This window comes from Carex rostrata, chromosome 6, assembly GCF_964058835.1.
Source record: "Carex rostrata chromosome 6, lpCarRost1.2, whole genome shotgun sequence".
Classification (NCBI taxonomy): domain Eukaryota; kingdom Viridiplantae; phylum Streptophyta; class Magnoliopsida; order Poales; family Cyperaceae; genus Carex; species Carex rostrata.
Window position 1 is genome coordinate 10527420 of NC_135923.1, and position 72089 is coordinate 10599508.

The following is a 72089-nucleotide window of genomic DNA, read 5'->3' on the forward strand; positions in this document are numbered from 1 at the left end:
ACTTTAATACTTCATGTCAAACATTTTACAAATCCATTTAAATGTCACAATTTTAAAGCAATGATTATCAATCGACAAATCAATTCAATGCATATCAATTCATATAAAATAATTCAATTCATGCATTTCAATATATCACACAACTTGTCAAGATTCTAAGATACACAATTCTGCTCATTCAACAATTTTGCAATTTAACCCTTAACAAGTTATCAATTCATACAATTCATATAAATTCCTACATCTCATACATATCAATTCAATCTTGGTAGTCTCTACTAAGCATTTAAAAAAAAAAAAAATCAAATTTCTTGCAATATTACTATTGATTGATGTTGCATCAAGAACAACTAATTTTAGACCATTGTAATTTAAGTCACTTGATGCACAGTGAAAACGTATATTAAATCTCATTATATTTTATAAACATGATATATGGATAGTATACTTCATACTAACAATTACCGTTAGATTTTTTTTTTTTTTAAAGATTGTCTAAATAAAGGATTGTTACCAAATTTTCCCCTTTGTAATAATAGCTAGGCCTTTTGATGAATACATAGATATGCATACGTCAGATGTCTGAACAATGTCTGGTTGGAGATGCACATTGCCCACAAAAAAGTACAATTAATCAAAATAAAAAGTTTAAATAATATTTTTCATGCAATCAACAACATGCATGCTTACCATCTTCTAACATATCTAAAATCGCCTCGTCAACGTAACAAGAAGCAAGAAGTGCTAACTTCTTCTATTTGCAAATTAATATATGCTTATTCCTTTCTTTCTCCGTGCTCCAATATTAGCAATCCAAACGAAGTGCTATTGACAAGCTGTTCGGCTTACATTAAGACACGATTTTTTAACCAAGTATATATATATATGAGATTAAAGAATTATTCCAAGAGAAAGATTCCCACTAACTTCACTTGAACCAAAGCCTACATTAGATCCCTCATTATTAATTTTCATTATTAGAATTATTACAACCACTATTACTCCTATAATTATGCTATATATTAGACAATGATATCCTATTCTCTCCGGCCATGCGCGTCAAGAGAATAATTAATTATAAAGAATTAAAGATGGAATGTTTAGCAATCATGACATTGGATTGGATATGGTGAGTTCCTTGCAATATTTTCAACCAGGAATATATTGATCCTCTCTCAAATCTTTTAATTTCAAATAAAAGTTTGCATGCAAGTTCATGGGGAATGCCGAATGCTGCTCATGAAATTAAATTCTCTATAAAAGACAGTGCAGCTTTCTTAAAGTTAATTCTTATATAACATGAAAAATCTACTTAAAAAAGCAAGAAGAAATTTAAACCAATATGGGAAAAATATACAAAATCAATAGTAAAACACGTGATTTTTTTCTCTAAACCCGGAAACTTTTAGTGTCTTGATCAAGTACTGACAATTAATACACAAATCTCACACATAGAAAAAGCCTGCTAGTCATGCACGTCATGTTGAACAAATAATTGAAGCATCTAAACATCTTAACCAAACTATAAAAAAAAGCCAGAACAAAATAAATAAAAGACATAAAAAAAATATAAATAAGGTACTGATCTCCAATTTCTTACACTAAACACAAAAGAAATTAAAGAAGCTAATATCCCTGACTATACGTAATATCCTCTAAAAAAAAGACTTGTTAATTAGACCATATCCATTGAAGTTCTCTTTGCCAAAATCCATGCCTATGTTTAATCCATCTCCAGGGAGGTGCCATTGATCCATTCCAGCTGTGAAACCCTTTCTATCCTCTTCTTCAAAACTTTTGCATGAAGACCCCTGAATTGTTGTAGTTGTCACACTACTGTCCACCAAGGTACCAATTGCACCATGACCAAACCTTCCTATATTATACCCCTCTTGATGCCCAACACCATACAGACCTTGCATGATTCCATTTGGATATGAACTTTCAAACATTCCATAACTAGGGGTAGGGTTAGGGTTTGGGTTCCCAAGCATCAACCCACTGCCATGTAACCTTGCAAATGCCAAGTTTAGGTCATGATAATTGGGTTCAGAGGCAAATGAAGGATTGTTTATATCATGGGGTTTCTTCAAGAAATTTGAATTTAAATTTGAAGAGAGTTTTTTGTTCTTTCTTGAACCACCTCCAACTGGCACATTTCTAAGAGAGCCACCTTTTGTCCAGTATCTCCTACAACCTTTGCAAAAGTACCTTGGTTGAGAGAGGCTGTAGTTGTTGTAGTAGCAAAATTTTGTATTAATTGAGTCGCAACGAGGGCATTTTTGGGCATGTTCCTGGGGGGGTCTTGGTTTTTTCTCTAGTTGCTGAGCTGGCGTCTGATGTGGCAGTTGAGTTGGCTTGGAGCAGCTGGTCAGGATTTCTTCAAGCGGTAGTGTAGCCATTGACTGTGTACATATATACAACACAATCATTGTTAATAAACAAACAGGGAAACTTAGCTTAGAAAATGTTTTTTTGGTAAAGAGAAAATACAAACATTAACTTAGGTTATTTTGTTATTTCATTTGACATCTTTGCCAATTATTTTTCTCTTTTGTTTTATTGGAGAATATTTTTTTTTGATAAAAGGCAGAGCTGCCCATTTCATTAGCATGAAATCAAAGTTAACTTACAGATATATAGTATGTTTATTGGAGAATTTGAAGGTTGATCCAGATCGATTATAGTAAAGGCAAACCAATGATAAACAATTGATGCCGTTAAATTTTATCAGTTGTGAAAATCTTATTCTGTCGTATTATTTGTTTTGCTAATTCTAATTTTCTAAGTTTAAAAAAAAAATACTTGATGGAGGATATAATATACAAGTACTAACAAATTTAGGTATCAATAATAAGTGGATTATGAAAACAATTATGCTACTTTCAATTGTTCTTATGTGTAAAAATGATCAAATTAATATTGAAATCTTAGTATAATGATGCACGAGGAAGTAGCATATATATCATTAACAAAAGCAAGGAGTGTTATAGATATAGTTAAATGCTTTGGATAACTATTAAATGTGGAAATGGTGGTTAATTATAGGATAATGGCATGCAATTAAATTCATCTACAATTATGTATACTTATTCAGATTTACCCAGGCAAAAGACCATCTTAAATTTCCTAATTATTTTCAAGATAAATAGGGAAAACAGAAAAGTAATTTGCCTTGTATTTTCTATTTTAATTCTCAATTTGTACGTACATCTTTGAAATACCCTTTAAGCATATACTAAGAAATAAGCGGGAAAAGTTGCTAATTAAAATTTCTATGAATTTTCCTTGGTAATCGCTACCAAGTTTTAAAAAAAAAAAAATTCTATGAATTAGTATATTGCTATTGTCATGAGCTTAACTAAACTGGAATCCCCAGAAAGTAAGAAAAAGTACACAGTAAAGGATCTTGATCTAGTTTACTATCTGAGAAGAAATGAAAAAAAAAAAAAAAGAAATCAAAGAAATTAACTAAAAGACGAGAACTAAAGACAATTGAATTGAGGAAAAACTAAAGCATAGAATAGAAATTAAGAACATAAAGCTTTGCATCATATTATGCTGTGAATAACAAATTACCTGGTGGTGGTTTGCACTAGAGATCTCCATCCATACAAAACACAATCAAACAAAACCAAGTTAATCGCTCTTCAAGTCTCTGATACGAGTTCCCTTTTTCTTTTGTGAGAGGAAGAAATGAACTGTTACTCCTAAGACCGCAGCTAAATATAGAGAAAGCAACAGTACGTCTAGAGTGAGAGAGATCTAGAGAGATAGAGATAGAGATAGAGAGGATGGCCTGGATGGGTAGCTATCGACCTATCGTACGAACGAGAAGGCTGATGTGTAATGTAAGGATTGAATCAGGTTGAGGAATTTTGCTTTTTAATAAAAAAAGATTTAAACTCAGACTGAGACGATCGAAGCATGGAAAATTCGAGCAACCCTGCAACGGTTTTTTTATGCACCCGATGTGGGACCTGTGATGTGGGCCCCATCGCTCGCTTTCTTATTTCTCTTTTTTCAGTTTCGGTCTCATCCTTTTCTCCTGCTGGTAATGGTATGGTGGCGTGGAACATGTACTCTTTTTTTTTTTTTTTTTGAGTTGAACTCTTGGCCTGTTTCAGTGTTGTAAGTTGTAACAACTAACAAGAAAACCTATTCCCAAACAATTACATAGTAACCTCTCTCTCTCTCTCACTTTATTTAAATATTTAACCAAATCAGAATTATAATATAATAAAAGATGCCGTACGTACGAATTACTGTGCCGACGTTGCGGGTCTAAAAGGGCCCACAGTCGATCAGAACCACAAGCAGTACATGTACGCAAGGCCACAGATAATCCGAGGAGAACAAAGTGGGGCGGGTGGGTCGTGATGTTGACTGGTCAAAATTCAGTGTTGTCGGCTAAAGCAAGGTCGCAGAGTCTGGCAATGATCCCATGACAGCCCATACCAAAACCATACACGAATCTCACACACGGAACACCACGCTTTTTTAACAACACAGCTTGTTTCAGTATCAGTAATTCAGTATCACATTCACAGTGCAGCGTTCAAATACTATTCACTAGTGTCATGCCGCGCCATTCCGGTTCAGTTTTATTTTCTTTATTTCATGCTTTCTTCGTGGGCCCCACTCTCTCATCGGCGTGCCCTTCTGAGCCTTTCGAATCTCGAATCTCGTCTACCTTTAGTTTTTATTCTCTCTAGATTCGTGCCAGTTCAATCTAATGACCTGACCTGATCTGATCTGTTTTCGAAGAAATAAAAAACTGATGATCCGCTGATCTAATCGATCTCTTTTTGCTGTTGGATGATCAGAGTTTCGAAACTATCGCTACAGATTACTGACTTACTGCCCTGCATAAAAGAAAACTAATTTAACGGATACATTATAAAGTAGTCATTATACAATTATGTAGTTTGTTTTTTTCTCAGTTAAAGGTAGATGACAATTTTAGGTAGACTTGACATGAAATGTTACTTTTAGTTGAAAGATCCACTAAACTGGACTAAGTTGTTAATGGTAATTTGTTTGATTCCTCAAAAGTGAAAATGATGCATAGATAGACTTGAGATAACGAAGCAAAATTATATTTATGGATGTTTTGACAATTTTGTCAAAAAGGAGTAACATATAAATGATTGAGGCTTGAGAATTTGAGATAGAGATAAATTTAATCAGTTAGGTCAGTTAATTGCTTACGAAGGAAGGTATAGCCACAAACACTGGCTACGCGGGACCCACACCGATACCCTCCAATCCTGAACTATACAGTAATTTTGTTTTCCCAGTCCCAATAAGCAAAAGAAGGAGAGAGGTGGGTCCCACGCTGAACCTACTTTGCCTCCTGCTGATGAGAGAGAGAGAGAGATAGAAGAGGAAAGGTGCAAGGGATCACGGACCGGTTATCGTGAACCGTTGGATTGGTTGGTCGAACCGGTCTGAGCCGGTCACATGCGCCGCGTGAGGTGGGCCAAGTTGGGTTGGGGCGCGAGAGGCACGTGACAAAAGAGAGGAAGGATGGAAGGGAGACTGGGAGAGAGAGAGAGAAGACGTAAGGTAAGACGCTGTTTGCGGAGTGGCACAGTGCCAACATCCTTGGTTTGTTTGTCCTGTAGCGAACCCAACTCAATAGTTGATTCAGGGATAGGAATTGGTACACGTCTACCTCTTGCAACACACGAAATCCTCTAGTTAGTTCTCGTAAAAAAAAAAAAATAACATGAACATGTATACGATTTTTAAAAAAAAAAATAGAAATAAACAAATCCATTTAAACCAAATATACATCTGATGTATTGGATTTCCGAAAAATAACTCCATCGTAGAGGGTGAAAGATGTTAAGTACGATATTTATTATATTTTTCAATTTTATGAAAAGCAGCTTCATCATCTACCATAGCAATATCTAGAAATTCAATACATTGAGTGTTTGTTTTGTTTAAATCGGTTTGTTTATTTCTATTTAAAAAATAAATAAAATATACAATAAACTCAAAAGTGGAAAATAAATAAAATCGGTTTGTTCATTCTATTTTTACCATAGCAATATGTTGTTTTTATTTTTGACACACGTACTTGTTATTGAAAAAGTGAAGAAGTGACCTACAAATTGTAGTATTAAATAGAATAAATAATTGAAATATTTTGATAATCCTTCCAGCTAAAACATTGCTAGTGAAAATTCATTCTATTATACTAAAAAGGATATATAGAAGTTTGTCATCTTGTGTTGTGTTCAATGGCGGAGCCATCTTCTAAGAATATGAGTCAATTGACCTCATTTTTTTTCATAAATTTTGTACTAAAAAGGATATATAGAAGTTTGACCTCATTATATGTATAATTTAGAATAAAATACTACGGGTAGTGTAAAATTCACCTCTATTCTAAGCATAGAAATTGTATATGATTGACCCCATTTTCATTTGACATTTATATATAGTTTGAAAGTTTGACTCTGTCCTTAATTGTACTCATCTTTCAATACTCCTAAATTCTGACCATTTAAACTATTACTTTAGTCATTTATATTTTATAATTTATATAAGTACTTGTACACATTAGCTCTCTTTACATAACAAAATTACACTACAAACATATCATTCTATAAAAAAAAGAGGTATCTCAAATTTACTAATATTAATTTACTAATACAAGAGTCATTAAACAAATACAAAGTTGTGCATGGTCCCAAAAGTCATTGTCATAATAACAACAAAACATGTTCTGAAGATGGAAACACTTCAAATTGAAGAAAACTAATTAATTAGAGAGAAAATCATGATAAATTGAGATATTGTATAACAATAGAATCCAGTAAAAAATATTATTTTGAGTAACATAACTTTTAATTGATTGTATAAAACAATCAAAAGAACAACGAGTAGTAGTCTTTGGTGTAATAGATAATGTTTTTCTCATGAGAAATCGCAAGTTCAAAATATGAGAAAAAACAATTATTTATAAATATTAAATAGTTGGATGGCTTGACCTGTAATCTTTACTCAAAAAAATAAAAGTTAAGAACAACAATTAATATTTCAAAAAGACATATATTTGTTCGGCTGGTTTTTTTATAGCGATAAATATGTTCATAGATGACAGTTTAAATACCATTTTCTATTTAATAAAATAATTATTCAAAGATAAATTTTTTTTATCTCGCCTTCAATATAAACACCAGATTTTCAATTTTATTTTAAATATTTACAATTTTTTTAATAAAGATTAAAAGTTAAGTCATTCAAATATTTTAAATCAGATTATTTTATTCGTATTTCAAACAATATCAACAATGTAAACCCGAAGCCCCTAGGAAACTCTGCAGAGAAAAAAAATTGATCAAAGATTCAAAAGGTGAAGACGAAGACAGAGCTGGTTTGAGAGTCGTTTCGTGACCGGCTGCTCCATTCCACCTCTCCACCTATCCCCCCTCGTCAGCCCGGTCTATCTTGTTTCATCTCAATTGAACGGATGGCTTCGTTTAAGGATTTCGTCACTTGTTATCTTTTTCGTTCATGTCGACTCTTCGGGTTTGACTGAGGGTTTGTGAATTCATTCCATCCCGTAGTATCTACTATATCTATATATGAATAAGGTATGTGTTTTTTATTGTTGCTTATGACGAGAACACAAAGAGTTGTCTCCTTCTTTCTTTCTTCTTCTTTCTCTCTGAGTGAGTGATGACTGTCCTGGTCCGGTTGATTCAGTTTTCGGTTCCGGTTTGATTCAGTGCCATCTCGGCTGACTGGTGACTGTCCTGGTTCGGTTTGATTCAGTGCCCTCTTCTTTCTCCTCTCTGAGCGGTGACTGTCCCGTTCCGGTTTGATTCAGTGCCTCTCGGCTGTGAATCCCTCTAGGCAGCGTCGAATTTGAAAAGAAAAAGACGTTTCGACCTCAAGGAAGTGTTCGATTATGCAACTCGAAGAAATTACTGCTGTGTCTACATTATCAGAGAAGAAAATCGGAAGGCCCACCTACTTGTTATTTGGGCGCGAATATATCAATTCGCATTTTCTGACTTCACGTATCTTTTATTTCTAGACATGGCAAATTAGATGATTGTACAAGTAGCTCAATGTATAGATTTTAATGTTTTTCAATTTAAACAAAAGAATCATATGTAATAGCTACTTTGTAAATCATCGGATCAATGCAATTGCCTACGGGCTTTCAAACAAAAAAAAAAAAAAAATCAACAATGTAAACAAACAACGTTGCTTAAATTCGGAACCTTAGTCGATCCCAATTCTCCACGTACCAATTGATGTCTCTATCATGGCATCCACTATAAATAGTGATTTCTAATTAAAAAATGATTTAAAAAAATATGGCATGATGCAATACTTTTCTTTGAAGAATAAATGTAAATGTCATGTTTCTAGATTTCATTGATAAAAGACATATGAGTGTTAGTTTTACAAAGTCTTATAAAAGATAAAAAAATAAAATAGAAAAAGATTAAGGTAAGGAAAGAAAAAAAAATATTTACAAAGGCATGATGTAATGATACTTAACAATATGACAACATATGGATGAATATAGTTGAGATAAACCACGTATACATTGCGCGCACTGGTAGTTGATAACAATTCCAAATATAATGGGCATGGAGGATGACATATTATATATATTATAACATAAAGAAGTATAGTATGTAGCATTCCCATTACAGTTGGAATATACGGACTAGTAGCCGAGAGTGGGATCCACTTGGCATTGCATAACAGAATTGCTTTGGTTCTTTCCTATCGCGTGTCTGTTTCTCTCTATCTGACTATCTCTCTCTGTTTTTTCTTAATTTTTTTATTGATTTCTGTTTGGCCACAAACTAGAAAATAATAATAAATATCTGAGCATGGCCACGAATCTGCTGCATTTACCAGGCGACGCAAAGTATTTACCAAATGGTGCAGAATTGACACCAATAACAATGGAAGCGTTTTCCTTTTTGTGTTGCTGCAGCTATGCCTTCTGATGTATTGATCAGATCTGAACCGTCTATTACAATTGGACAGTTCACAGTTTCCTTCCTTTTCCTCTAATTTAATGGTAGTAGTTCGAGCCTTGGAGGGGATGCCAATGCCATTAACAAACTTTTGATTTGGTTTAGTAAGCCCGTGGTCCAGAATCCAGATCGCAGAGCCTGTTTTAACCCGAATTTTTTATTTTTACCATTTGAAGGGGGAGGGAAAAAAAAAAATCTAATAACCACCTTTTATATATATTTCTTTTTTATTTTTACCACTTGCACAGCCGTACCTGACCAAAGTACATTAAATATGACACTGAAGTCCGGATTTTGTAGATTTAGACAGCAGAAGTGGTACAAATAGAATTTCAAAAAAATAGTCATTTTTTTTTTTCAAAGACAGTAAAATTAGATTTTTCACCTGAATGTGAACCTGCAATCTCTCACACAGAGAGCATTGTTTTTACCATTAGAACAAATGATGGTTCTCTTAACACGACATTTTTAATTACTTTTCGAGGTAATAAAAGATGTAGTTGTGGCAACAAACACATTTGTCAAAAACAGAAATGCATAATCAGATAATCCTTAATTTTGATCATTACTAAAAATAAAGTATAATTTGAATTTAAATGTATTTTGACCTTTTATTCCTAATTTTTTTTCAAGTTATTCCAATCCAGAGAAATTAAGAAAAAGAAGTTGTTTCAGATTTTGATTACTTTCCAAGATGCAGAGACCATACGTACTGGCCATATTATTTTCTGCATATTTTCATAGATATTATTTTAAACTATTATTTTCTGCATTCATTTTTTTTTAATAAATGGAAGTCTGGGATAGGCAATGATCCTATTTAATTTAGGCCCAGCTAAATTTTAAGAAAACACACTGCATACAGTCATGTTTAAGGCCCATTTCGGCCTGTAATTAAAAAAATAATCCAGTCCAGTGCATTATATATCCACCAATTGGGCCCATGAAACCCTTCATTTCTGGATAAAACTGTGTGCAGGGTGAGGTCCATTGGTAGGTCAAACTTCTCTTGATTTGAAATAACGACCTGACACGTAATGAGACTGACATGAATGATAAGGAAAAGATAAGTTGGACCTCTGGTGTGTTGTATAGTAAGCTGAGTCAAATTTCTGCATAAACCAATGTGAAACAAATTATCTCGTTGGTTTGAAATGGTCTTTGCCTTGTATTGTGGTACAGACTACAGACCATCTTTTGAGTTCATTCAAATATTAATTAAATGGGAGCACATCTCCGTGTAGATTTTATTTGTGTTTTCTTAGCGCATGAATTTCAAATTCACATAGATATTACCTAATCAATTTTATATCTTTGTATGCTCAAATTAGGGGCTACATTTGGTACCAATGATTAATATAGGTTGTTGGAAGAGTGCGAGTATGCGACCAATGAATTAAATTAATTTAATGTCTGTAATAAGATGCATGCATTCTCCGAATAAATTACTCATTGAACTGATTAGAGTAGCAATAATTTGGGTAATTTAGTTAAATCGAAATAAAATTTGCTTCAATAACAGTACAGTACCAACCTTAGCTTCTTTAGGAACCCAGATTATTTCACTAACCTCTTATTGGTGTAAGACCAATGCTAATGAATCTGATCTTAAATTAACACTAATTCTACTAATGGATGAGACACAACTGTCCCAAGCAGGCCTTCTTATAATCCTATCGGAGAGAACTTCGGCTGGGATTCAGAGGAATAACCTTTTCTTGAACTCGAGGGATCGGACCTATTAGACTACCTAAGGAACAGGGCAAAATATGATGCTCTGGATGCAGAATTCAGTTCAAGGACAAACCCAAATGCACCTAGCTCATCTCTCGCTACCTCAGAGCATTAATGCTTTAACCATACTGTCATACTACCTGTTTTGTTTTTGTGACCCCTGAAGATTGCACTGTTGTATTTTGTAATGTGCTGTTATGTAGTATATCCTGTCTTAGTTGTATTATTAAAACTGATGCTAGAACTCTAATTAGATATACTCTAGGTATGTAGAAACTATAGTATTGGTCAAGATTTAATCTAATTTGATATATATATCTCTGCTTTTGTAAGAATAATATCAATTTCTAATGAAACAGGTGAAAATATCCATTTTTTGAAAAAAAAAAAATGCCTATAATAACGATTGCTATGTTTAATTGTAAAGTCAAACTTGAGATAAGACATAAATAAATAAATAAAGTGACAGTTATGCAAACTGTGGTGACAAAATTATAGTTCTCCAAAAGAACGGTCAATAGAAAACTATATTGCACCTTGAGAATTAAATTTCAAGATTTTTAATTATATTACATTCTTAACATCATTATCATTCGATTTTTTTTTTTCTAATTTATTATAATTGTAGTGCTCATGTTTTGTACTCTCTTCTCATTTAAGAGAGCTTGTATATTTATAGGAATTTTTTTTTTTGGTAAAAGTAGAATTTCACATGTTTCATTATGAAACAACATAGTTCATACAAAAATTCAATTATTTCGAACTAGTGGAACATCAACCAACTAGTATCAGCCAATCACAAAACAAAGTATCACACTAGAAAATCTAATCATACTAATATCACTAAAAATGACTAATATCAATCACACTAGTGGAAGAGGAGCTAGTATCAACTAAATGTTGGTTTTTGGTAGCTCTTGACTTATCTGTTTGACTAAATTTGCAAAACATATATAATTGCATTTTACAGTTTTTCTCTTGAGTATCTGTGCAGGTTCATGATAAGTGAAGGACTAGTAATTACACATCAATGATGAATTGATACACTGCAATATAACATCATGGATGTGGCCATGAAGGCACAAGACACTGGATAGCAAAAACATTAACTCAAGATTAAGGATAACGTATATGTAAGATTGGTAAAATAAGCTTGAGATTGACCTAAGTGAGGCCTACCGTTGTCACGATCCAGTGACCGTGATAACGAAATAAATATATTCTGTACAAATTTCGTGACACATAAAATGGGTTTTAGCGTCACCGAATGCTAATCCTTCCAAAGAATTTCTGTGGTGGGAACCGTTGTAACGGTCATCTATCGTTATCAACAGTGACCACTGTTACACTCCAAACCATTCCGATTGACCTACCGTTATGACGGTCCCCTGTACCGTTACAACGGTCAGCACCACTTACTTCCTTTTTATCAGCTCTCTATAAATAGAAGCTATACCAAGGTTTGGAGTATCACTCTAACCGCTTCCAACTTCAATATTTCATATTTACAGATCTAGAGAAAGTCGTTGTTGCTTGTGAACTCCAACTTCAATATACACAATCAATCTCAAGCTTATTCAATCAATCAGCCAACTCCTAGAGTGATCCTACGTGATCGAATCATTTACTATTTTGAGCCTTGTACTCATCTTGCAATCCATGAAGTCCTTGCGACTCGGATTGTCATGTTATGGCCCTGTGACTTCCCAGAAGAATTGTAAGGGCTCACCAGTTTCACCTTGTACTCCTTTCTCATTGGGTAAAGAAAGGCGCGCCATCAAGAAGGTCGCAAGCCCCGGAGACTAGGTGTTAGTGCCGAATTCAGTAAACAACTCTCCTGTCAAGTGTCTCTAAACTCTACTATTTACTTTACATTTAGTTTATGACAAAGTTATTCTAGTTTTTGCCAAGAATAATTTATAGACATGCTATAATATTATTACTTAGACCAAAAATATAAAAATGTCTATTCAACCCCCCCCCCCCCCCCCCCCTCTAGGTGCCTTTGGGACCAACATTAAAGACCAATCAAGAGACAAAAATCCAGCTGCCTCATCAATGGCATCATAAATGTCTCTGTCATCCGACTCTCCTAAACCAAGAGAAGGGAACATGTCTAAAACCATAAGGGAGCTGAATTTGCCCTAAGAGTCTATATCTAATATTACTATTAGGGGGCCTATATGAGTCAAAGGAGAAACATCAAAAGGCATAATCAATGATAATTTAAAATAAAAATTATCTAAACAAGATTTACACCAATATGAAGTCAAAGCAAAAAATAAAAGATGCTACATAACTAATATATGATACTGGTGTATTTTGAAAACAAATTTTATTCCTGTTCAACCAAACAATCCATAAAGTAGCTACCCTAATTAATTTAACCAATAATGAATATTTTAAAGGTATCCAATAATCAAAATTCCAAAGGTCAGACACTTTTGTGCAATTAAAAACAAAATTATTATGATTACCAATCCAAGACCACAAAGTAGGAATAAATTGACAAGTGACAGATAGTGATGTACAATCTCAGGGGCACCACAAAATAGACAGTCTACATTACCTTGTTAATCTCTAGTACGTAAATTGCATTTAGTAATTATCATGTCTAAGTAATCAAACAAAAACTTCGACCTTAAGAGGAATCTTAGCCTTCCATAAAGTATTGAAAATATGATTTGAAGTACCTCTAAATGAAAGTCATTTATAAAGAGATTGAATAGTAAAAAGACCCGAAGAAGTCCATCTCCAATATATACTATCTGGCTAAGCTGAATCTAAAGCACGAAAAGGAAAAATATTATCATTTTTCATTATATAAAGATTTAGAGTTTTGAAAAATATTTATTTATTTGCAAAATTTACTTGATAGTAAGATTTTGAAAAATTCATTGTTAAAATTCAACTTATTCTAAATATATATTATTTTTCCGAAACGAAACTCCAGCAATCCAATTAGCGATGATGACCGGTGAATTTACATGTATTATTGATTTTCTTTATTGATTTAAAGGTAGTGTATGAAAAACCTCAATCTTTTAACTAAAGTAAATTACATAAAAATCTTGCGTGCAGATTAAATATATGCCAAAAATATTAGTATTAATTTGCTAGTTTCACAAAAAAGAAAAGATTTTGGCGTGTTCTAACTGATATTTAAGAAGTGGTTTGTTCGCTTTGTTTAATTTATAATTATCAAAATAGAACTGTCACAAGTTTAAAATGAAATCCTATACAACAAAACTGAGCGGTTTTATTTAAAATAAGTTTGGTTCGACTACAACTGAATTAACCAAACTACTGCGCCTAATTTGGCTAATGGTTCAACGGGATGGTTTGATTCTGTTTAGATTATAAATAACAATTTGTAGTCTGTCAACTCGTCCGCAGATATTGCATAACCTACCTTAAATTGATTTCTATTTTAAGACGATGGCTCAAATGCCTCATTATTTTCGTACTTCAATCATGTTTCACATTATTATCTCAAATTTTAAAGTTCAAACATATAATCTAAACCGTTTAACAAAATTTTCATATTAAAATATACTTAGAGACTACTTTTTTTTTGAAAAGTTTTTATTATTTTTTAGATAGATACAAAATTATCCGAAATTTTTATTATTATCATAATAAAAAAAAATAAATCAAAACACCCTTGTTTGACCAGAATTCAAAAATTATCCAGGCCGCAGAGCCAATTCGAGAATCCATTTAACGAGATCCGCACAGCCGATCTGTGACCCCACACTGGAACCCGCAGATTCAATCTGCAGCCCCACAGATTTTTGTTTTTGTTTACAAAGTATTATTAATTAATATCAAAGCTCAAAGTTTGAGATATCTTAGATAAAGCCGAACAAAGCTCAAAAGCTCAAAGTTTGGGCACAATTTTCATGTTAAAAAGAAAAATGAAAAATGAAAACTGGGGTTGCTGATTCAATCTGCAAAATCCAGTCTGGGGCTGTGGACTGGTTGTAGGGTCCCTATTAAATGAAGCTGCGAATTGTCTGTGTGGCCTGGGTGTTAGTGGAATTCTCTCAGAACGATGGTATTTTGGTTTTTTTTTATTATTATGGTAGTAATAAAATTTTCGGCAAAATTATTATTTTTGAATGGTTCAAAAGGATCAAAATTTTCTAAAAAACAGTTCTTATCTAAAAATAATAATTTTTTTTGTCAACAAATACATTTTAATATGAAGATCATGTTGAGCCATTAAAATCGTCTATTTATAAACGGAAATAAAAATGCACTGGAGCACGAAAACGCATTTGAGCTTTAATTACATAGCATTAAATCCCCATTATTTATTTATTTATTTTGACAAACTGAAATGTGTAGCATAATCCATTTGTTCTAAACTGCCCTAGACCGAGTCAAATATGGTGACTTTGCAGAAGCCCACTTGGTAGAAAATAAATCTGGGGAATTACAGGACCCTGTAATCTCAATTCGAACCGTTGGTCTTTCTCGAGATTTGTGCATGAAAACTTACTTTTTTTTTAGATCTGTACATAAAATATTTAAACGGTTGATATTGGAATTTCAGAATCCTGTAATTCCTTCCGGGATTACAGCAGATTCGGACTCCACTAAGTCAGGTATGAATTTGACTTCTCTTCTAGTACAAATTCTATTGAATATTTATGATAGATTTCAACCGGCAGATCACTAGATCAAAGTCATCATGATATATCAATTCATTTGCGGCCTAATTTAGCTGTCATTAATATAGTCTAGGGATGTACTATTATGCTAATTAAAAAGAATCCACTGGAGACAAGAACGAAACTAGAAAATTCAAATAGTGGAGCTCAAATATAAAATTTAAAAATATATAATGTAATGGATAACATTTGTACTGAAGTTTTCCACAACCATTATCAACAACTATAACAACTAGACTAGCTACAAGCAAACACTTAAAATATTATACGTGGAGCTGAAATATATATAATTAAAAAAAACCATAAAAGTGGCTAAATATTCTTTGAAGTACAGTTAGACCAGAGAAGATGGGAATTATTAAAATTTTGAAGGATGAGAAGCCAACAGTTTAGCTCAATCATCATGGAGTGGTGGTAATGATTTTCATCAATGCCGTGGTACCCACATACTTTGATTTTTTTTTTTCATAATTAAACTAATCCTTATTGCATATGATTGTCGTATCGCATACAATATACATGCCAACTAACTATATGTGATTAGATATATGCATGCAAAGCACAAAAATGGAACAACTCCCAACCGCAAAATATATAAATGCATAAAGGAATAAATGCACAAACATGCTAGAACAAGAGGAGAGCTCCGAGCTTTTTCCTTTTTTTATTCTGGATCTCGTCATCATCACATTTATGTTTTAAAAAACTTTTAAGTAAAATTATAAAATTCGAATGACCAATTTCAATGTCTATTTATAAGTGCATGTAAAAAATTAAGATTGCTTTATGAGTGTTAAAAGCTTAAAACCACAAAGCAACAATGCAATAAAAATAAAAATAAAAGTATTTTTTTTTCTTTTTTTATGAGTAAAAATTGAAAGTCAAATCATTAAACTAGGTAATATCTACGAAAAATTATCTTTTTTTAATTTTGAACCTGCGACTTCTCACACAGAATATTATTTTTGATACTAGATCAAAGACTAACTCTCACGATATTTTCATCTCTTGACGCTACAAAACTAGAATCACATTTATGCAATTATTGCATTCGAGTGAAAATAATGATCACTAGAATATTGTTTTTTTTTTATTAAAGCAAGGAAATCATTGTAGCCTGGCACTACATTGTGTATTAATTACTTGACAATTGATTACTTTTTTTTCATTATCTAAAGATAAGTATAAACGATGAAACGACAATATCAATATGAACCGTTAAGTCTAATCTTCGTCAAAAAATTTATGTCCAAACATGTAACTAAAATTTCATACTTCCAAATTCATTGGTACTATATTAAATGCCCAAAAATCAACGCGCTGCAATATTATGTTCTTCAAACGACTGTAGTCAACTTGATGTGTTGAATCTTTCTTGATGAAATTAAAACTGAATAGATTTAAACTCTTACATCTTATTAGAGGAAGCAGATATCTTGATCAAGACTAAACATAGTCTCTTTCTTTTTATCAGAACCAATCAGATTTTGTTAGAACTGGTAGCCATTGAATTGTGTAGCATCATTACATTAAATATACTTATCTTATGAGTAATCTTGCAAAACCCAGTTAATATCATTTTCCTTCTATTTTTTAGAATGAACAAAGGATGTGCTGACAGTTGGAGATATAACAATCGTATAATCTAGAATAAATTTCACTTAAGAAATATTAGATCAAAAGTCTCGCATTTTTATTAGCTCGATTGAGCTTTAATTTTTTTTTATAAGTATTATAAATGGGAGAGATTTTCTTGCATGAAGTTTGCATTCAGTGAAAAAAAAGAGCTTTTTTTTCACTTGATATGAAATATTATTTAAGATAAGAAGAAAAAAAAAGAATTTTTTTATTGAAAACTAATTAATTGATTTTAAAATCATGAATACATGCGTTTGAATTAATAGTTCTGAAAGCAATATGTTTAGATTTCAAGCGTGCAAACATTTTCCAAAGTTGGAATATTGTTGTTATTTTGTATAAAATCCGTGTAACTAAGGAATAAGAGGAAATTCTTCATTATGATATAGTATTGACAGGTAAATAAAATTAAAAAAAAAAAAGAGTAAAATAATAATAATAATAATAATAATAATAATAATAATAATGATAATAATGATAATAATAATAATAATAATAATAATAATAATAATAATAATAATAATAATAATAATAATAATAATAATAATAATAATAATAATAATAATAATAATAATAATAATAATAATAAAAACAACAATAGTCCTTTCCCAAATACAATAGCCACGTGGCACATGACCATTGAGTCCATTCTCACCAATCACCATAGAGGTTTAAGAATCAATTTCATTTTACTAAACAACTTCTAAAGTGCAAGTTGGGGGACATCTTACAGCATCTACTTATGAAGTATTAATTCCCTGGCCGCCGTAGATCAAAGCCGGAGTTAATGGATCTGCCATTGACTATGGAAGTCAGATTACACCGTCAGATCTTAGGCGGCGTTAATCTGGATCGTCAATTAAACATTCCTCATCCCTCTTGGCGATGGCGCGTGTTAAAATTGACCCTTCCTCTCTCTTTCGTCGATCTTTCCCCGAAAGATTGAAAACTTCATCGCATCTTAAGCTATAATTCGCTATTATATTAATCTCTCCTCTCTACGAAAGGATAGATATTAAGAGCTGAATACTTGTCAGCAATACCCAATTTCTTCCCACGTGATATTTTCTGAAGGTTAAATCCCTCTTGCGATTGTTTGAGTAGATTTCTGTTTTGGGGGTTTATTTGCGAGATTGAATTCGAGAGATGGATGCGGCTCCAGTGATGGAATTCAGACCGGCTATAACACATGGAGGTCGATATTTGCAATATAATATTTTTGGAAATTCGTTTGAAATTACTGCCAAGTATCAGCCTCCGATCATGCCTATTGGAAGAGGAGCTTACGGGATTGTCTGGTAAAAATTCCCCTATAGTTTCTGTTGCCTTTATAGTTTTATTGTTTCGCGTATTTTTTATGGTTCGAGGAGTTCTTTTCATGTTTATTTGTTTGCAGCTGATTAACATTTGTTTCTGGTTGACCATTTAGAAGGCCAACGAATTTATTTTGATTATATGTGCCTGTTTTTTGGTTTCTTATTTGTGCAGTTCAGTGATGAACTCGGAGACAGGAGAGATGGTGGCAATAAAAAAGATCGCAAATGCTTTCGATAACCACATGGATGCAAAGAGGACTCTTCGAGAAATCAAGCTACTCAGGCATTTAGACCATGAAAATGTAAACAAATTTCTTCCTGATTTCGATTTTTCAGAGATGTAGTGTCGTTTTAGAAAGTTGGATGATTTCTTCAAAAATTGAGAAAGTCTGCACTATCATAGGAGATTAAATAGTACTGATCCAGAAGATATAAAAAAAATGAATTACTTCATAATTAATTCGGAGCATCAGTTATACTTTGGTAATTAGTCAAATCTTATTTTCTATGTGTAACTCCATTAATTCAGTAAACATATAATATTAATTACAGAGTAGAGTCAGATAGGAGGTGAAGTATTTATTAATTGTAGGTCTCCTTTGCTGAAAACTAAAAAAACTTCAATAATTGAATTAATTGCTTTATTGCCCTGCTGATTCAAACTACTTTTACCACAAAAAAGTTTCTCTGTGCTGTTCCTTTCAAATTAATACGGTAAAATGGTGTTATTTTAACAGATAGTAGGAATAAGAGATGTTATTCCCCCATCAGTCCCACAAGCATTTAATGATGTATACATAGCAACTGAGCTTATGGATACGGATCTTCATCATATTATCAGATCAAACCAAGAATTGTCTGAAGAACACTGCCAGGTAATTGAATTTCTCTCAACACTTTCTATATTTACTTCTAGAAATAAATTCTTACCTGTCATCTAATTCAGATAATAATACACCTTGAAAAAAAAGACATTTATAGTTATGTATAGCAATTCGGTTTTCTTCAGGATTTCATAACGAAACTTCCAAATTTTCAAAAGAAAATATTTGAGAAATAATATCTATCTCATGCATAACTAATTGGTTTCTATTTTTGTCCACAGTATTTTCTGTACCAAATCCTGCGCGGCTTGAAATACATCCACTCAGCACGTGTAATCCATCGAGACCTAAAACCGAGCAATCTCCTGCTAAATGCAAATTGCGACTTAAAAATATGTGATTTTGGGTTGGCACGGCCCACATCAGAGAATGACATCATGACGGAGTATGTGGTTACAAGATGGTACCGGGCCCCAGAGTTGCTCTTGAATTCCACTGACTACACCGCAGCAATTGATGTGTGGTCGGTTGGGTGCATTTTCTTGGAGTTGATGAATCGCCAGCCATTATTTCCAGGCAAAGATCACATGAATCAGATGCGTTTGATAACTGAGGTAAGGATTATCAAAGAGGGTTCATATATTACTAGCATAATTGGATTATTGTAGTAGATAGACTGAGAATTGATCGTGTTGACGGTTATTGGAAAAATGAGATATTTCAAACCAGCCTAGTTGCACAGTTAATGAATAGTCGGTACCTTATTAAGCAGATATGTATGAGTTTCAGTGCATGGTATGATAGCAAATTGGTATTAGATCTAGATTCCAAAATAAGAATGCTCCAATTTAGTGTTTGATATCACAACTAATTTGTGTTTATCACATTAGGAATTCTGTTATTGAGTTACAGATTGATATTTAGTTTAACACGAATTTCATTCTCTTTTGGGTTTGATTAGCTTATTGGAACACCTACTGAAGAAGATATGGGGTTTGTCAGAAATGAAGATGCAAAAAGGTACATGAGACACTTGCCTCAATTCCCCCGCAAGAGTTTCGTAGTGACGTTTCCACATGTTCATCCCACTGCGATTGACCTCATTGAAAGAATGCTCACTTTCAATCCCTTACAGAGAATTACAGGTATTAACAATCAATGCACCTTCACTAGAAAGAAATGGCATTATTAGGTTTTTTTATGGTCGGTGGCAAATGCCAGCTGACAGTTATATTGATAAAAAGGTATAATTACAAAGATTCGTAAGTACAAAAATTAAACTCCTCCTTATTCTATACATTTTAACACAAATTCTAACCGGACTTGGTTAGCAATTCAAAGTACAAACCCAGTTGAAGCTGGACATACTTCATCCATTTTTCAATTTCTGTGGCCGGATCACTTATCAGGCAGGGTACTTCTTTTCGAATGTTTGAGAATAGTACTTCTTTTCGAATGGCATTATTAGTTTGCATTTCATTATTATTTTCTACTAATTATATCTGCAACTTTTGCTTACAGTTGAAGATGCACTTGCACACCCATATTTGGAGAGATTGCATGACATAGCCGATGAACCAACATGTACCGAGCCTTTCTCCTTCGACTTTGAGCAGCAAGCTTTGACTGAAGATCAAATGAAGCAGTTGATATACAACGAATCCATTGCTTTCAATCCAGGGTATGGCCATTAAAATAATAAAATATGAAGTATGAATCTGCAATAACGGATTTCTGATGTTCACACCCTTATACTATTTAATGTAAATATAAATTCGAATGCTGAGATTGTTCAGGTAGAATTTAAAGATTGTTTGATACTGTTCTCTTTTCTTTCTTTTTATTCCCTTTTGTTTTGTTTTGTTGCTACGGAATAGAGCGAGGAGGTTATTTTCTATGCTGTGGAATGTGAAGAGATTTGTTTATTTATTTATAAATGCGACTGAACTGTGATCAAATGTTTGTGCAATGAAATCTTGTTTAAAAAATGAAAATATCATTTCAAACTAATTCTCTTTACAATTGACTGTGAAAGGAAATCCTTTTTTACGTCTCTTTCATGAATATTGAATAGCTTCTGAAAGGATAGTTCAATAACGTGAGATAATTCAAAGTCCAGAAATAAGCATGCAGTTAGTGTTGTAAATTGTATCAATATATTAATTTGGCGCTTAAAATCCGAAAAAGGATGTCCTCCAAAAAACCCATAAAATGTAACCAAATGATAACCGAAATGGGATGGAAGTCGACATCAAATTATTTCCTGTTAATTTCGATTTCTTTTTTATTGGTAAAAGTCCGATGTAAAAAAGTCAGAAGTTAAAGAGTCTCTATAAAAAGGGATCATGAGATGGAAAAGAGAAGTGTAGGCTTTATTTCAGGAGCACTTACCAGTCAATATGTTACAAGACCAGTAGAGAAGCAAATATTCATGGTTCAGCATGTTGCCACCACTAGACTCCATTAGAAAAGGACTAACACCGTGTTTGGTTGTGGTCTAAAGAGTAGAATAAGGAGTTTAGGCCTCGTTATTCCACTAAACGTGCCTTAATTTAGCCGGATTAAGATAGTATAAGATGATCTTTAGGCCGGCCTAAATTAAACCACCTCACGTGATGGTTTAATTTTTATTCTACATCGTGGCCTAACTTAAATGATTATAATAATATTTTATTTGTATATAATTAGTATATTATTATTAATAATTATTATTAGTATATAATTATATAATTAATATGTTAATATATTAAATAATTATTATATAATTAATATCCTTTTATTAACAGTTATTATCAATAAATAATTATATAATTATTATGTTATATTGTTAATATATTAAATAATTATTATATAATATTGTAATATATTATAGTTATTATTAATATATTAATATTGTGTAATTAGTATCTTATTAACGATATATAACTATATAATTAGTATGTTATATTGTTAATATATTAAATAATTATTATAATAATATTATAATATTTTATAGTTATTATTAATATATTAATATTATATAATTAGTATCTTATTATTAATAATTATTATTAATATATAATTATATAACTAATATCCTATATTGTTAATATATTAAATAATTATTATAATAATATTATAGTATATTAATATTATATAATTAATATTTTCTTATTCATAATTATATAATTAATATGTTTTATTGTTAATATATTAAATAATTATTATAATAATATTACAATATATTATAATTGTTATTAATATATTAATATTATATAATTAGTATCTTATTATTAATAATTATTATTAATATATAATTATATAATTAATATTTTATATTGTTAATATGTTAATTAATTGTTTTAATAAGATTATATAATTAGTATTTTAATATTAAGAATTATTATTAATTTATTAAATAAATTTTATAATAATATATAATATATTACAGTTATTATTAATATATTAATATTATATAATTAGTATCTTATTATAAATAATTAACCAATTTAGGCTTTCAAAAGTTTAGTCCACCAACTCTAACCAAACAAGGAATAGTTTAAGCTATGATTTAACTTTAGGTCTCAACCAAACATGAATAATTTAGACCGACCTAAGTTGGAAAAAAACAATTTAGACCTCCTTAGCTTTTAGGCCACAACCAAAGGGTAAATGAGCTTCTATTTGTCTAGTATAATAAAAGGAAGATGCCCTCATTGAACAGAAAAAAGTATTTTAAAATGAAACCAAAACATTTGGCATTTACTTATCTGAAAACAACTAGTAAGATTGTCAGTATCTCATTTCGTATGGTCCGGAGGACCAAATAAAGAAGAGCATGGGACCCATGTTTTTACAAGTGTGGTTCATCACTGCTGACCAAATGCAAATTTAGTTCTTGACATGGTTTAATGCGTTTATAGCTTATAAATGGTCTGCCCAAGTTTGAAGAATTGAAGTATCATCATTAGATTTACATCCTAAACTTCGGCTTATTACACAGGTTTAGCATAACAAACAACGATTTTAAGTGTGCAATTATTTATTTATCCGCTGTTAAAGAAAAATACCCTCATATAACAATGGCAGTGTGGCTCTGGCACTGCCCGTCCCGTAGACAGTCTAATAATAAAGAAAACAACTATAATTATGCGAAAATCTTTTTAATGAGGTTTAATATCTAAGGTATGCTTTAGTTAGACGATCTGAGCCTGGCTAACGTGAAGTCCACATAAACCATTAATTTCTGTCTGTACTGAACCACGTCTGTGCTTATTCTTTCTTCTTTATTTGTTTGTTTATTTTCGAAGTGGGGGAGATCTCACCGGTTTCATTGAAACCGAGGGTTTTTATCATGTACCAAACAGCAGATATCCGACAAGTTTACAACTACTTCTGTGTGCCAAAATTAAGAAGCTCAACTTTAACGGACTACTTGATAGCTGCTTACCTTGGCTTTATTTTTTGTGTAAATTCAAAGGGAAATAACGAGAGTTGCTACACAAGTTAATAGGAAACAGAGGCACATCGACTTTTAGACATAGAAACAACTAGACTGATCAACACATTCCATTAGAAAACAACCAAAACATATAGTGAAATGTCATAACAAAAGAGACAAGGGGAGGCGCATTTGATAATTGCCAAAATGTAACCCAAAAAGCCCACAAATTATTTCAGGAACACTTCTACTCCATCTACTCCCTCTGATTCTAAACATGCAAAATACCATCAAAGGAAGCACTGCCTACTTTTAAAGTCTTTTAGGCATCAGCAAACCTGAAGTATTACAATGGATAGTAAGCAAGCAGCAGAAACAGTACAAAAATATGAAGAAATATACAAAAATATCATAAGCTATATATGATAATTACACATACCCAAGTTCAGAGAGTTTCAGGTGAGCCTCAGCATAATCAGCAAAGAAAGCATCCTCATCCTGTAAAAAATTCAACAAATTATGTAACAAAACCACACAAATTGCTGTAAGGATTGAGAAATTATAAAAGTATACAAAAAAAAAAACATACAGCAGCATATTTCTCAACAAGAGGGCGGAAAACAGGGTCATCAAGAAGGGCCTTGTCAGAAGGCAACTGGAGGAGACCTTCCTTCTCTCCACTCAGGAGTTCCCTGCATCAAACAACATACTTCATTCAAATCTTATTCACATCTCACTGTTATTTTTTTTTCAGAACATGAATAAACATATTTTCATAGGAGAAATTTGGTGATACATACTTGAAGTAGGAGTTATCAAAGATAAGGGGATTGGGGGTCCATGCACCCTCAAAGCCAGACCGCTCCTTGTGGCATCTCCCCTGAAAATAATTAAAAAAAATTGATACATTAGACAACAAATTATTTATTATATACGCATGAAAAGAGAGTAGATAAAAGACTAAAAGGGTGAAGAGATAATGAGAAGAAAAGTGAAACTGACCAAGGTGTGGGCGCCAGAAAGTGCAACAATGTCCTGATCACTCAGCCCCATCTGGGCTCCAAAGACTTGTCTCAGGTGGTCACAGCCTGCAAGCAATTCATACTTAGTTCTACTAATCTATCATCAAGGAAATATCACAATCACAATTATAATTCCCTTCAGTTTAATTTTTGAGATATTTACCCTTGGTGGCATCAGGAAGGCGTCCCTCAACTGGAGGCTCTGTCTTGTCCTGAAATTCAATAGTACATTGTCAGTAAACAAGCTTATGACTTAACACCAAATAAGACAGTGCATAAATCTGACTTCCATTTGTTTAATAACTAATCATGATACAAGTAGTTAATTCACTTCCTTTACATACCAAAGACCCAATTCTATTGTATACAAGTAATTATATAACTAATTACAGTAACATTTTTAATCATTAAAGAATTAAGAGTCAGTTGGTAGGGGCAAAGGATGGGTTCATTTTCTAGAAGATTACTAAAATGCTTAAAGAAGAACAAGAGGTGCAAATTCCCCATGATCATCAACTAAACAACAACTGTGCATATTTTTTCATTTCATGTCATAATCACGAACAATAACCTCAAAGTCATGTCCGCTTATGTAGTTTTGTAGTGATATTAAACAAATAAGATGTACTACTAAGAGAGAGGAAGTGCAAACAGTAGTTGGTATCCAACTCATGAGTGTAATAGTGGTAGAGTGCACCATCAATGCAATTTGAAATATTATCCATATATGAACCAAGATATTCCAAATATTTTAACAAATATAAAAATTGATAGGATGCTGCATCTTTCCAGGTTTTTCCTGACGGTGAACCTAACCTATCTAAATGGCCAACTTAATTTTGACAAAAGCAAAAAGTTGTTTAAATTGATAAACTTACAAAACCTAAAGAAATAAGCCATGAGCCCATATCATTTATTTCAGTCCTTTGAACCAATTAGGCGAGGCCATGATTTGAGTAATTTTTCAAGTCAATTGGCCACCAGAATCATTTTCCCCACAAAACAATCACTCAGTAGGCATGAATGTCTATATCTAGGCTAAAAGGCAAGGGTTGTAGTACTGATTACTGAAGATAAAAAAAAACAAAGAAAGCCACCGCACGTAATATAGGATAATTTAACCATTAATATATTAACAGTGACGTGCTTCTTTCTTTAACAAAGTCGAACAGAACACTTTATCTTAATCTCTACGGAGAAAGCTTAAAGTTACAACTCTGGTCCTCACCTAACACCCTTTTTGCCAAACTTTATAAGATTCCGCTAACATGTATTCAATGACTACCAAAAACCCTACCTAAACCCAAGACTGCACAACAGACAAAACTTATTATTGTAAAATGAAAAATGGCGTAGTTTTAGAAAAAACTTCCCCGTGTAGGAAAAAAAGTAAAAATAAAAAGAGATAAACAGCTATACCTCTCTTCCAGGGTGGAACGGGACCTCAGGACCACCAGTCACCTCCACAGCTACAACTCCAGCAAGCTGAAATCACATAAATAATTACATCAGAACTACAAAAAATTTAACATTAAACCAAACAATTCAGAAGCAAGAAATAAACCGGCAAAACTCAGATCTAGTCGAACCTGATAGAAATCAGCATAGGAAATGGTAGGGAATTGCTCCTTGATCGGCTCAAGAAGTCTAACAGCTATATCAAGACCATTGTTCGCACCATGCGCGCGCTCCGATTCGAACCTCATGGTACCGAACGGACCACCAGTCTTACTCCCCTGGTCAAATGTCCCAGCAGAGTGCCACCTGTCACCATCACCACCATTTATTCAAAATTGAGATCGACGAATAAAACTTAAAAAAACTACCAGACCATGATCTATCTCTACAGATCGGGTAGACAACACTTCAAATAAGATCATATATATCAGATCGGAAGAGATCTAATGATTGGGAAGGAGAGAAGAACACTTACGCAACGCGGAGCATCAGGGGAGCGCAGTTCTTCTCTGCGATGAAACCACGAAGCTTGCGCTTGGCCTTCTCGACGGCCTTCTGGTACTCCTCGCTCACGGTGGGGTAAGACTTCACCATTTTTGATCTCGTGGACCTTAAACTGTGAACTGGAGAGAGAATGACAGGAGATTGAAATGAGAACACACTCCCTCCAGCAACTCCGCATACACTTATATACCTGATCGAACCGCAGGAGGAAGATTCTAGTAACCCACTCACAACCGTCCGATTGAACAATCTTACGATCAGGATCCTATTGAACTTGGACGATTCTGATTGGGTTTGTCAGGTGCGTGTGCCAGGCAGCCGGGCTATAATTGGGAGTTTTCCGAAAACTAAAAAGACGAAAATGCCCAGAAGACAGACTCAGTTTAATCGATCGTGGGTGATTAGCAATGGGAAATCACTCCAATCGCGTGTGAACGCGACCCGGCTCCCTAGATTCCATTTGTTGTAACGCAGATTGGGACACGTGGCCATAATCTAATGGAGGACAGAGTCCGGATTGACCTGGGTGGAGATACAGAAATGGAATGGATATTTTTTCCGGCCACGTCGCCGTTTAGTGGTGAGTGGTGACATGATCACATCAATAAATATTATTTTCCCTTTTCTAAACTGTGCTTAATCAAATGGGGACGGTTCTTTGGGCTTATTCACCGGACGGATGCTGATTTGCAGGGGAAATACCTGAAAAGGATGTTTGCCAAAAGACGATTTTTATTTTTGACTCTACGTGTGCACTTCAGCTTGGATCTGTTTTAGGATTCGTGCGCACGAATTTTAAAGCATACGCAAAAGTGCGAGCGCAAATCCTAAAGCAGATCCGATGGTGAGCAAACTCATTAGAACCACTTTGGATCCAATGACCATTGGACCCAAGCTATTCTCCTGCTTGTGTTTTAATTATATTGGTGAATTATTTTTTTTTTTTAAAAGATGAAAAATATAAGGCTTCCAAACTTAAAATATTCTTAAAAAAAATATCTCATTGAGTTTCGAACGAAGATCTCCTATATAGAAAATAATTTTCTTTATCACTGAATCAATAACTGATTTTTCATATTGTTGAATTAATTAATGTGTTGTGGATTAATATTTGATCTAAATTTTATTGGTTCAATTTGAGATTATGGCATGACACGTGTTGTCTCTCTTTCATAGGCGACTTTTAAAGAAATGTAATGAAGCAAATAAAATATTTCAATATAGTAATGATCTCTGAACATTTGCGTTAAACAAATTGTAGTGGTTCAGAGATAAAGATAGATTTTTAACATATTTTCCTCTTATTAACTAGTCGAGAAGAAGTGTCATGAGTAACGAGATTTCCAAATTTCTAAATAGAGGCAACAACACTTTTATTTTCTATATTTGTTTTACGGAACGAAGTTTGTTAGATCTATGCGAATTCATTAAATTTAGGTTGATCCCTGTATTTATAAAATTAGTTTTTCTCGTGATTCTTTTATTAGACATCTCTGTCACTCCACTGTTAAAATAAACGAAATTTGGTTAGTTGATACTTATTTATTGAAAACAAAATTATCATTCTAATCTATGTAAGTAGATTGGGAACAGTGGGATTTAATAAATTGAAGGAGATCAAAAGTCGCATTAGCGATTGAATATATCCACAAATAGGACAAAATGAAAATGTCTGACATCATTTAAGTTCATGAAAACATGTTAAGATCAGTTGGTTTGTAAACAATTTTTTTGGTAGGTATTGTGAAAGATCTGCTCAAACCGTCGAGTTCAGCATTAAATTAAATCCGTCAAAATTTAATATTTTGTCTTTTTGATTAAAAGGCATTAAAGATGATACCTATGGACTTTTAAACAAAAAAATTGTACGAGTAGGTTTTCATTTTCAATATACAAACCACGAGCACAAAATTAATGTTTTTCAAGGCTTGACATCGCTTTTGACAGAGAAAGGAATATTTCACCTTTCATACTACACTGCCCAAATTATTTGTTTGTATTTTAGATTAATGAGCATTAATTGAGCAATATCCGTTTCATACCAGAAGAATTTTCTGAAGGAAAAATGAATTTGACCTCTGTAAGAATAAGGTCTATTGACTGGATCCACAAACTAGCTCCTAAATTACATCATCCGATCGGTTCCCTTGTGACACAGTAAACAAATTCAGATATATTTTATTACAAATAATATAAAAGATACTTCTAATTTTGAAAAAAAAAAATTCTATGCATCATACAGATATAGATTGTGTATTATTCAAATTAGTGAATAATATAGATATAATTGAACTGTTCGCGAATGAAATAAAAAATATTCATCCATTAATTGCACTCATATTTGACGAGCATAAAATAACGAAATAACAGAAACAGACTTATTACAAACCATAGAAGAAGAAAAAACACTTTTATTTCACGTACCTTCTATGTAGAATAGCCTAAATAGCCGATTTTTTTTATTAATATCCAAAAAACAAATAAAATTTTAAAAAATATACAAATCCCGAATAAATTTCAAAAAATACCCAAACCGGTTATCCAATAACCGGATTTGGGACAAATGTCCGGTTAACGGATTTCCGGACTCAAAAAATAAATCCGGTTAACCGTTAACCAGAAAGTTATGTTTTTTTTTTTAAAATAAAAAATCCGGTTAATAGTTAACCGGACTCATATTTTTTTTTTTCAGTTTTTTTTTTTTTTTTTTAAAACATAATTTTTTTTTATTTTTTGTATTGAAATATTAGAAATGTTGAATATATTTCTTTAAAAATAGATGAAATACAATATAATTTAATTTATTAGAAAGACTGCAACAAATAACCCGGATCAATATTTTTCAGGCCGGATTTTTCGCGGCTATAAGAAAAATTAATATATATCTTTATGTGTTATTGGAAAAAAATAAAAATGCTTAGATTCTGAGTTATTGATTCCGGTTCAAAAGTCACTTCTATGTAATCCAGAAATATTGTGATCCTTCTAGGACATTTAATTTATAAAAAGTTGTATCTATTTTAATAATTCTTTTTAATAACAATAATTAAATAACTTAAAGTTTTTATTTTTTTTTCAAAAATAGATATAACTTTTCATAAATTAAATGTCCTAGAAGGATCACAATATTTTCTGGATTACATAGAAGTGACTTTTGAACCGGGATCAATAACTCAGAATCTAAGCATTTTTATTTTTTTCCAATAACACATAAAGATATATATTAATTTTTCTTACAGCCACGAAAAATCAGACCTGAAAAATATTGATCCGGGTTATTTGTTGCAGTCTTTCTAATAAATCAAATTATATTGTATTCCATCTATTTTTAAAGAAATATATTCAACATTTCTAATATTTCAATACAAAAAATAAAAAAAATTATGTTTTTTTAAAAAAAAAACACAACTGAAAAAAAAAATATGAGTCCGGTTAACTATTAACCGGATTTTTTATTTTTTAAAAAAAAACATAACTTTCTGGTTAACGGTTAACCGGATTTATTTTTTGAGTCCGGAAATCCGTTAACCGGACATTTGTCCCAAATCCGGTTATTGGATAACCGGTTTGGGTATTTTTTGAAATTTATTCAGGATTTGTATATTTTTTTTAAAATTTATTTGTTTTTTGGATATTAATAAAAAAAATCGGCCTAAATAGCCTATTTCATCTTAGCAAAATCAATTAATTTAATAATAAATTTCCATTGTAATTCTACTTTTACTTTCTCATAATTTCATTCAGCTTAATTTACAGTTCAGTCACTATTTCACCATAAATTTATGCTATTTTATTATTTTATGCTTGCCAAACAAACCTAAAAGTATTTGGTCTCCTCAATGATTCTCCTAATGGCATTTTCTAGTTTTATGAGTACTGTGGTTCGAAGTGATACGTCTTAATTGCTTTAGTTGACTTAGCTGTTATTGGTTGTATTCTGCCTTAGCTGTTTTTATTTTCAGTTTAGTTGTTCTTGATTTTGTATATTTTGGACTATGCATTTGTACGAACTTGAGCGTTTCGTAATGAAACCGGTGGTATCCCCACTTTTTTTTAAAAAAAAAAAAAATCATCACCCAAGCACCTTTTGAAGATATATAATTTCTGGCAAGCTAAATTTTATAATTTTATATCTATGTATAAATCTATTGCGAGCAAAGCTACAGTAGTATAACGTATATTGAAGACATGTACTATAGATCAATATTTTTAATTTTAAAGACCAAATAGTTATTATAAACGGTTCAATATAATTTCTATAAGTAGAAATCACTATTTTTGAGTAGTCTAATATTTTCTATCTAAATAAAATAGTAAGAAATTTAATTCTTAAAAAGATATGAAAATTTAATCAGCAAGTATATTTTTATATAGAGATTACGTAAAAGTATAAAACAATTCAGATCAATTTTTTAAACTTTTAAAACATAAATATACATGATATTAATCAATATGCATTATGGATAGTACATAGTCTCACTCATTCAGAGTGCGTATCCGACAAATTGAATAGGATAAAATTTTAAGCTCTGCTAAAAAAGATGTGTTCGGTAAAAAATAAAAAAAAAAGTTCAAAAAGTGTATGTTTAGTTTTCTAAATTAGCCTTAATTACTTGAGTTATGTAGAATGACTTTTTAAAAATTTTAGACAAAGTTAAAAATATAGACAAAATAAAGTTTAAAAACATAATTTTAAGTTTTACAACGAAACAAATATGTGGCAAGCTTAAGACTCTGGGTGTGTTCGGCAGAGCGACTTAGAGCACTGCAGCTTAACAATTTAAGTTGTGTTAAGGAATGACTGTTTGGCACATGACTCTAGGGAAGTGTGTAGGTTGGAGTGGGAGAGAGGTGACAGAAAATATAAATAAATGAACAGAGGGTTTAAGCTGGGCGCTAAGGAGGCGCTGAGAAAGTGAATTCCTTAAGGAGAGAGGAAAGCCAGCTTAAATTTTCTGTTCTAAGGAACCTAAAGCTGAAAGCCTTAAGTCCATCTAAGCCTCACATGTTCGGCCCGCTTAAGGCCTTAAGGAAGACAAAGGAGGCTAAAGCCAGTCTGCCAAACACGTACTTTGTTTTCCTAAAAAATTCTAAAAAAAAAATTCTAAAAAAAAATGTGCCGAACACTGTCATTTATTCTCACAAAGATCACGTTCATACTGAATGCCTTGGTCATGTACGCCACGGAAGACCACATGGCACTGGTCTGACTTCCAAGTTTTCTTTTTTCTTTTCATTTGCAATGTGCATGCAAGTGCTTTTAAGGGTCAACAAGACAACAAGTGTATATTATATTAAAATTAGTTGAATAAATATACACATCTGGACGAAATATGGGTAACATATGGGAACGAAATTTTTTTAGTTAGCAGCCTAATAAATCAGAATTAAACAACTACCATCCAACTTTTTAGATTTGAGTTTTTGGTGCGCAGACTGGGTATGCACACCGAAATTGATTAAATCATAATTAAACAACTACCCCCCGATTCTCTACTATTTTTTTTTTTGTTTTATATGGGATCCAATAAAATTAATCAAACAAAGTTTAATTCTCTTAATTCTAAAATTGTTGTTGCAATGGAAGAGGTTTCTAAGCGAGGGATAAAAGAGAGTCCAGGTTTTTTCACTAGAAAAACCATGAATTATCATCAGTTCTTAGTCATCTCTATTGGTACCAGTTCCACGAGTGGAGAAGGCGGGTACAATGCGAAACCTATCAAAGAACGGGGCATTTTTAGTTGGCTTCTCATCTAGGATCAAATCGTGGATGTGTTCAGCATAATATAAAATAGATTACGCTAGTTGTGCATAGCGAAAGAAAAAAAAAAGTCAAAAGAAGGGAATTCGTATCCTTTGAGATATCTCAAACTTTGCATGACTTTATGGAAAATGTCAACCGTTTAAATACGTTCTGCACGAATCTCAAAGCACACATAATACTGACCCCTACATCACCCCCGAATAGGCACCAGACACGTCGGTCACGCAAAAGTTGAGATATCTCAGAGGATACGCACGCAAAAGAAGGGAACATCTCTGAACAGATGATATTAAATCTGAGCTGTTGGACAAAAGTGACGGTGGAGATGTTAAACCCAAACATTGAGTTACATTAGGGGATCCAGACTCTCATGACACTTGTGATGTAGAAAATAAAGAAGAGAAGAAGGACAATTTTGTCTTTTAATTTTTTAATCAAGATTTTTTATAATTAAATTAGAGATAATTTAGAAATGATTAATGATGGGTAATTACCCAAGAAATTATTACAAGAGTTAAGGAATAAATAAGATAAATTAAAGACTTGAGGGGTAAATAAGAAATTAGAGATGTCTTAAAGGATATGTAAGAAATTAACCCAAACAGCTTCCCTAAGCGCCATCGCTTACGCTTGCAGAGGACAACATGCCTTGCTCGGTGCAATCTTATAACCCTAGCTAGGGGTGAAAACGGATCAGATAGTGGTAAAATAATATCTATATCTATTTTTATTTTTCAGATACGGAGACAGATCGGATTTTAGACGAATGTGAATACGGATGCAGATATTAAATAGATACGGATCAGATATTTATAAACATATACATAATTTTTTTCATAGTATAAATTAAACTATATGGTATATATCTACTATTTAAATACAAATAATTAAAATTTAAAATCATATATGTATCCGTATTCGTATCCGCACATAGATTCAAATAGATATTCATATCTAATTTTTGAATACACATGCAAATACAAAACGAATAATGTCCTATCTATTTGCACCCTTACCTTTAGCTCACTGCCTTCCTCAACAACAAAACCCAGTCCCTCCCCCCCCCCCCCCTCCCCACCCCCTCTGGTTCCCATTTTTGGCAATTGCAGAACCCGCAATTTGGGTTTCCATGCCAACCGTTGTGAGAAGCTTTGGAACTAGAGGTGCTATCGGGTCGGGTCGGGTCCGGATACTATTATATTTGGACCTGGACTCTAAAAGTGTTCGGGTCCAAATTTCGATTCATATACTTATTTGTTTCAAATCGGGTCGGGTCCGGATCCGGATCCGGATACCTATCTACCCGTAGATATTTCGGATCCAGTCTTTCAATTCCGGGTAGATAGATACCCGTAACTTGTTTGTGGATTATCGGGTCCGGTTCGGATATGGGGCGGTTCCGGATCCAGAGCGGGTATAGGTCACAACTCCAAAGTATTCGAGAAATTATTTACATTTAAATATAATTATAATTTCTTAAACATCTCATATAATAAATCATTACAATATAAATTAAAAACTACTGCAAAATAAAAATTATACTATTAATCATGTTTATAAATAATAAAATATATCATGCTACATAGCAAAATAAAAATAATAACCTAAATTATTAGTTAGTTGTTGGTTGTTTGGAGTACTCATGGTGTAACAAAAAATATTGAATTCAGTTTTTTGTTAATAGTTTTTGAATTCAGGAGGATGGAGGAGATATAATTTTTAGAAAGTAAAATATTAGAGATGATGATTTCCTTTTCTATAATTCAAAAAAATCTATGAATTGAATGTAATAGAAGAAAAAAAGGTATAAAATAAGCTGGTTATGGAAGAATAAATTTGACAATCATGTGTCATGTGTCACATGTGTATAATATAGAACAAAAATTAAATGGCGTAATTAAAGGGCTAGTTAAGGATGTAATTAAAGAGTAGTGTAAAACAGTAGCATAAATTTGGTTAAGTTTTATCAAATTATAGCTCAGCTGAAATATATTATCTAACACAAAAACTTGATGCAGAGTTATTAATATATATTTTATCGGGTATTTATACGGGTATCGGGTCGGGTCCGGTTATGGGTCGGATAATTAAATGATACCCATATCCCACCCATTACAGTATCAGTTCCGGTTCGGATCCGGGTTGGATATTAAATTATTAATTTTGTACCCATACCCATAATTTAATCGGTTATATTTTTTAAACCATACCCTATCCAAATTAATCGGATCCGGGTCGGTTCCGGGTCGGATCCGGTTCGGTTCCGGATCGGATCCGGGTAATCGGGTAAAAGTAGCACCTCTATTTGGAACCTCTCTATATTTAGAGAATTTTTTGTTTATAGAAATTAATAAAAAATAAAAGGAATATGTTTATTGTTATATTCATAGAAAAATTGGAACAATTGTCTTCGATTCAAAGTTTTGGATCGAAAACAATGCGTCTGATTCAAACTTATTTGTTTTTTTCAATTTTGTTCAACGGATTTTTTTGTATTCAAACTGAATAAGCTAGAGTCTCGTAAATTCTTTACATTTTATATTGTACAAAATAAATCTACACAATAAAAACAAAATAGTAAAAGACAACATTTAATGACAAGTAAATATGAGAAACTGTGGTGGCCTCAATTCCAATAACATGATATTGATGCAATTAAATCACTCAAATGTTTAATACTATTTTAATGTTATGAACAACAATCTATTTGACATTGTTCACGGTCAACATTACTGAATAGAGAATCCAACCATCAGAGATAAAAGAAACGAATTAGTTTGGATGGAGACAATAGTTTCAACTTTTCTACAAGTTTAACAATGAAGATATTTTTTTTATTAATTTCTATAAACAAAAAATTCTCCTATATTCAGCACCTTAAATTTTTTTTTCTGCATCTCAAAGTGACCAAGCAATATTAGCCATAGCAGTCCATTCCTCATCTGACGATTGCCGCGCTATCATTTTAACAATTGTCGAGAGATCCTGTGGCAGGTGTTCTATACGCAAAGCCAATGGTCCGATCAACCAACATGCCTTCGTAAACAGACCCAAAAAAAAAACAAAAAAAAAAATAGCATATGCAGCACATCCTCTTCACCTTGATTGCACACCACACATGTAGTGATGTAGGGTCCCCAGTATTGAATACTTTGGACGCGCGATTTCTCAAAGGAAATCCCTATATTAGTCTACATTAAATTATTGCTTGGGTGTGTTAATTTTGTCATGGATATTAGATATGTAATGTTTCTTTCTTTTTCTGATTGATTGTTTCCATTTAAAATAAAACGTAACACATGACTTGATCCTTATTTTTTATCAAAAAAATAAAATAAAACGTAAGACATAAAACCATTGTTATCAAACCGGGCTGGACCAGTCAGTTTGGCCGGAATAAATTGTAATCGAACAGGTTTATAGTTTGGTTCACTATTATGATCGGACATGCAATATAACCCGATATATTTAATTAAACCGGCCACTTGTATAAAAAAAATTGGAGTACTAACCAAAAAAAAAAAAAACGGTTTTGTGTCCAGCCATCTATTTCCAATTTTGAAAAGGAAGGGGTAGCTTTTGAGAAAGAAATGTAGCAACTTTTTAGAAGAAAAAGTGAAATCTAATATGTATTATGTGGTTAATTATGTGTAGTCATTTATATTTTGTAATATATTTTTGTACAATATGTGTTTGAAAATAATCTAACATTTGTTGCAATATTATGTTTTTAAAAACAAAAAATAAAATATTAATTCTAATATGAATCATTAGAGGCACAAATAACTAAAGAATTTCTATGTAGTTATTCAATTTTAATATGAAGTATAAAACTATAAAATTTCTTTGATGAAAAAAATGTATTTCATGATATTTATTTTACTAATTCTAAGAGTGAGTTCTACATTTGAGCTACAATAAATATATTATTTTTTAATAACAAAATATTATTTGTAATATATAAATTTACTTTTATAGTACATTGTTTAATATATATATTGGAAATTTTATTACATAAAACATAATTATTTATAATAATACTTATATATGATAAATATGCAAGTATTTAAAAAATCAGCAATCAAACCGATTCATCCATCGGTCCGATCAGTGAATCGTTAAATTAGAGTTTTACCGGGTCGATATCTGGTTGATAAGCTGAAATTGTATCTATTGAAACCTAGGGTTTGTTATGTAAATTAAGCCAAGTTTTGATTCGAATTAGGTTTAATTAGATTAGAAATGTCTAAAAGTTCAAGTTACTGCCCTAGTTGTGTTTATTTTGTAGGTAATCAAGTGCTTGGAGCTTAACGGAGCAAGACGGGTGATCTGGAGCAAGACAGCACGAAGATGGAGTAGATTTCACATTTATTGCGGACCGCAATTAATTTATTGCGGGCCGCAACCAACTCAGACAGAACCATCTTCAATACAGCATTTCCAGGACCTTTATTGCGATCCGCAATAACCTTATTGCGGCCCGCAATAACTTCTCCAGCACAGCATTTTCATTCCAGCACACTCATTGCGGCCCGCAATAACCTCTCCAGATTTTTCTGCGCAGTCTGTTAACTGCCTCCGCTCATTGCGGCCCGCAATAAGTCGGTTCAGAGCCCGAATTTGCTATTTTTAGGGAGTTATTCTTAGTTTTTATGAGGGGTATAAAAGGGGGACTTGTAGAATAGATAAGGGGACGTTTTTTAGGCAGAATTTCTAGGGTTTCAACAAGGAAGAGCAAGGAAAAACTAGAAGAGAGAAGAAGGAAGAAGAGATCATTGATCAATCGGTTTTATTGTTTTCTTTCCTTTGGAACTCTTTTATTCTTTTGATTTGTGCTTTAGCCATGACTGGCTAAAGGCTTTTCTAGGGTTGATTAGGGTTGTACTTGAAACTTTTGTTATGATTTAGTTGGTTTTATTTTATTTATTCTTGTTCTTTGTTGTGATCTATTCTTTATTTTAATTGATTGTGAGGACTTAATCGAAATCACATGAAACCCTAGGATTTGGTATTTGCAATTGAGAAATTGAATATTAGGTCCAGACCATAAGGAATAGGGTATTTGATAGGCTAAGTACCGAGAGGTGACGCTTGTCCTATACGGGCTTTACCTAATAGTTTAGAGAATTGTGCCAAGTACCGAGAGGTGAAAGATAGTTTTCTAGATTTATTGGGACAGTAAGAACTTAATGACTTTAGATTAGGGTAGCCAAGTACCGAGAGGTGACGTTTATTCTAATTTAAAGATGATATTAATATAGAGATATCCCTTTGTACCTACAACACCCAACTGTGCCTTCATAACTAAAAGAACAAATTTAATAAACCAATTAGTCATAACACTAGTGGATAGGAACCCTAAGAAACCCTAATTTCTCATTCTTGTTAAAAACCTAATTTTGCTTTAAAGACTTTAGTTTAATCACAATCAAACCAACCCTTTAAACAAACAACAACCTTCTTATTTTCTTTTTACTAAATTAAATTGTTAGGTTAGGTTTAATATTCCAACTTGTCCCTGTGGAGACGATCCCTAAGTACTACTTGACAAGGTTGTACACTTGCAACCGAATTGAGCATCAACTAGGATTTATTACTTGTGTAGTAAAAATCACATCAAGTTTTTGGCGCCGTTGCCGGGGACAACGGTGAATATTATTTCAGACCTAAGTAATTTAGTTAGTAATTGTTTTTAGTTTTATTTTGCTTTCTTTTTCTCTCATCTTTTTAGGTTGAAATCTGGCAGAGGAACCTTGAACCCCGAACGTCACAGATTTAGTTGAGTAGTTTTCTAGGCGAGGATCAACCCATCTCTTCTACCAGAGACGGAACAAACACCCAACAAGGGGACCTTTCTTGCACTTAAATCAACGCCAATTAGACATGTCGACCGGGAATGAAAATGCTCGTTTGGAGAACCTCCAAAGAGAACGGGATCAGATGGCCCATGAACTTCAACTCTTGCGCGCAGCCGCCGTTAATAGACAAAACAATAAAGCCGCTGATGCCAACCGCCCTTTGAGAGACTTTACGGCACCTAGGGCTGAGGAAACCCACCTTGGGTACACGGCACCTACTATTAATGCTGAGGAATACCAAATTCCTCCTGCATGGGTTAGCATGGTGCAGCGTAATCTTTTCCATGGTCTGCCTCATGAAGATGCCACGCAACACTTAGCCAACTTTGAAGAAATATGCAGTACAATCAAGGTACAAAATGTTTCTCCTGATGATCTTAAAGTGATGGCTTTCACTTTTTCTCTTGCAGACAAGGCTAAAGGTTGGATAAGGGGACAACGGCCCGAGAATATGAACACTTGGCCTAAGGTGGCGAATGCTTTCCTCAACAAGTTCTTTCCACCATCCAAAACGAACTCCTTGCGCCATCAAATCCACAATTTCCGACAAAAAGGAGATGAGACCATGAGCGAGGCGTGGGAGAGGTTTCAAGAACTGCAGAGATGTTGTCCACATCATGGTATCGAAGGGTGGAATCTACTGCAAATCTTCTACAACAGCCTCATGCCACACGACAAAGGTATGTTGGATGCAGCTGCTGGAGGTAGTCTCATGAATAAAGGGGTTGTGGACGGATACAAATTGGTGGATGACATGGCTCTCAACCAAAGCCAATGGCACAACCCTAGGGAGACACCGATCATCATGCAGCGGGGAATGAAGGAGGTGAATTCAAACCAAAACTTGGCTGCAGAAATTGCCGCATTGAATCGCAAAATTGATCAAATGAGCATAAATTCGGTAAACAATTCTTCTCCTCTTCCTTGTTCAATTTGTGGTAGCACCAACCATCTAGCAATTAATTGTGGTGTAAGTAATGAGGTTAGTTATGAGGAAGTCAATGCAATTAACCAAGACAATTTCAACCCGAATAACAATCCTTACTCCAACACTTACAACCCCGGTTGGAGAAATCACCCAAACTTTTTGTGGAGACAAAATGACCAAAATACCCAAGGTAACTCAAACTTTAATAGACCAAATCAAGGTTATGGTAACCAAGGGTATAGTTCTAATGCACAACCAAAATCCAATCTTGAATTGATGATGGAGGCATTCATGACAAGTCAAAACCAAAAGTTTGATGAATTGACCAAAAAGGTAGACATGTTGGCAACCCAAAATAAAATGCTTGAAAACCAAGTTGCACAACAAGCTACACAATTCTCCCGCCAACTGGGCACCCTTCCACCAAAACCTGAGAACAATCTCAGGGAGGTCAAGGCAGTTAGGCACGTGCTTCGTAGCGGTATGCAATATGAGGATCCACCTATGCCAAAGGATGACTATGCACAGCCACAGAGTGAAGAGACACGAAGCAGTGATGAGCACATCTCCACACATGAGGATTCTGCCTCAAAGGAAGCTACACCAATTGCACCAAGTAACCCTGCCAAGCAAGCAAAAACATCTCAAGATGAGCCGCCAAAGGTAAGTGCACAGGTACCTCTCTATATCCCTCCTCATAAATACGCACATTTTCCTAGTAGGCTTAAGAATGAGAGAACTGATAGGCAATTTGCTAAATTCCTTGAATTGTTGAAACAATTGCATGTAAACCTACCATTGACTGAGGTAATGACCCAAATGCCGATTTACACCAATTTTTTCAAGGATATCCTTTCGAATAGGCGTAAACTTGAAGAAGTCCAAATGGTGTCCCTAGACTCAAACGGTAGTGCCATGGTAATGAATGAATTGCCCAAAAAGTTGGATGATCCGGGTAAATTTTCCATACCATGTTCTATAGGAAGTGTCCCATTTAAACGTGCACTATGTGATCTAGGGGCAAGTGTAAGTCTTATGCCAAAGTCGGTATATGATAGGTTAGGTGTTGGAGAACTTAAGCTAACAAGAATATCGCTTCAATTGGCAGACCAATCGGTTAAGTTACCTTTAGGAGTTGTAGAGGACTTGCCGATTCAAATTGGTAAGTTCTTTGTACCAATAGACTTTGTTGTGGTTGACATGGATGAGGACACTCATACGCCACTCTTGTTAGGTCGACCATTTCTCAATACGGCAAAAGCTGTGATTTATGTTCATGATGAAATTATAACAATGAACATTTGTGAAGAAAAATTAACCTTTGACATCAAAAGATCCATGAGATATCCATCTAATGATCAAAGTGTTTTTAGTGTTGAGATTCTTGACAGGCTGATAGATGAGGAGCTCATGAACAACTTGGAGAAGGGTTCCTTTGAGTATTGGATGGATCAGGAGTGTGAAAAAGCCAACAAAACGAGTTCTGCAGAACCTATTGCGGCCCGCAGCATAACCAGTCAGAGAAGCGACATAAACCAGAATTTATTGCGGCCCGCAATAACCCTTCCCATATTGACAAAAAGCATATTCTGAGACCAATTTTTCAGGTTTCAACCGTTGAGATCCTTCCTAACTTTGCCGAAACCTCGGAGGATGCACCCAAGAAGTCGGTGGAAACATCTGATACCGACAAATCTCGAGGAAATCGACACGAAATGGAGCAATGGGGAGGCCGTTCTCCCGATCCTCCATCCAAGCATTAAGGCGCACCACCACCACCTTCCGCCAATAGAGTAGTCCATGTTTCTCCATATTTACTTTTGTTTATTTTTACGCATTGGGGATAATGTTTAATTTAAGCTTGGGGGATGGGAAGAAATTGTATCTTTGCATGCATGTTTTCAAAACTTTTTAGGATTTATAACCTTGATTTTTACTTGACCATGAATAGGATTTGTGATTTTAAACTTAATTGCTTGAAATTGCAAATTTGTCAAGATGTTTTATGAGGTTATGAAAAATAGAGTCTTGCATAATTGGACTTAATTGTTTGAAAATGCATAAAGTATAAAATCATGTTTAATTTTTTTTTTTTGTGTCAAAAATTGGCAAAAATAAAACCCTTGAAATTTTAACGAGTTTTTAGTAATACCCTTGGAATAATTTGAAATAACCACATACTTTGGCGAAAAACTTTGTGGAAATAAAGGTTTAAGAAATTGAAAATTTAGGGATTTAAATTTTTTTTTTTTGAAAATGCAACTTGTTTGGGAAAAACGAATTTAGAAAGTTCGGGATATCCATAGGTATGATTTAATGCCTAAGGATGTGTGTATTCATGATCTTTTGTAAAAATGTTGAAAAATTGTGTAAAATTGAAAATTTTTAGAAAAGAAAGACTTCGTTTGCTTATGTTACGGCGACATGACGTACTTATAGCAATGAGTCATAGACACTTTGCTCCGCTAGTTTGCCCGATAAAGTGACCGAATTTGCACTAAACATGTGAGTTCGTGTCATGGAAGGGTTGAACCAAGAGCATGCAAATGCACTTTTGAATTAAAACGGTTGGGTATAGATTAGCTACCTATAACTAGCCGGTTTTGTTCTAAGGATAAAGATTTATAGTGTCATAAAATAAAACCAACAAAAGAAAAATAAAATTTTGCATATATCAACACACGAAGTTCGCGACTTTCTAACCTAAGTTTGATTCAAGCTTGGGGGATTTTTAAAAAGAATTTTCGCAAATAAGAATGCATTTTTTGTAACAAATTTAGATACCCGAAGTTTACAAATTCTAAAACTTTAGGAAAATAAAAGTTAGAGTAATTGAATTGTGGGGTGAAGCATGATTAGCCAAGGGTTGCACTTTAAATTTGTACAAAATTTACGTTGAGATTTTTAAATTTTGGCAAGATCATAGTCCAAGTTTAGATATTGCTTGGGACAAGCAATGTTCAAGCTTGGGGGAATTTGATAAGCTGAAATTGTATCTATTGAAACCTAGGGTTTGTTATGTAAATTAAGTCAAGTTTTGATTCGAATTAGGTTTAATTAGATTAGAAATGTCTAAAAGTTCAAGTTACTGCCCTAGTTGTGTTTATTTTGTAGGTAATCAAGTGCTTGGAGCTTAACGGAGCAAGACAGCACGAAGATGGAGTAGATTTCACATTTATTGCGGACCGCAATTAATTTATTGCGGGCCGCAACCAACTCAGACAGAACCATCTTCAATACAGCATTTCCAGGACCTTTATTGCGATCCGCAATAACTTCTCCAGCACAGCATTTTCATTCCAGCACACTCATTGCGGCCCGCAATAACCTCTCCAGATTTTTCTGCGCAGTCTGTTAACTGCCTCCGCTCATTGCGGCCCGCAATAAGTCGGTTCAGAGCCCGAATTTGCTATTTTTAGGGAGTTATTCTTAGTTTTTATGAGGGGTATAAAAGGGGGACTTGTAGAATAGATAAGGGGACGTTTTTTAGGCAGAATTTCTAGGGTTTCAACAAGGAAGAGCAAGGAAAAGCTAGAAGAGAGAAGAAAGAAGAAGAGATCATTGATCAATCGGTTTTATTGTTTTCTTTCCTTTGGAACTCTTTTATTCTTTTGATTTGTGCTTTAGCCATGACTGGCTAAAGGCTTTTCTAGGGTTGATTAGGGTTGTACTTGAAACTTTTGTTATGATTTAGTTGGTTTTATTTTATTTATTCTTGTTCTTTGTTGTGATCTATTCTTTATTTTAATTGATTGTGAGGACTTAATCGAAATCACATGAAACCCTATGATTTGGTATTTGCAATTGAGAAATTGAATATTAGGTCCAGACCATAAGGAATAGGGTATTTGATAGGCTAAGTACCGAGAGGTGACGCTTGTCCTATACGGGCTTTACCTAATAGTTTAGAGAATTGTGCCAAGTACCGAGAGGTGAAAGATAGTTTTCTAGATTTATTGGGACAGTGAGAACTTAATGACTTTAGATTAGGGTAGCCAAGTACCGAGAGGTGACGTTTATTCTAATTTAAAGATGATATTAATATAGAGATATCACTTTGTACCTACAACACCCAACTGTGCCTTCATAACTAAAAGAACAAATTTAATAAACCAATTAGTCATAACACTAGTGGATAGGAACCCTAAGAAACCCTAATTTCTCATTCTTGTTAAAAAACCTAATTTTGCTTTAAAGACTTTAGTTTAATCACAATCAAACCAACCCTTTAAACAAACAACAACCTTCTTATTTTCTTTTTACTAAATTAAATTGTTAGGTTAGGTTTAATATTCCAACTTGTCCCTGTGGAGACGATCCCTAAGTACTACTTGACAAGGTTGTACACTTGCAACCGAATTGAGTATCAACTAGGATTTATTACTTGTGTAGTAAAAATCACATCACTGGTCTAGTTCTGATAACATTGCATAAAACAGTAAATAAAATAACATCACTTTTAGTTTCGGTACCTTAACATGGCAGAAATCTTAAAGGAGATGATACATCTTAATGGCTAATTTTTTTTTATAAATAACATAAAAATATTAAAAAAATAACATCACTTTTCTGGAATTTCCAGAAATAACACTTCTGTTGGATAATCCATCGGAATTGCAATTCCGCTGAATTACAACTCCAACAAAATTACAGAGTTACGAGTGAATTGAATAAAATTACAAAAGTTAAATCCAATTCTGTTAAATTATCCAACAGAAGTGTTGTTTCTGAAAATTGGTTGAAAATCATTTTTTTTATTTAATTTATTTATTTTGTATGTTTTTTAAATTTTCACCAAATTGAGTTTGATCCAACTGAGAGTAAATATGGATCGTAAAGTCATGGGTCTCACTTAACGGAATTCACATCTCTTTTACCTGAAAAGGGAATCTTTTACCATTAGTGGATCCATACCATTATTTTTAACTTGTCATGAATCATAAAGTCCAATAATACCGTCCCATACGCTAGTCCGAATCTCAAACTAGTTGAGATTTAATTTTTTGGGATGTTCGGCAACAAAAGATTAAGAGCTTAAGGAACGGTAAAAAATCAATATTCGGTTATCTTAATCCGTGAATGAAAGCAAAGAAAACTAAAAGAAGAGGTAGAGGTGTCTTAAGATTCGAACAGAGAATTAAAGTTCGAACAAAATACAGCTAAAGAAAGTAATCTTAATCCGCAGTAAGAAACCGGTGTCCGACAAAATTAAGCAGTTAAGGAAGCAAATTAAACCTTAATAAAACTTATTCCTTATTGCCAAACAACTCGAAACACTAAAATGAGAGGAATCCCACTTACGGTACCTAAGAAGATACTCGTTCCTAAGTCACCGTGGTAATTGCATCCCATCAAGCATCCGGACATAGTGTTTAGTGTTTTGCAAAATATTGGAATCAGTCTTCGTAATGGTTTTAAAAGAAAAAAAAAAGAGAGAACAATTTTGAAACCCCAAAAGACAGTCATGGCCACTGATAGTAGTGAAGTGGCCAGCTCAGCCGAGCGAATCCCGAGGACTCATGTGCCAATTATAATAATACTAAACGAGTCATGGAGTCGCCTTCAAAGAAACATTAAAATATCTAATCTAGATCTTGAGTTATAATGAATATGATAAATTAATAATAATATAATAACAATAATAAAAATAACAAAATAATAAAGAACCGCACTAAAGATTAATGTGATATTTACAAGCTAAGCACTGGTTGAAAACTATACTGCCGAAAATCCAAAAAGAAACAGAATTTGATACCACCTGTCTTTAGTACAAATCATTCATAGGACCCACAAATGGAAAAATATTGACCACTAATTGTACGGTCATTAGACTAATTACAGTTCTGTGCTGAAGATCACATCAGTTCTCTCCACCTGTGACCTGTAAGACCCATCACCAACTCCACTAAATCCACTAAATCAGTTATTAGGTAATTATGCATTCCCACGTCTTACTAGACAAATCTTAAAGAGAGAACAATTTACAACTTCAGAGTTAAACAAGGCAGCGTGAACATCTTTACAGGAGCATGCAAGAGCAATTTCTCAGTGTCATAAAAGAAGAAACTACAATTGCTCCCGTACAATATTATAAACTGAAATGAGGATCTCAACACTGATCAATATTATAATCAACCACTCCAGAAAATCTGATTTTCTGTTTTGAAGTATCTCCTGAAGGAACCTTATGTTATGCTGAAAATAGCAAAAGAAAAGTTTAATGAAGCACCAAACAAGCTAATACTTTTAAAACATGCAAATCATGAGAAATATTACCTCAACAAACTTCAACTTGAAATCCAGGTTTCCGAATCTTTGGGAAAGCTCATACTCATCACGAAGATATTCCCAAATTTGTGCATAATTTGCATTTTTCCAAGCTATGTCTGACCTGAAATCACAAATTTACATATCTTGGAACCTCCATAAACAGCTTAGAAGTTAGAACCCTTGATATACCTCTTTATGTAATACACAAAGCATTCTTCAATTGTGTGCTTTCTTGGCCTTGTTTCTTGAAAAATATAATAAAATAGACTGGAAAAGAAATGAGCCCTACTACATAAGCAATTTCAATCCACATGAATGCACACACATTTTTCAACAGGTACAGTCCTTTCACTAAAGAAACGAAGCGGCAAAAGAAAAGGATCAACTAGATAACAGATTTCTAGGAACCTCAATCGTGCACATACTATGGGAACTTAATTAAGTGATCACAACAATGCTGCTTCAAATTGTTTCAGTGTTTTTTTTTTTTTTGCTTTTTCTCATATTTTTCTTATATAGCTTTCTATATTTCGTGTAGACACTGATAAATCTAATTAAAGACAACATGTGTTGCACCACTATCGATATGATTTGAAAATGTTGATCTTGTACCTCTCAAACAGACCCAGCTTGAGGATGACATCAGCGAGATTAGAGTTGGCCTTTCCCACTAACTGGAAAAGCTTTTTTCTCTTCATGGTGAAGGTACCCGTCTTTTCCATGCCTCGATTTATATCTGTGAACTCAGCCACCATTCCATCAACCTAAAAAGAAAGCCAAACATCCCTTTTACACATAACCCCTGATGATATAAAAATTATGGTCGATGGAGGTTGAAGGATAACAACCTCAGCTTTTAGCGCCATCCAAGTACGATCCAGATTCTAGTAAACATTGTTTGGTCCCACTTTCTTTTAGCTTGTGGTTTTTAATAAATTCAACACCTTGAACAAATTACCTTTTTAACATGTCAAGACAAAGAAACAAGTATAAAGCACAAGACTCTCATAACCAACTACAGTGGAACCTGCCAATTTTATCTTTGCCTGACACTTGACTGGCTTTTCACCTGACCCAGCTGCATCTGAAAAAACACTGTTGGGGTTTCAAGTAATTTTTCCAACAAGAAAAACTACCACAAACTCAAACACCAACACACAATGTAAACTTTGTCTGCAGTGCATCACAGTATCCCTGGATTGCAAACATAATTATCTCAGGCTTCTCGCCACATGCAACTGATCTTATGCAACCATTCCAATATACCCATTGCAACTGCAGATCTGAACGCAAGCAGTCAGGTCGCTTTTCAGTAATGCGTACATGACAACTTTCTAAAGGGCTGTGTTGACCAAACTAAGAAGAATTCAAGAAAAATTCCCCCCCCCCCCCACCCTGCGGGCCCCCGACTTCATATCCCCCACCCCAGGCATGACTACAAAGAATCTAGACTGCTCAGACAAATCTAAAAGCTGACCGTCCACCAAAAAACTGCCCATTCATTGATCGGACGGTGAGAATGCTGCTCATAGCAATCGGATACCTGAACCTGAAAGGATGCAGACTCCCCAACACCAACAACAACCAAAAAGAAAAGATGCCAGGACAGAACAAACAAGGGGCATCATGAAAGGCAAAGGGTTGGTTATTGGATAGTTAAGACTTGAGAGAGGTGTCAATGTTGATGCATCCATTTGTGCATGATCTTGCATGGGAGGCAGAGGGATCATTATAGCATGGAAATTGCAGGGAGCGCTGGGGAACAAACTCAGTTGGGAAAAGGCTAGTCAAAAGATAATACCACTAAAAATGCATTTTATTCTTAACCACTACATCCAAATAATCACCAATCCAACCATAGCAAAAGGGCTTTTTTGAACAAAAACAAATAGCTCAGGGGGCTAATTTAACAACATGATTTTCGGGATATTCTTAGAGTCTCCTCTCATACTTGTCTTCGTTTGGTAAGTGCCCATAAATCTATGAGGAATGACTCTGGCCTGTGGTAAAGTCTGATAAAACTGACAGTAATTGAAGAATAATGAAATAATAACTGCATTAACTGAAGGACATTTATAAGAGCCAACTTTAGCAATACCTAGTACCATTATGCTCATGTTCCAAACCAGCATGAATGAGGTGTCATTAACTGAAGTCAAATCCATCATTCTATCAATAAACTACTTTATCATGGAATTTATCAAGGCAAAAAAAAAATACTTGGCGGATGTAATAGTCAAGTGCAATGCTCTGTCCAAGAACACTCCCAATTGTACGAATTCCATCTATGCTAAGGTTGCGAAGCATGATGTAGTCAAGTCCACCTTGCATCCAAGACTCCAGGGTCGGTTTCTCCACCACTGCGTAATCTGCAGTTCCATTGGGAAAAGGTTAATTTTATTTTAATTTACAAAAAATGTTACATTATCAAGTTAAGAGATTGTTCTGGCAAAGTATTTTATTGTATATATTTAGATCTTTAAAATGTGCAAACTGTTGCAAAGGATACTGACAACCACAACAAAAGCAAGTTTGAAAGTTGATTAGCCAGAAGCCAACCAAAAGTATAGTGCAAGGTATCTACAGAAAGATAAAATAAGGCTTTGGGTTTCTATCCTTTCCATTCTTGGTTAAGAAAATTCTGTTTATGACAACAGTTATTTAACTCCGCCTGTGTAGTTTCTACACAGCCTGTCCCAAGCCAGGAAGGAGGAGGATTGTGATAGGCGTGGTGAGCCAACGTAAAATACAGCCTTTTATGGAAATGAAACCCACACACTCTGGTTGGGTTTCATTTCTAGCCTACCCCAACTTGTTTGGGGCTAAAGGCTTTGTTGTTGTCGCTGATGATGACAACAGTTATTTGCCTAAAAGTTTTCACTTATAAAGAATCAAAATGCCAGTAAAAACATTGTATAAAGCAAAGCCACATAATGGACTGAGGACATGCCAGACTTCTTAGGTGCAACAAAGCTAAATATTAGCAAAACCTAAAAAATTTCAACATGTAAAATTCAAGCCCTCTAATTTGCTGAGAAACCTTTTAAACAAGGGGTAAATTAATTTGGAGGTCACCGAACTTATTCTAAAATTCACTTTTGGTCACTGGACTTTTAATTATCTGTTTTTAATCACCAAAGTTTGATATTTATCCAAATTTAGTCACTTCATCACAATTTCCATCATCTCCCATCCCATTTATTATGTTGTCTCTTTCCTCTCTGTTGTGCTCTCCCTTCCCTCTAACTCCCACTCATCTCCATCCAATTCTGCGAAGAGAAATAGAAAACAATTGAAAGAAAGAACTCAAATCCAACAACTCCTATCTCCGCTATCGATTTTCCTTCTCACGCTCTTGTCTCTCTCTCTCTCCAAAAGTGTAGAAAGCCGCTCCAAAGATCTCAACTGAAGGTCGCACCCCACTCAGCCAATATCCCGCAAGCATCTCCTGGTGCCGTTCCCACTCTCCCTCTCCAACAAAATCTTAGTTGAAACCAGAAAAGCTTCAAGTAGTTACAATTTCTCCAAATGTATGCATCAGAGCTTGTGAATTTCTCTTTTAGACTTGTTCAAAAATCAATCAAATGTTAATTCAACAAGTTCAACTCTGTATAAATTTGCAACCATGCCTAAAAGTGTTATCTCAGATTAATTTGGATTTTGCATCTATTGAGTTCCAATTTACTAAGTTTTGTGACCCCCAAATCTGTACGGTATAGCTCACTAAATTCATGATAATTTTGTATGCTACAATTCCAATCATGTTTTGGAACTAGTATTTTGTGAACCACCATATCCTTGATAGACTGGCAGCATAGTATGAGATTCTGAAGATGAGATTGAAGTAACAGAATAAAGAAACAAAAAATGCTAGTACTTATTGTTTCTTTATGCATAGGATAGTGGAACTTATTTTCTATAAACAAAATGTGACTTGTATTGGAGTGTTTTTAATATAAAAATGTATGGATACAACACATGGCAATTGCCCTTTGCCTGTATGTAGCTATTTCTTTCTTCAAATTCGAGAGGCAAAACGTAATATAAATTCTGTTGAAAATGAAAAGGGCATATGCATTATAAACTACCCTTTGTCAGATGTTATTTGTAATTATGAAACCTTTTAGGACTAACATGAAAAAAACAGAATTAACTAATATCTACGTTGGATCGAGTTAGAAATTGAAAAGGCTATATAACCGTTCGTGTTGCGGACTAGCAAGTAACCGATTTTTCACTTCCATGTGACTGCTACAGAAGTTTGGCCGCAGAAGATCCCATGCGATAAAGAAAGGTAAGGATATCACACTGTCACTCACCTATTGGTTGCCAACAGCAGTGAATACTGTCACTCTCCCTGATGGATAGGTTTTCAGTGGAGATGTTTTCATTGAATGCGAAACAAGCTCTCACAAAACTATCTGCTATACATCCTGCTATTTGGTTGTATTTACTAAAAATCCGAACAAAAGTTCAGACAAAAATCAGAAAAAGAATCAAAGAGGGGAGAGAGAGTTGGCCGGCGCTCAAGCAGAATAGCACACAGGGGTAGTATTGGTCTTTACTTGATCCTGATTTTTGCTCCTATCTAGGGTTGATAGAGATGAGTGGGAGGAAGAAGGGATAATGGGACTAGGGATAAAGAGAATGGAAGAGATGGGAAGTAATAGAAATTGTGGTGAAGTGACTAAATTTGTATAGATATTGAAGTTCAGTGACTAAAAACGGATAATTAAAAGTTCAGTGACCAAATGTGGATTCTAGGACAAATTTGGCGACCTCTGAAAAAGTTTATCCATAAACAAATTCCGTAACACATTTATGCTCAAGACAATTAATTTTTATTTGCGGAAATTGGGTAATACTAAGGTTAAAAACAAGCCATACCGTCCTTTCTCATGTCAGGGAGCATTCCAGAAGCATGTTTTTCAACTATTCTAAGGTATCCATCAGCTTCCTGATCAGATACATTGAACAGTACAACTGAGCCATATTGAAAAACTACCATGTAGTGGCAGTTGCCCTCATTCACAAAACCAGCCTCAAATCCCTGAAACAAAAATCAATAAAAAATAATCATTGACGTCTCCAGATACATAGAGCATTAGCACTGCTACCCAGAAGTCTAATACACATATCATCGCCAAGTCTGAAATTAAAAAAAAAAAAAACAATCTTTTGAAGTTATGTTAGATGGTAGTATGAAGGAAAAATTACACTTTATTGACATACTCTAACAGAGAGAGAAAGAAAGAGAGACCTGAGGATCTCCTTTAACATCGTAATACTTCAACACGACATAGTTAGTGGCACGGGAGTTTGGTGGGATCACATTAAATGCATTTTGAGATTGCAAGCTCCTTAAGTCAATGCTGCAAGTACAACATAAACATTATTTCATAATTAAACTTTTTTGTGTTCATACCAATTTGATTGCCAATTTACCTTTTCTTCAAGTGACTTCTTGTGGTGTACTTACACAATTGAGACTACAAGAAGACAAAATCAAATCATTTAATGTGTAAGCCTATTAATATGTGCAATTGAAGTTTTTAGGCTCAATGTCACAATAACTCGCAATGAGGTTGAATTCAGACCTGTTTAGTCTAAACTGCAAAATTCGCTCTACAGGTGTTATTCCACAAGTCATTGGTGTTGAATATGTTAAATGAATCAAGTAGTACGGACATAGAGATTGTACAAATCTTCTCTTAGATATCCGCTTAACTCATAGATAGTAGATAAAACTCATTAAAGAGAAGATAAAGACCTGGTACAGAGAAAATAGGCCTTAACAGGAATAAAGCGACTCTGCTTCTCCTGTTGCACCTCCAGTAAATGATACGTGTCATCCTCTTCTGACCCCGACACCTCGCTCAGCACTTCCACCGGACCTTTGTGTGGCTGATTTTGGTGCTGTTGTTCGTCTGTCCACTCCACCTCTCTCCCTGGCGAAAGTGACGAAAACACCCTCAAGCTAGGGTTTCTGGCATGCTTGAAGTATCGAGTGTGGCGAGAGGGGGTATTAGAGAAGGGAGAAAAAATGGAGTGGAGGCGGCCCGAACGGAGTGGATAGCAAGGTAGTGTATGAAAAGAGCGGGGACTGGATTGGCATAACCGAGAGAGAATAGTGGAAGGAGAGAGCACGGCTCGGAGATGCTTCTCTAGGAAACGAACTCTCCAAATTTCCATGGGGATACTATTAGGAAGGATTAGAGATGGATTGAATTGGCTAGTTGAATTAGAGAGATGTAGAGAGACACAGAGAGAGAGAGAGAGAGGCAGACTTGGGGTACAAGTTGGGGCGGGGGTTTAGCATAGCGGGGTTAATTTGGGAATTGAGGTGGAAAATGAAGCGATTGATAGTGGTAGCGGGAAATCAGCATTTTCCTTTAACAGCAACGGGTAACGGGCTGTTGATTGCAGTGAGCCTATTTAGGCCCGGAAAGAAAGTAGCCGGGCCCTCTAATTTATTTTGTTAGAACACTTTTTGGATGACATGGCCAACATGGAAGTAAATCATGATACGCACTGTGGTCAAAAACAGTTTTGTTGATGGTACATTGGTACGGAAAGAAATTGGCCCGATCGTTCCCCTTGATTTATGCCTCCTCTCACCTCTGGAAAGAATTGCAGAATGGAACAAATTCCTCATTTTGCATTGGATTATTCCTAATTTCCATGCTTGCATAGTTGCATTAATTGGGATTTGGAATTTCCGGATAGGAGGAGGATCTTATCTTTTTTTTGGGAGGATTGCAATTTCGTTACTTTTGGTCCACAGAAATCCACAACAAAAACCTATTCAGGAAAGAATGATTGGCTCCTGGATTCAGTCGGATTTTTTATTTGGATTCTCATGGGGCATTCTAATTTAACATTGTGTGCAACTTCATGCAGGGACGGATCGAGGTTTTTAACAAGTTAATTATGTACATTTTTTATGTTAAGCATGAAACTAAATATACAGTATTCATAATATTTTATTTTAAATTATATAAAAAAATTATGAAGAAATATAAATATTTAAAGAAAAAATTATTTATAGTATCTTGACTATCTTCGCAAAAAGTTTTCGCCACCAGTGCAAATGGTCCATTTGAATTTGAGAATCCGCAATTCCGGATATCCATCAACCATAATAAGTTTCGTATTTTTGTTTTCCTGTGAGTAGGCCTTATTTTACACAAAAGTATAACGAAAGATACTAATATTGTCCTCACTACCAAGTTAAAAAAAAAATACTAATATTGTCCTTGTATGAAAGGAATACACTGACAACTAAATTTATTTCATACTTATAATAATTTATGAGAATATTTCAAAACGTTGTTGGGATTCCTTGACAATCAATTTTTTATCACAAGGTGGTTTGGGTTTAATTGATTTAAAAAGGCTTAATCAATCACTATTGGCGAAATGGTGGGTCAGGTTTCATGATCCACTTGTTTCTAGTCAATGGAAGACTATAGTGTTGTCTAAATATAGTCCATCGGGTTATTCTTCCACATGTTCACCTTTTTGGAAAGGAATACTTAAAGGGGCACAAGTGGTAGATGTTGGTTTCACGAAACAACTTGGTAATGGTTCTACTATCCATTTTTGGACAGATCGATGGTGTTCTGATTTTACTCTAGCATCTCTATATCCACTTCTTTTTAGTATTACTTCAGATCCTCATTTATTGGTTATCGAGGCTTTTAGAGATGATTGCTTACATATTTCCTTTACACGGCAATTAACTGGTGCTCTACTGGTTGAGTGGCATAACCTGCACACTCAGCTCATTGATTGTCACCCAAATCCATGTTTGCATGATACATTATTGTGGCGATGGTCTACAGTTGGTAAATTTTCTGTTCATTCATACTATGTTTGGCTTGAATATGGTGGTATACCAAATAATGAGTTTACCTCTATATGGTCTTCAAAAATTTCTTTAAAAGTCAAAATTTTTCTTTATCTCCTTAAGAGAAATAAGATCCTAACAAAAGAAAATCTTGTTAATAAAGGATGGCAAGGAAATACATCATGCCCATTTTGTGGTGCTTTTGAATCAACTGATCACTTATTCGTGTCTTGTCCATTTACTTACCGACTATGGCTTTGGATTGCTAACCATGACAATTTTATTTTTGATGGTTCTACCATGGAGGATGTATGGTTTCTAAATGCCCCTATACCTCTTAAAAATAAGTCATTGGTTGAACTTGTTCGAGGAACTGTGTTGTGGTGTATTTGGCTTGAACGAAACAAATTGTGCTTTCAGCAATCTCATATGCCTACATTGAAGGCTGTGGGTACTAAAATTATTTCATTAGCCAAATTCTGGTGTCAGACTTTAAATAATGGGTCATTACTCAATTTGTCTTTAATTTTACCATTAGACACTAATGACTTGCCTTGTCAGGACTTGATTGTAATAGGATCCCAACGGATCAATTTGGCAGGTGGAACAGAGGAAGGGGATGGGGCCATCCCAGCTTTGCTGGATCAAGGCGATTCAATCCCTATGCATGGGACAGAATTCCTAGATGATTTACTTGCTTGAGTTACTAACCTTTTTTTTCTGATGATCCCTGTTAAGTTTGATGTGCTGTGTAGTTGTTTTGGTTTAATACATCTGTTATGTTTGTTGTGCGTTGTGCTATGTGTGTATGTGTTTGTTTAGTTGGCTTAGCCTGTGTGGCTTTGTTATTTTGGGTTAGGTCTTATATTGGCGTGGTCCAATTTTTGTTCTTCTGGTTTAGGCCAGTAACTCTGTAAAAATTTCCTTCCTCCAGTTATTTGGAGTTGGGACCAACATGCTTGATTTCTAATGAAATCGGTGGGATTATACCCACTTTTCTCTAAAAAAAACAATATATTTATAAATTAATATTAAAAATTAGAAATAGAAAAAGATTTAGATATGTTACTGGATTTATGAATTAGTTGTGTACCAGTTTCACGCGACTTTAGCTTCATTTGATATTCCATCATTTGATATTCAGATCAAGTGATTTTCTAAATGTTTAAAAAAATAGTTAAAAAAATTTCAAAAATAGTAAAATTTGGTCTCCAAACACATATTAATATGGAGAACAAGATGAACGGTTCGGATCGACCGTTAGGATTTTGAAAAGTCGAATATTGACCCGTATTACGGACCAACCCGTGATATGCATAGTACCATAGACTCACTCATATTTTTTTGATATAAACAACTGAAAAGTTCAAAATTTATAATCAAAACACCACTTGTTACGTAAGTCAATACCACTTCTTCATCAAAACCGTATACTCTAATTCTAAACTTGTGGCAATAAAATAATATTTAGACTTATGAATTGTTTCCGACTTAACACGGTATCCCATTGCAACTTTTTTAAGATATTAGAGCAATTAAACATTTAACATGCTAGGATGAACAGGTTTCACTTCCGATGCTATATTTGAAACATATCACGTGGTTGGTTAAATTAGTAAAATTGTTTTATCAGATAAAATCGGAGTAACAATTGTAATTTTGGATTTGAAAAATTTGAAAAATTGTAATTCTAAACTAATTGTATTCAAAAGTAATTAATTATTAGTCTCATAAAATGTGAGAAGTGTTTTATTATTTACTTTCACCATTACATTGAACAATTATGTTGTCTACTTTATATTAATATCAATATTTATTATTATAGTTGACTTTTAATTAAAAAAAAGTATTTTAACTCTGGTGTCATGCATGTAAATTTAATTTGCATATAAGGTGTATCAATTTTTGAAAAAAAAATAATGTTGTTTGTACGGGGTTGAATTGGATCAAAGAAATAGAGGTATACGTTCGTATTGGCAATCGGACAATAATTGTTTAATATTATTTGTCTACATTTTCAACTATTTTTTTTTGTGTTGATAAATGTGTAGTATTAAACCAGTATATGGTATTTGGGTCAACAAAGAGCCAGCAACCTCTCAAAATTAAATTGTATCGACAAAGAACTTGACAACATTTTAATCGTCTGATTGAATGGACGGTGGAAACTTGATAATCGCTTATGGATTTTCTGATATTTTGAATGCTGCGCAACCAAAATTGCAAGCAAGTATTTTTCTAGCGTTTTGTTTATATATATATATATACATAGCAGTAGCACATTAGTTTCGACACGCATGCCCCCTTTATTAATTTTGAAGCTAAATCTTTAAAATATTTGGAAGTCAAATATTGAGAAATAGTAAGATGTAACAAGTATTTATATATTTTCATGTGTTTTCTCTCACGCGAAAAATGTAAAACAAGAAAAATGAAAGAGAGAATCTATCTGTCCTCATCACAAAAAAATAATCCGTTTGTTATTGAACATCTGTCTTTATTCATTCCATGATATAAATGTTGGAATGGAAAAATATTATCCGTTTATTATCCTCATCCGACACACATTTCCTGATTCGGTGCTATTCAAACAACTCAACAAAAATTTCTTCGTATTTGAATGGCTAATGCTTCTTAACTGGATTTTAACAATCGACAATTTGCTTAAAACGTGGGTGCCAAATGGCAAACTGATGCATACTCTGTTGGAGTGCAGCGAGGCTCAGCAGAATTAGGGACGACCGTTGGAGTTCAGGAGAAATTAAATACTGACGAAGGGGCCCAGAGTTTAAACCACAAACTGGAGAGGTCAGTGAGGCTTGCAACTGGAGATGAAGAAGAAGGGAAAACTCCATATGATTGAAGAATCGCTCAGACACGTAAGAAGACAGCAAAGCTCTAGAAGCTGATGTGTCAAAGCAATAGGGATTAGAAGAATTCTTTAACCGTTTTCTGTTATTTTTGTTGGAATGGAATCGCCTTTATAAGGCCAATGTAATCAGAGAACGAATTTTATCAATGAAATAATACAATTGTGAAATTCATCTTGTTCTTGAAATAAAGTTCTGTTCTTTCCGTATTCTCAGTTTCCACCCAAATTCTCTTTTCTCTTATTGGATTCTATTCCATTTGAATCCAATTAGCTGTTGGGATCTAAGATCGTAGCAGAATTGGTATCAGAAGCCTTCGGTTGTAGCTGGGCAGTAGTAGTTCGAACAACCAAGAAGAGACAAGAATGCCGAAATCAAGGAAGAACGATCCTCCAGAAGAGGAGGACATCTGGGACATGGCGACAATCAACGAGAAGCTGGCAGGGATGGCTAGAGAGTCTCAGATGTCAGCCCAAGTTCGTGATGCTAGGTGTGATCGACTAGAGAGTACCGTTCAAGGGAATTGTGCTGCTATTAAAGAAGTGGATGGCAAGATTGAAGCACTAACTCGCATGTTCACAGATTATATCTCGAGTAAGCAAAGAGAAGCAGGTGATGGCAGCAATTCGACCATGAGAGCAACTGGTCCATCTAGAAGACGGGAGTTCCATGAGAGAAGCCAATCACCTGAAGGGGACAGGCATGACTTAAGAAGAGAATACCGGTACCATGACTACCAACACAACTCTCAAAGGGTAAATTTACCTAGAATAGATTTTCCATCGTTTGGAGGGGGTAGCCCAGTTGATTGGTTCGAAGAATGCAAGTTTTATTTTGATATGTATCAGATTCCTGAAGAGTACAAAACTAGAATGGCAACTATGAATTTTTTTGGAGTTGCTAAAGAATGGTTCAGCAGCTTTAGATTGGGGCATCCAAACCCACCATGGCCGGTACTGGTTGATGAAATCTTTGTGAGGTTTAGACCTAGAAAGGGTTCAAATTCAGTAATTCAAATGAGAAAAATCCAGCAAATTGGAACTGTAGATGAGTATGTAGAAGAGTTTGAAAGGGCTAAATCAAGGTTGCTAGCTGAGACGGGCATTGATAATGATTTCTTTTTTGTGTGGAATTTCATCAGCGGCCTTAAAGTAGAATTGCAAAACCCCATTCAATTGTTCAAACCAAAAAGCCTAAATGATGCCATAAATCTTGCTCTCGAGGTAGAGGAGATTATAGGTCCCACAGATAAGAGACTTAATCTTTTCAAGCCTCAAACAACCTTCAATTCCAAACCTCCACTGAATCAGAATTTCAGACCCAACCGACCACCAGATAATCATGTACAGAAAGGGACAGAAACAATTAAAACAAATTCAAAACCTTGGAATGATGCACCTAAAACCATCTCTAGGACTAACCTCACCTTGGAACAGAAGAGAGCCATGAATTTGTGTTATAAGTGTAACGAAAAATGGTTTCAAGGGCATAAATGTCAAATGGGTCTTCATGCTATTGATGCTGAGGAAGAACAAGAAGAGGGTCAAGGGTGCATAGAACAACGGGAAGAGGAAGCAAACCCAAATGGGGAAGAGGAAGAGGAAGAACAAACTGTCACACTAAACAGTATCAGTAATCCATCGTACAACCAAACCTTACAATTCAAGGGATTCATGAAAGAGATTCCTATTTGTGCATTATTCGATACTGGGGCATCTCATTCTTTTATACACCCAAATCTGGTCCATAATTTGAGCCTAGAAACAGTCAAAATCAAACCCTTACGAGTGTGGGGTGCTCTGGGTAATAAGGTGGTTTCAAATACTATGTGCAAACGAGTAGAATTCACCATACAAGGCCAATTGTTTTCAGCAAACCTGAGGGTATTAGAACACAATGGCTATGACATAATATTAGGTGTGGACTGGATTGCCCGGTTAGGTACCCTTAAGATGAACCTTGAAGAGGGAATGTTTCAAATAAAAAGGGATGGCAAAAAGATCAGACTGGTGTCAGAAGGAGTAAAAGCTGAGGTTCATGTTTGTGAAGGTGAAATTGATGTGACAAAGGAGAAGAAAAAGGGTAACCATGTGATTTATGCTCAACTGTTTAAACTAGAAGGAGTAGAGGATAAACAAAGTTCTGATCCAGACCCTTTACTTCAGAAAATTATGCACAAGTACAATTCAGTTTTTGAAGAACCACAGTCACTACCACCAAGAAGATGGGTTGACCATAAAATTGAGCTCAAACCGGGTTCCCAACCTTTCAGCCAAAGACCTTATCGGTTTTCTCATTTTCAAAAACTGGAGGTGGAAAAAATTGTACAAGAATTACTCAAAAATTCACTGATTCAGCACAGTACCAGTAACTATGCTTCTCCAGTATTGCTAGTGAAGAAAAAAGATGGGACGTGGAGAATGTGCATAGATTACAGGAAATTAAATGAGGAGACAGTGAAAAACAAGTTTCCAATACCTATAATCGATGATCTACTGGATGAGCTTAATGGAGCTAAATACTTCTCTAAGCTGGATTTAAGATCCGGTTATCATCAGATTTTGATGGCTGAAGAAGATGTGTCTAAAACAGCCTTTTGCACGCATGAGGGTCTCTATGAGTTCAAGGTCATGCCATTTGGGCTGACAAACGCTCCTGCCACATTCCAAGCACTAATGAACAGGGTTTTCAAAGCCTTTCTAAGAAAATTCATTCTTGTTTTTTTTGATGATATCCTTGTTTTTAGTAGGGATCTAGAAGCACATGCCAAGCACTTGGAGCTGACCTTTCAAACCCTGAAGGAGCATCAGCTGTATGTAAAAAAGTCAAAGTGTGAATTCGGTGTTCAACAAGTGCACTATCTAGGCCACATCATTTCAAGTGACGGTGTATCAACTGACCCCGCAAAGGTGAAAGCAATGGTGCAATGGCCAACACCCAAAGATGTCAAAGGGCTAAGGGGTTTCTTAGGCCTCACGGGATATTACAGAAAATTCATTAAAGGGTATGGTACTATATCTAGACCTTTAACTGAATTGTTAAAAAAGGGAGCATTCAAGTGGAACCCGTCAGCCCAGGAGGCTTTTGAGGAGCTAAAAAGGGCAATGGTTGCAGCTCCGGTTCTTATTTTACCAAATTTTAAGCAACCGTTTGTGGTAGAGGTGGATGCAAGCCAAGGAGGAATAGGAGCAGTATTGATGCAGTGCAAGAGGCCTATTGCATTTTTGAGTAAGAAGCTAGGGGTTAAGAGTCAAGCCCTCTCTACATATGAAAAGGAGCTGCTAGCACTATTCACAGCAGTTTCTAAATGGAAGCATTATTTGTTGGGGGGTGAATTTGTAATCAGAACCGATCAAATCAGCTTGAAATACTTGTTGGAGCAAAAGGTCAATACTCCTATGCAACACAAGGGATTGAGCAAACTTTTAGGGCTGAATTATAAAATTGAATATAAGAAAGGAGTAGAGAATAAGGTGGCTGATGCTCTATCTAGAAGAGAGGGGTATTTTGGAGAAGATGAGGCTGAAATTAATGGTGTCAGTGAATTGATACCTCAATGGGTGAATGATATTAAAGAAAGTTATGTAAATGATGAGTGGATTAAGGAGTTGAGAAGGAAGTTGAGGGAGAGTTCAGAAAATTCAGATCAAGCTGCAAGTCATCGTTTGACTGAGCATCAAGGGGTGGTAAGGTACAAGAATAGAATATGTGTGGGAGATCAAAAAGATTGGAGGGATGCAGTTTTGAGAGAAGTACATGCCTCAAGTTTAGGAGGGCACTCGGGGATAACAGCTACTTATCACAGAGCTAAGAAGCACTTCTATTGGCCGAAAATGAAGGAGGATGTGCATCAGTTCGTTCAAAGGTGTGAAAACTGTCAATTAAACAAAACTGAGCATATACCCACCCCTGGGTTGCTGCAGCCTTTACCTATTCCAGAGGAAGTTTGGTCAAGTGTGGGGATGGACTTTATTACGGGTTTACCTAAGTCCAAAGGTCAGGAGGTGATTCTAGTAGTAGTAGACAGGTTAACCAAATATTCTCACTTCATCCCTCTCTCCCATCCCTATACTGCTATTACTGTGGCTCAAGCGTTCATGGATCACATATACAAATTGCATGGTTTACCCTCAAACATAGTATCAGATAGAGATCCCTTGTTTACAAGCAGGTTTTGGAAGGAGCTGATGAGTAAGCTAGATGTTCAATTAAACATGAGCTCAGCCTATCACCCTCAATCGGATGGACAAACCGAAAAGGTGAATCAGTGTTTAGAAAGTTATCTGCGCAGTATGGTGTTTGATAAGGAAGCAAAATGGATGAATTACCTCTCCTTGGCAGAATGGTGGTATAACACGACTTGGCATAGTGCGATTAAAATGTCACCTTTTGAGGCTCTCTATGGGTACCCTCCACCTCAACTAGCATTAGGGAGCATTCCAAGGAGTCAAGTAGAATCAGTTAACATTTTCTTGAGGGATAGGCAAGCTACATTGGCTCAATTAAAACTGAACCTGAAGAAAGCTCAAGAGCGCATGCGAAAGAATGAAGATCGACATAGAAGAGAGAGGAAATTTGTTGTGGGAGACTGGGTTTACTTAAAATTGCAGCCTTACCGTCAAATTACAGTGGCAGGGGTTCGAAATCCTAAACTCAGCTCCAAGTTCTACGGACCTTTTGAGGTGGTACAACGCATCGGTACCGTGGCATACAAACTCAACCTGCCACCCAATTCGCTCATTCACCCAGTGTTTCATGTCTCCCAGCTCAAAGCAAAGATTGGTGATTCTCAGGCAGTCTCTCCGATGCTTCCCATCATCGGACCAAGGGCTGAATCAGACCCAGCTCCTCAACTGATCTTAGCCCGGCGGTTAGTCAAGAGAAGAAATGCCGCCCTAGTTCAAATCTTGGTACAATGGCAGAACCAGATAGCTGATGACGCTACTTGGGAGAACTATGATGAGATCACACGTCGATTCCCAGATTTTATTTGTGAAGCCACAAATGTTGTTAACGGGGGAGGAATGCAGCGAGGCTCAGCAGAATTAGGGACGACCGTTGGAGTTCAGGAGAAATTAAATACTGACGAAGGGGCCCAGAGTTTAAACCACAAACTGGAGAGGTCAGTGAGGCTTGCAACTGGAGATGAAGAAGAAGGGAAAACTCCATATGATTGAAGAATCGCTCAGACACGTAAGAAGACAGCAAAGCTCTAGAAGCTGATGTGTCAAAGCAATAGGGATTAGAAGAATTCCTTAACCGTTTTCTGTTATTTTTGTTGGAATGGAATCGCCTTTATAAGGCCAATGTAATCAGAGAACGAATTTTATCAATGAAATAATACAATTGTGAAATTCATCTTGTTCTTGAAATAAAGTTCTGTTCTTTCCGTATTCTCAGTTTCCACCCAAATTCTCTTTTCTCTTATTGGATTCTATTCCATTTGAATCCAATTAGCTGTTGGGATCTAAGATCGTAGCATGGAGGGACTGAATCGGTAAAACATCTCTGCAAGGATTGCATACTCTCTACGGAACTATATGTAAATGTAGCAAACAGAACTGGTACGCTGGTACACATGTACCGGTACTGACAGAGGGGATAATCGCACTGGGAAACCCTAAAAAGGAAAGGAATATCATGCTTTTATCGATGTTTGTGCTGTGGAGAGAGGTGCACACCGACGTTCGATCATAGAATCAACAAAAGAAAGATCAGTACTGTTAGAGGAAATCATACAGCTACACAGATACACCTAAGCAGAAATTTGGATCTGTCTCAGTATAAGTAACTCCATATCTTCTAATTAATTCTTCTTAATTAGATGCTTTCATTTACTTTGTTTTCTATTTTCTTATTTCTTTACTATTTTATTTCATTCCACTCAAATGTATCGAGTGTGTGTTTCAGATTTTTTTACCAGTAAGTTACTGGACTCATGTTACTTTCATATTTCAATTATAATAGAATGTGGGCATGATCCCCATTTTTCCTAAAAAAATATATATATATGTCATCCATTTTGATATTACGAATTGATTATAATTTTTTAGTCCCTCCTTTCTCTTTACGTTGAGTGTGTCGGTTAAAATATATAGAAACCAGAAAAAGCAATGTTATCAGAACCGGACCGGACATCGACCCGGTAAAGCTTCAATCTAACGGTTTACTAGTCGGAACGGCGGATCAACCGGTTCGATTACTGATAATTTAAATACTATATATATATATATATATATAGAGAGAGAGAGAGAGAGAGAGAGAGAGAGAGAGATGGGCTATGGTGCATTGCAATGCATGGAGGGGTTTGTGCATTGGACCATAAATCTAAAATTCAAAATCCAAATAGCCGATCCAAACCGTTCATCTTGTTCTCCATATTAATATGTGCTTGGAGACCAAATTTTACATTTTTCTGAATTTGTTTACTATTTTTTAAGTATTTTACAAAATTGTTGATCCAACGGTGGCTGCTGATTTTACTGTTTTGTTAAGCCACCGTTGGATCAACAATTTTGTAAAATACTTAATAAATAGTAAAAAAATTCAGAAAAATGTAAAATTTGGTCTCCAAGCACATATTAATATGGAGAACAAGATGAACGGTTTGGATCGGTCATTTGAATTTTGAATTTTAGATTTATGGTCCAATGCACAAACTCCTCCATGCATTGCAATGCACCATAGCCCATCTCTCTCTCTCTCTCTCTCTCTCTCTATATATATATATATATATATAGAGTTAGGCTGGGGTGCTATGGATAGCATAGTGGTCTCTATGCTACGGCTCAATATTCGAGTTTTCAAAATCCAAATGGTCGATCCGAACCGTTCATCTTATTCTCCATATTAATATCTGCTTGGAGACCAAATTTTATAATTTTCTGAATTTTTTTACTATTTATTAAGCCACTTTGAAAATCGCTAATCCAACGGTTTTACTGTTTTGTGCAGTCACCGTTGGATCAACAATTTTGTAAAATACTTAATAAATAGTAAAAAAAATTCAGAAAAATGTAAAATTTGGTCTCCAAGCAGATATTAATATGGAGAATAAGATGAACGGTTCGGATTGACCGTTTGAATTTTGAAAACTCGAATATTGAGCCGTAGCATAGAGGCCACTATGTTATCCATAGCACCCCAGCCTAACTCTATATATATATATATGTGAATATACGATGATTATTATAAAATAACATATTTTTACATAGTATTTGTAAGAACTCATATATTCATATTCAATAATGTACTATAAGACCAAATTTTAAAAATATTTTAAAATTTAGCATCTAAATGAAATAATAATACTTATTTATTAAAAATGACCGAAAGTTTTTCTTTACCGAAAAGAATATAACAACTCAAAATTTAATTTTTGATAACTATTTATTTACTTATTTTATACTAACAATAAATTATATTCCTAATGAAAAATAGATGGATTTTGACAAAAGTTGCGAAAAATAGGATGAATAATAAAATAATAACCATTTTTATTTTGAAAAAAAAACATATAGATAATTGATTCTCTTTTATATTATACATAATTGATTCTCTTTTAATATCCAAAATATTAAATGTCATATTTGTAAATTTTATATGAGTAAACAAATACTAGCACTTTTTTATGTGGTTTCCCATGTAGTAAGTACGAAAACTGAACCAGTTAGTCTCTCTCTTATTTAATGTACCAAAAAGTATTGGAAACTGAACCAGTCTGAAAACCGTTTTTAAATAACAAATTAGCCGTTTTATATTAAGAACCGATTTATAAATGCGGTTTTAACCGGTTCATTGGCAACAACGATCTTATAAACGAACCAAACCGGTTCAATCGTCTGATTCAGTCCGATTTTAATAACATTGAAAAAAAGACTTCTTGCATTTTGTAATTTTTTATTCGAGTCTCACACTTCCAAGACTAAATTTTATAATTAATTATCATTAACATTATTATTATTTAAAAATGATTAAAGAGGGATAAAATGTAAATGAATAACATTTGATAAATTTGCAAGTATTTGGGTCCTCTTCCATCTAAGAGTTGAAAGAGACAATTTAATTTTTTTTATTATCTTTTATTCTATTTCACATGTATTTAAAAAAATCTGAAAAATTTCTTCTTTCACTTTACTATGGAAGAAAATTTTAATATGAAACATCCTTTAAAAACACCATACCATGATTTCAAATATAACATAAAAGCAGGACTCGGAAAAGAAAAACATAAAGAATAAAAGAATGTTTTGGTCGTTATCACTTATTCACCCGTAGCAGAGAAGTCAAGAATCAAGCCACCAATCATGACTGGTCGAATTATAATTGGAAAGTAACCATGCTTTTTTTAAATAAACAAAACCTTATATTATTCGTGTTATTATTTAACTACAAAACTTTTTAGAGGATTGGAATTGGATTCACAAAAATTTCGGTAAATAAAAAAAAGAAAGCAATCGTCTTTTTCACCCACTATCATAAATTTTATTTTTTGAAACCTTGACAGTGGCTGTCAAACGTTCATGCGATATATACCACTAGAGCTACAAACGAATCGAATCGAACTTACTCCAATTTGAGTTTGATTTGAATTAATTTCGAACTAAGTTTAGTTTAAATTAATTTCGAATCTTTTACGAACTTTTTTACGACAAGGAAAAGTGATCGTAGTCGTCGAAAGTGAGAGGTGAAAGTTGTCTAGGGTTTTAGAACTGAGAGCGAGAGTTATGACTTATGATTGGACGACCTTATGTTTTAATTTTTAAGTCATCAGTGAACATAAGTCATCAGCGGAAATCAACAGTTCACGTTACTTTAAATTTCAAACGAACCAGATCTAATTTGAATTTGGTTTGAATTAATTTCGAACTATTTCAAATCGATTTTTTTACGAACTTTTTCGAATCAAACTCGAATCGAATCACAAAGTACGAATTTTTTGTGCAGCCCTATATACCACAAAAGGAAAAAGAAAAAGAAAACTAAACCTTATATTACTTGTGTTATTACACGGTATAGATGCAACAAATTTTATCTTGATACGCCAGATAAAGCCTTTTCAAAGAAAATAATTCGGCTGTTCTATCGGTGTCTTAAAAGCCCAATTTGGGAAATGTCGACGAATGCAAATTGCTGTTCATCTAGATTATATACAGATTATATACAATTGAATTATCATAAACAAGGATGCTATATTTTTTATTTCAATGATCGATAGCTCAAACATTCTTATTGTGATCATCAACCTTGATTGAAATATAACCAGATAAGCAAAGCACAAAATACAGGAACCTGCATAAACCTGAACCACCACCACCACCACCTCAAACCCCGCACACACACACACAGAGCCCACCCACCAACCCCTTCTGTCTTCTATATCTAATTAATCCGACCTCGTTTCTTTTTTATTATGAAAAAGAAGACAGAAACCATCCGTTCCATTACTGAAACTATCGTAATAACTAACCCAACCTCTTAACTAGTCACATTAATAAACCGTTGCCAGAACTGTTACAAGCTAGAACCTCAATTTCCTCCCCCTCCGCCACCTTGCCCTCCATTTCCACCATTGCCAGCTCCACCGAAGAGTTCACCAAAAATTTTCTCCTTGATCTTGCCTCGTCGTGGGGGGTTATTCGGCGGCTGTGGCGTTGGCTTATTAGTCCCCCCTCCGCCTTGATCATCTGGCATTTTTGCAGTAAACAGTGTGTGAATACAGAACTGAAGCGTTGGTTGTGTGGTAGTCCCTGCTAGCAACTAGCAAGGGCGGCTGTTTAGGTGGAGATCGATTACATTTTTATATAATGATATTGGGGCCCTTTTGCATATAAAACCTTCAATTTGATCTCTGATTTGTTTTTTTATGTAAATAAAATGGTTGCATCTCCTAAGAGGACGAGGTAATATAATATCAACAAATCATACCTGTTGATTGGTTATTGGTTATTCACGACTCGCCTCATTATATCCTATGTTGTTAGAGGTCACAGAATATCGATATATATATCTCCTCCATATATCCAATTTCACAAAACAAGTGGCCGTGTGTTGGTCATCGTTGAGTGCGTATCCTCTGAGATATCTCAAGTTTTGCGTGACCGACGTGTCCGGTGCCCATTCGGGGGTAATGTAGGGATTTGTGCTTTGAGATTCGTGCAGAGCGCATTTAAACGGTTGGGGTTTTCCATAAAGTCACGCAAAGTTTGAGATATCTCAGAGGATACGATCGTCATGGTTTGGGTGAAATAATGAAATGAGAAATGGATAAAATACCTTGTCCAGATCTTCTCTAGTCATATCCAGTGCACGCTTTAGAAAAATCTTGTGCAAAATTTGGAAATCTTCCACCAGCATGAAACTTGTACAAAATTTTCGAAATATATCACCAAAAGAACTCATTAATACTTTATTATTGTTTTTATCGTGAAACTTGTATGTCAGTGAAACGCAACATCAAGGATCAGACCATAGGCGTCACCGTAAATCAAATGAGACTATAAGAAGCTAGCTGGCAATTGCATGACATCATCAATGGTATTTTCATTACACGTCATGCGCATGACCTAAGCTTATTACATATGCAGTTCAAAAAAATGCTTGAATCGTATAATAAATTTCGGCAGCTTTTCGTTACTCCAATTGTAATTTTAGTTCTAACCTGAAACGTCAGACATCAGTCCATTTTGCAATTTTGATAAACATACTATTATATAATTATATATTAAGTTTTATATATTGAATTCATGTCAAATTATATTTCATGCTATATCCAATTTAAGTGTCATTTAAAATATAATAAAATACTGAAAAGTAAAGAAAGTGGTGCATTACGAAAATTTTGATGAATGATAAATTTATATAATTTTCCCATATGGATAATATATATAAAGTATATATTAAACATGAGTGGTATATTTTAAGAATAAAAAGCTTAGCATGATAAGTTATAAAGAGGTATTATAGCAGCGATGCTTATTTGCCTTCATCACTTCACTGGAATATTTTTTTAAGGTTAACGGACCAACCGCCAACAATATATTGATTAATAAAAAGTTTATTTACAAAAATCACTAGGAGATTTAAGATTAACAATTACATTAATTCATATTATTCTTCTATTGGAATATATATATATAGTCTAGTGGCGAGGTACTACACAAATATATATATATATATAGAGAGAGTTAGGCTGGGGTGCTATGGATAGCATAGTGGCCTCTATGCTACGGCTCAATATTCGAGTTTTCAAAATCCAAACGGTCGATCCGAACCGTTCATCTTATTCTCCATATTAATATCTGCTTGGAGACCAAATTTTACATTTTTCTGAATTTTTTTACTATTTATTAAGTATTTTACAAAATTGTTGATCCAACGGTGGCTGCACAAAACAGTAAAACCGTTGGATTAGCGATTTTCAAAGTGGCTTAATAAATAGTAAAAAAATTCAGAAAATTATAAAATTTGGTCTCCAAGCAGATATTAATATGGAGAATAAGATGAACGGTTCGGATCGACCGTTTGAATTTTGAAAACTCGAATATTGAGCCGTAGCATAGAGGCCACTATGCTATCCATAGCACCCCAGCCTAACTCTATATATATATATATATATATATATATTTACGAAAGATACTATACAATTATTACACGATATATCCAAATGATGAAAATATTAATATTTTTTTTATTTTTAAATCTAGATAATATTGATAAAAATATGAAATGAATAAATCATAAAACTGAATTTCAATAAAAAAAAAATTGTGTTAACTATAACTATTCAATTCAAAAGATAAGAGTTGAGCTACTCTGCATAGAAATCGAACGTAATTAACTAATTATTAAAATGTTGACCACCGCGTCTTTAATGACAAGAAGACCAGATGATTTTCTTTGATTGAGGGAGGTTATGGTTGGTTTGTGCGATACTCATATTTCTATTTTTAAAATTTAAACTGTCAATTTGAATCGTTCAACGTGATCTTTATATGAAAATGTACATATAGACCAAATTTTATACTTTTTAGAATTTTTGTGTTGTCTTTCTAGACAGGTAGAAAATTACTTGATTTGAAAATTCTAAATCATAAAAAAAAAACAGTTTTCTACCTATTTAAAAAATTAGTATTAGTTTTTAAAAATTATAAATTTTAGTTAAAAAATATTTTTGATACGAAAATAATATTTAAAATTGACTATTTTAATTTTTAAAATAAAAATTTGAATACATAACACATGTCGATCCCGAACATACATATACCATGATGTTACCAGCTACCGCGCCATATATATATAAGTTCATGCAAAATTCTTCATAAAAACAAAAAAAATATTTTCAGGAACTGACATAGAACTACAACTGCTCTGGACTTGAACTGGACTTCTTGAATCTTGACTAATTCATTTCTAGGCGCTCTCATCCACCTCTGTCGGTGTCATTGTGTGCGCAATTAAACATTAAAAAAAAAAGCTTAACCGACACAAAGCGACAAAACTGTTCAGATATTTAGCCAAGTAATTGCTTGCTTCTTAGTTAAGCCTAAGTTCGTCCTTATCGACTTGTGCATTGAACCACGTTTTTATTGAGCTCGTTATCTGCCTATCTCACATGCACAACTAGTGATTACTCTAGTAGTCTAGTTACAATGAATTTGATAAAGGCGTTTCTTTCTTTAAAAGAGAGAGACAGATGCAAGGATGTGATCATGTGATACGCCAACAATAGGCAAATAGGCAAACGACAAAGCAGCCAGCTGGAGCCAAGCTTGTTTTGTTGGATTAATGTTGGTCACTGTTTTTCTTTGTCTAATCCATAATTTTAGAAAGATGATTGAAAATTTTAAGCATTTAATAACAATACATATCATACCCGTGCGTTGCAACGGGACATATTATAAGAAACAAATATATTAATGAAAATAATAATTATTTAAAAATTAAAACACATATTAATAGAAAATTTATATGATTATGTATTTTTAATTAACTTTAAACGTGATCTCTGATAACAATTTGATGATTCTTTATTTTTAAGTACAAATGATATCAAATAATAGCTCGATTCGAATCTAATATCAAATATCATATAACAATTCAATATCAACATATAATATGATATCAAAAAACATAAATAAAAATTGTTATCGTTTGTATATATGTATAGGACACACATATTACAAGAGAAATATATATTAACACACACATTCCAATTTATATTTTTCTTTGTTTCCAATTTATATTCTTCTTCTTCTTTGTTTCTAATTTAGAATATAGACACACACACACACACATTGATATATTCTATATTGAAAATATATTCTAAATTGCTCACACCAATATGTATAGAAACAAAGAAAGAGAAATAAGGAAAAAAATTTGATTTCTATTGTGATATGTATAGAAACGAAGAAGAAGTAAGGAAACAAAGAAATAAGAAAATGGAAGGTGGAAGGTGGAGTCTTCTCAATTGAAGAGGAGAAATATGGAAACAGATAAATATATCGGTAAAATTCAGAATTTGTTCAATTTTAATTGTAACGTATCGTGTGGCAGCACATGTGGTGGGTATGTTTTTAACTAAATTTAGACTTCTATACATAAAACAGATCCATTTAATCAAAAGAAGACAAATTATGTAATTGAAGGGCTGAGATCAAATCCAAAGTTTCATCTTTCAATCGTAGCCGTTGGCGGATCGGACACCCAACGTGCTTAATAATAGAATGGAGATGGAGATATATTTAATGTATTTGTATAAGAACTCGCGAACAAAATAGATTATATGACTTGAATATAAAATTCAAACATAAAATTATTAAGATAGAAACATAAAGATCTAGTTTTTAAATTTTATTTAATATTTATAAAAAAAAAATTGTATCTGAATATTAAACTCACGAACTTCCATACAAAATGTTGTTATTTATCTGTACATTAAATATTGTCTAAGGTTATTAATTTTGAAGAGAAAGATAATAAAAATTAAGTTTCAATTGGTCCAAGCAGTGTTTTAAAATGCGGTCGCATATGCGTATGCGGTCGGCAGCTGTGCTCAGAATGCCCATGCGATCCTCCCATGCGGTTTTGACCATGCGGCCGCATATGCGGTCATACGGAATAAAAAAGCGCATATGCGGATTAAAACTGCGGCCATGCGGTCTGAATATGCGGTCATGCAGTTTTGATAATATGATTGTATTTTAATTAAAATTTATGTGAAAAAAGTAAAAAAAAACTATCGTTGGTTATGTCATTATGTGGAAATAAATTCAAATATATGAATATGAATATATATATATATATATATATATATAGGACGTGGCTACGGTGCTACGGGTAGCTAAGAGGCCTCCGTGCTACAGCTCGGATTTCGAGTTTTCAAAATCCTAACGGTCGATCCGAACCGTTCATCTTGTTCTCCATATTAATATGTGCTTGGAGACCAAATTTTACATTTTTCTGAATTTTTTTACTATTTATTAAGCCACTTTGAAAACCCCTGATCCAACGGTGGCTTAACCCAACAGTAAAACCAGAAACTACCGTTGGATCAGCGGTTTTCAAAGTGGCTTAATAAATAGTAAAAAAATTCAGAAAAATATAAAATTTGGTCTCCAAGCACATATTAATATGGAGAACAAGATGAACGGTTCGGATCGACCGTTAGGATTTTGAAAACTCGAAATCCGAGCCGTAGCACGGAGGCCTCTTAGCTACCCGTAGCATATTAGCCAAAACCTATATATATATATATATATATATATATAGAGTAATGCTACGCTACTTCGCGAATTAAAAGAGCTGTTTTAATTCGCGCTCATATCTCTAGTTTTGAAGGCCAAATAGCCGATCCAAACCGTTAGATGTTTAATCTATATTAAAATGTGCTTGGAAACCAAATTTTACATTTTTTGGAATTTTTTTACTATTTATTAAGGTGGTTTAAAAATTGTTGTTTTTATTAAAATTCTACACCATTAAAAAACAGCGATTTTCAAACCATCTTAATAAATAGTAAAAAAATTCCAAAAAATGTAAAATTTGGTCTCCAGGCACATTTTTATATAGATTAAACATCTAACGTTTTGGATCGGTTATTTGACCTTCAAAACTAGAGATATGAGCGCGAATTAAAACAGCTCTTTTAATTCGCGAAGTAGCGTAGCATTACTCTATATATATAGAGAGAGAGAGAGAGAGATGAGCTACGGTGCATTGCAATGCATGGAGGGGGTTGTGCATTGGACTATAAATCTAAAATTCAAAATCTAAATGGCCGATCCAAACCGTTCATCTTGTTCTCCATATTAATATGTGCTTGGAGACCAAATTTTACATTTTTCTGATTTTTTTTTTACTATTTATTAAGTATTTTACAAAATTGTTGATCCAACGGTGGCTTAACAAAACAGTAAAATCAGCAGCCACCGTTGGATCAACAATTTTATAAAATACTTAATAAATAGTAAAAAAATTCAGAAAAATGTAAAATTGGGTCTCCAAGCACATATTAATATGGAGAACAAGATGAACGGTTTGGATCGGCCATTTGGATTTTGAATTTTAGATTTATGGTCCAATGCACAAACCCCTTCATGCATTGCAATGCACCCTAGCCCATCTCTCTCTCTCTCTCTCTCTCTATATATATATATATATATATATACGTGAATTTTTATTTTTAAATCCGCATGAAAATCTGCATATGTGTCCGCATACTGCATATACGATATGCAGTGATCTTCTGCATGCATGAACAAAACCGCATTTTAAAGCACTGGATCCAAGAGCAAATCTATAAAATTATTCTTTCAGATCCTTCCCGATTTGATGCAGATTGGGGGGATGCACCCGTAACTCTCTTGAATTACGAATTTGCGGCAATATATACACAATTCTATTGCGGTCCGGTACTATTTGTATACTATCACATG

General features: G+C 34.0%; 5 protein-coding genes across 7 annotated transcripts; 2 read left to right on the forward strand and 3 right to left on the reverse strand.

Moving 5' to 3' along the window:
• Positions 1-1454: 1454 nt before the first annotated feature.
• On the reverse strand, positions 1455-4084 carry LOC144556128 (dof zinc finger protein DOF5.3-like). The gene is made up of 3 exons (XM_078304617.1): positions 3907-4084; positions 3580-3722; positions 1455-2405 (listed from the first exon to the last, which is right to left on the reverse strand). The coding sequence occupies exons 2-3, from the start codon at positions 3607-3609 to the stop codon at positions 1656-1658; spliced, it is 780 nt and encodes a 259-aa protein (XP_078160743.1). The 5' UTR covers positions 3610-3722; positions 3907-4084; the 3' UTR covers positions 1455-1655.
• A 13871-nt stretch (positions 4085-17955) lies between these two features.
• LOC144555313 (mitogen-activated protein kinase 5) lies at positions 17956-21202 on the forward strand. Of its 2 annotated transcripts, none has more exons than XM_078303602.1 (6): positions 17956-18366; positions 18557-18686; positions 19122-19259; positions 19490-19822; positions 20170-20353; positions 20730-21202. In XM_078303602.1, exons 1-6 carry the CDS (start codon positions 18215-18217, stop codon positions 20900-20902), a joined length of 1110 nt encoding a protein of 369 aa, XP_078159728.1. In that variant the 5' UTR covers positions 17956-18214; the 3' UTR covers positions 20903-21202. The 2 variants fall into 2 exon arrangements, with proteins under 2 accessions (XP_078159728.1, XP_078159729.1); XM_078303603.1 differs by having other exon boundaries at positions 18078-18366; positions 20170-20400; positions 20677-20791.
• A 2441-nt stretch (positions 21203-23643) lies between these two features.
• On the reverse strand, positions 23644-26784 carry APX1 (ascorbate peroxidase 1). Its single transcript, XM_078303605.1, has 9 exons — positions 26584-26784; positions 26240-26414; positions 26070-26135; positions 24814-24862; positions 24631-24716; positions 24429-24508; positions 24218-24320; positions 24068-24126; positions 23644-23966 (listed from the first exon to the last, which is right to left on the reverse strand). Exons 1-9 carry the CDS (start codon positions 26700-26702, stop codon positions 23951-23953), a joined length of 753 nt encoding a protein of 250 aa, XP_078159731.1. The 5' UTR covers positions 26703-26784; the 3' UTR covers positions 23644-23950.
• Positions 26785-38259: 11475 nt separating this feature from the next.
• On the forward strand, positions 38260-40755 carry LOC144555629 (uncharacterized). The gene is made up of 2 exons (XM_078304027.1): positions 38260-39352; positions 39539-40755. The coding sequence occupies exons 1-2, from the start codon at positions 38260-38262 to the stop codon at positions 40753-40755; spliced, it is 2310 nt and encodes a 769-aa protein (XP_078160153.1).
• Positions 40756-44810: 4055 nt separating this feature from the next.
• LOC144555724 (protein RETARDED ROOT GROWTH, mitochondrial-like) lies at positions 44811-51743 on the reverse strand. 2 transcript variants are annotated; one of them, XM_078304134.1, is made up of 8 exons: positions 51203-51743; positions 50693-50804; positions 50320-50482; positions 47653-47801; positions 46045-46196; positions 45439-45553; positions 45151-45357; positions 44811-45043 (listed from the first exon to the last, which is right to left on the reverse strand). In XM_078304134.1, the coding sequence occupies exons 1-7, from the start codon at positions 51622-51624 to the stop codon at positions 45229-45231; spliced, it is 1242 nt and encodes a 413-aa protein (XP_078160260.1). In that variant the 5' UTR covers positions 51625-51743; the 3' UTR covers positions 44811-45043; positions 45151-45228. The 2 variants fall into 2 exon arrangements, with proteins under 2 accessions (XP_078160260.1, XP_078160261.1); XM_078304135.1 differs by having other exon boundaries at positions 44811-45067.
• Between the last annotated feature and the right edge of the window lie 20346 nt (positions 51744-72089).

Bases quoted from the DNA above. Each gene is read 5' to 3' on its own strand.
- LOC144555313 (XM_078303602.1), top strand. From the start codon at position 18,215: ATGGATGCGGCTCCAGTGATGGAATTCAGACCGGCTATAACACATGGA. The intron at 18,367-18,556 runs GTAAAAATTCCC...TTATTTGTGCAG, and splicing joins GGAGCTTACGGGATTGTCTG to TTCAGTGATGAACTCGGAGA. The intron at 19,260-19,489 runs GTAATTGAATTT...TTTTGTCCACAG, and splicing joins TGTCTGAAGAACACTGCCAG to TATTTTCTGTACCAAATCCT.
- LOC144555629 (XM_078304027.1), top strand. From the start codon at position 38,260: ATGTCGACCGGGAATGAAAATGCTCGTTTGGAGAACCTCCAAAGAGAA. The intron at 39,353-39,538 runs GTAACTCAAACT...TTGAAAACCAAG, and splicing joins AAATGACCAAAATACCCAAG to TTGCACAACAAGCTACACAA.
- LOC144555724 (XM_078304134.1), bottom strand. From the start codon at position 51,624: ATGGAAATTTGGAGAGTTCGTTTCCTAGAGAAGCATCTCCGAGCCGTG. The intron at 50,483-50,692 runs GTCTCTCTTTCT...TTTTTGTTTCAG, and splicing joins ATGTTAAAGGAGATCCTCAG to GGATTTGAGGCTGGTTTTGT. The intron at 45,358-45,438 runs GTAATATTTCTC...TGCTATTTTCAG, and splicing joins TCAAGTTGAAGTTTGTTGAG to CATAACATAAGGTTCCTTCA.
- LOC144556128 (XM_078304617.1), bottom strand. From the start codon at position 3,609: ATGGAGATCTCTAGTGCAAACCACCACCAG. The intron at 2,406-3,579 runs GTAATTTGTTAT...ATATGTACACAG, and splicing joins CTAGTGCAAACCACCACCAG to TCAATGGCTACACTACCGCT.
- APX1 (XM_078303605.1), bottom strand. From the start codon at position 26,702: ATGGTGAAGTCTTACCCCACCGTGAGCGAGGAGTACCAGAAGGCCGTC. The intron at 24,863-26,069 runs GTATAGCTGTTT...ATTGAATTTCAG, and splicing joins CGTTCCACCCTGGAAGAGAG to GACAAGACAGAGCCTCCAGT. The intron at 24,321-24,428 runs GTATGTATCACC...TGTTTGATGCAG, and splicing joins TTTGATAACTCCTACTTCAA to GGAACTCCTGAGTGGAGAGA.